Here is a 72,089-nt window from a genome sequence, read left to right on the forward strand (position 1 = left end):
GAAAGCGAGGAGGGGCTTGTGTAACTGCAAAGATCGAAGCTGAGCTCTTAAGTATGGCACTATATCATGGAAGGGACTATATAGGAAATGCAATTTAATCTCTTCATTTCCCAGCTGAACGACCCAGAACAAGGCAATGACTAAGTGATGCAAAATTTAAGTCTTTTGCCTTACAGTCTGAGGGTCTCTCTGTCACACCACTTTGCATCCTCCTTTCCTCTAGCCTAATCCTGGATTTATATTTTTTCACTTCTTCAAGTTTGAGTAGAAAGTCAGAGTTAAAAAAAAAAACAAAAAACCATGTTTGCCCTGAATATATTCCTCCCGCACACATCCATTTTTTTCTCCTTTGAAGTAGCAACAAAAGCTGCCAACAGAGGATCCCCCGGGTTTATAGAGCATCAGTCGGCTTCTCAGATGAAGGCAAAGATGAGAAGACAGAAATCCCTCCTTTAGAGAATTTTGCTAATGTTTTTCACTCAATACATTCTTTCTTTAGTGAACACTTTTAAGACAACCCTGAAACCTCAAGGCAAGAATGGCAAAGCACTGAATTCTAGGAGCTACAGGTGGTCCCTAATTGATTGCCAGGAGCCAAATGAAAGGAAGTTGAGTGAATGGACACTCAGATCTCCATCTTCTCCAATTCATTTTATTTAAACTCATCCTTTCCATAGCCTACAGTCCCTTCCATCCTCCCCTGTGTTATTGGAGGCAAACTTCATTAGCCAAAGGCAAGGGGAGAAGAGTGCTTTCATATATTTATTCAGGGTTCCAGTGACTTGAGGCTTATCAAGAGAAGTCAAAATAAGAGACACAGTACTTCTTGGCTTAGACCAAAAGTGCTTGCATTCTAAGTATCAAATTTGGAAGGAAAAAGCATTCTTAACTTTTAAGTTTACACTATCTTTTTACTCAGGTATACGTTCATCATGTACACGTAACAACACACATGCAAAATGCAACAATATTACACTGGCTCATTTTGCAACAAAGGGGGGAGGGTCTATTTTAATTTTTGCATTTAAAATGGTCTCCATTTTACAATGAGGGAAGTTCAGGAACAAAACAATAATATATTAATTTATGCATTAATTTAATACTTACTGATAACCTGCTATGTACTAGGTATTCTCCTAGGCATAGAGAATACCCCAGTGAACAAAACAGGCAACGTTCCTGCTTTCATGGAACTTTATTTCTAGTGGATAAAACAAATAACAAGATGAATAATTAAAATATATACGATCCTAACCTGTGATAAGTTCTAAGGAGAAAAAATGTAAACCAGCAAAAGACAACATGAAATGATCAGATGAAAAGTGTAGAAATTTGAGATAGTGTGGTCAGCAAAGATCTTATGAGAAAGTGATCTTTGAATTAAAACAAAAAGGAAGTGTGAAGACATTTGAGAGACTGGAAGCCCTGAGGTGGAAAATTATCTTGCATCTCTGAAGAACCAGAGTGACTCCAGTGAAGGGAAGGGTTATAAGAAATGAGATCAGAGAAATAAGAGGAAGCCAGATCATGCAGAACCTTATGGTTCATGCCAAATATTCTCACTTTTACCAGGAGTGAAATGGGAATCTATTAAAGAGTTTTAAGAAGAGGAATAACATAATCTGACTTACAATTTAACAGAATCACTCTGTTGGGGGTTCAAAAAAGGACTGACGTGGTACAAGGTCAATTAGCAGTGGCTCTTGCAATAAACCAGATGAGAGATGATGATGACTTTGGAGCAGCATAGTGGCAGTGAGAGTGGTGTAAAATGGCTGAATGCTGGGTATATTTTGAAAGTAGAGATGAAAAGACCTGATGATGAAACTGATAAGAGATGCGAAAAGAAAAAGTTAAGGTTGAAATCTAACTTTTCAACCATGGAATTGAAATGAAGAAGACTATAGGAATGGTTGCATGTATATAATTTTTTGGTTTATTTCTTTTGTTTTGTTTTGTTTGCTGGAGATGGGAAAGGCATATCAGAAGCTCATTTTTTTTTTTACATGTTCAATTTAAGACGTCTATTAACCATCCAAGTGGAGATGTCAAGTAGATAATTGGATATACAGGACTGAATTGATAGGAGAGGTCTGCGAGGAAGAAATGAATTTGGGAGTCATTAGCATATAGATGAGGAAGAATCGACAAAAGAGACTGAGAAAGATAAGTCAGAACGTAAAAGGAAAACTAGGTGGATGTGGTATCCTTGAACCCAAGTGAAGGAATTATTTCAGGAAGGATAAAGTAAAAGTCTGATGAATGCTGTTCATAGGTCAGGAAAGTTGAGGACTGAGAATTGACTGCTGGATTTAGCAACATGGTATCATTGGTAGCCTTGATAAAAGTCGTATCAGTGGAGTAGAGAAATGTGAACAAAACCTTGATTAGGGAAAGAGAAATTGAAGATGGTGAGTATAGACAACTCTCAGGAAGGTATGCTGCAAAGGGACAGTGAGTGATAGGGGAAATAAATGGAGAGAAAATAGGATCAGGAAACTGCTGTCTACCTGTTTGTATTTAAAATGAGTGATATAAGTGGGTGTTTATATCCTGCTGTGAATGGCCCATTAAAGTGGGAAGATTTATTGATCTCAGTAAGAGAGGAAAGGATTAAGAGAGCTGTCATTGAATTGATGAGATGGATGTGATCTAGGGCAGTCTACTCAAAGGTGGTCCAAGAATGGCAGACTGTCAGAAGTGCAAATTATTTGGCCCTGTGCTAGAGCTAATAAGTCAGACTCTCAGGGTGGGACAAAGGAATCTGGGTCTTATCAAGCTCTCCTAGTAATTCCTATGCATGATAGTCTGAAAGGCACTGATCTAGTGCAGAGTGGGGGAATCAACCTTACCTAGGAACACAAACAATTTATGTGTGGAACAGGAGAAAAGGTAGAGTCATGTGGGCACAGGTGAGGTAGGTGGGTAGGTAGAGTAATGGGACCTTATGGAAGTTCTCTTGTAATTGCTTTGACTTCTCAGTGAAGGAAGAAGCAAGAACCTCAGTCCTTTTTCTCTATTTTGAGTTGGACTATTAGTTCCAGAGACCCAGAATGACTTTGTGTCACTCAGCAAAGTTGTATTATTCTCTTCATCCTCTGTGACTGAGTACGAAGTTAGCATAAACTTTAAGCCTCTTCCTCTACTTTATGCCACTCTTCCTATTTTTCCTCCTTGCTAGCAAGGGTCTACTTTGTTTTTTCGAGAGGTCACTTTGGTTCACCTATTCTTTTAGTCAAGCTAGGTTCCCCAGAAAACAACACACACACCTACCATACCGGTAGTCCCCAGACTAGCAAGTGTACTGAGTACCAAAGCAATGTTAAACTTTCGTGCTCCAGATCAAAGAAAAATAAAATTCCAATGACAGCACATGCCAATATTACATAAGATTACCTATAAGTCTTTGTTGGTCATTAATTATTTGCTTACTGATTATTTACTATATAGGTTTATCATGAAATCACTCTGGGTAATAAAAAGTCTACCATAAAATATCTAATGAATAAATATATTAATCAATAACTTCCTCTCCCACACTTCTCACATCTATTCAATCACTATCGATTTCACCCCAATTCTTTACGGCATCCATCCTTTTGAGCTCCACTAACAGTTTCTTTTTCTAGGCCCTCGTCATCTCTTGCCTAAACTATGAGAATATGCTCTTAAGTTATGTTCCTGTCTCTGATATGCTTTGCTGTTCCTACAACCCCCATCAGCCTATCCTGCATCATGAAAATGCCAACGTAATAATTTCAGACATAAAACTAATGACTTCACAGTCTTGCTTAAAATTCTTGAATTGCATCCAAGATAATATCCAAACATCTTTGGCTGACCGTGAAGCCCTGGGAGTTGGTAACTGCTAGTATTTCCAGCCTTGTCTCTTGCTACTTTACTCCATCAACATTCACACCATGCTTGTGGGACTTCTGTAACCACTGGGTTTCTTGCCCTGAACACAGGTTGCTACATCCACATAGAAAAATCAGCTTCCCCATCTGCAAACAAGAACCCAACTTATAAAATGGAAATTAAAATCAATTTACTAGATTATGAGAGCAATGCAAACTATTTAACCTTTTACAAATCATAGCTATTTTATTTCCCATAACTAACAATCATTATAATGTAAGCTTTTCTATTTCAATGTGTGCCATTTAAATCTGTTTTTTTTTAAACCACACATTATAGCTTTTACATTGTTTATAAACATCATCAAATCATAAACTTTCACTGTTGTTCTCTTTCAGTTCTTCAGTGCAGGTATTTGCATCTCTGGGAAATTGCAAGAAGCTTTCCATTTATACTGTGTTTTTCTTTATTTCTTCATTTCTTTTTAATTTGCAAATAAGAGTACTGGTTTCCCCTGACATTCATGTTATATTCTTCTAAAGAAGCTATTATTTTGTTGATTGATAGCTCATTAATAAGTATAATTACCATCTGCCATGTGGCATCTTAAATTATCCAGTAATTACATTTATATTAGTTTTCAATTTTGGAAGCTAAGCTCTTAAAAGAGACTCTTCTCCTTTATTCAAGTCAGGTAGAGTTCCTGGTAATTTTTCAAACAACTAGATTTGTATGTCCACTTTACTTTTTGTTACTGCCACATTGTAATAATAATGTAAAATTTAACAGTCCTTTCTATGAATGCTGTTATTTAATACTAAGTTTAATATATAAACTATGGTGCTTTTATGTTAAATTTTGCATATGATACGATTTTTGAAAAAGACAAAAATACCTAATATTTGGTTTTCTGGGCACTGTGGTTAAAAAATAAGGGTCAGCTGAAATCATCTGGATGTACTCTGAAAGAAAAAATGTAGCCTGGATTTCAAGGTAATATATGCAAGGAAGATTTGAGGAGTCTCAGTATTCACCCCAGTTTAAAGCTGTTTTGAAGGATAAAGGCACACACACCTTTATAAATATATATGTCTTTCAATTTTATTAAAGATATTCTCTTTTTTTCTCCTGCCAAAACTGTTTAAGGAAAATGCATATCTTTCCAGATACAAACAATTCCAGAATTCTCCTAAGGAATTAAAACAGTATTTTTTTTCCTTTTCATATGATTCTTTTTCACTTAATTTTCATTCACCCACATTTCCCTTCATGTCTTCTCTCTGTATTTTTATTTTAAACCACATATATTATATAAGACAAGAGCCTCTGATTTATTCCATTTGGGACCTGAGATTTGGATGTGGACAATTTTGCAGTATTTGTAAAAAGAATATAATAAAATTACCCATAAGCCGCAAATTCAATATATACATTTGCCGTCAGAATTCTAATAAACAGATCATTGAATTTCACAGCTGGAAGGGGCCTTGGAGAGCAGGGAGTCCACCCCCCACATATCGCAGGAGAAAAAAAAAGTGAAGCCAAGGAGTTTTAATTCACTGGCCAGTCACTCAACTAACTGCAAGAGAACAAGGAGCTAGACCTCAGACTCCCTGGGGCGTCACAGAAGCCAAGTCTTGTGCTTTTTTAATGTCACATGTTCTCTCATGACACAGACTTGCGGTACTGGTCTGTCATTCTTCACAAGGTGAAAATAGAGTTAACTGAGTTTGCTGTGTGCCTGAGAAACTGAAACATTCGTGAAAGCAAAACTGGGAACCTATGAAATTTCTTTATCAGGAGCTTTTCTCCAAGGCTGCCTTTTCTGTCTGTTCACATGTAAGGTGCCTAGGGCAACGTCCTCCACAGGCAGTAGCTATTAATCTCTGACAATTTTTTTTAAGAGGCAACAGTGCTAATTTTAGGTTACTATATAAAAAATAATTTCTTACTCAATTATCTAATCATCTTGGATATTCTCTTCAGACTTTGTTTTCACGTTTTGTCTAAAAGCACTTTTTCCATGCTCAGAGAAATCTGTGGATATTAAATTTGGTGTTTGAAATGCGCGCTTTGACAGACCTCAATTTAAGGGTGCTATGTATTTTTATGAAGGATAAAGAGCAGCTGATTATACTGACAGAAATCCCAGAGGCAGTGAACTCTGTTGATGGTAACTGACTATATAGTGGAGCAGGAAAAGCTCTAATTTCCTCCTTCCTTCAACCTCTGCTCTAACAATTACCAGTGAAGCCCTATCAAGAATATTTTGTTTGATGATCCAGCAAAGTATCTGGTAAAGGAGGAAAAGGGAAGAGCAGGGAACTTCCTGTGAGGGTGAGGGAAAGAGGTTCTGTGAGCTTTCCCTGCGTGATTAGAGCTTGGGAAGTTGATCTCTTTTCATGCTGTAGATGTGGCGTGCTGCAGTCACGCCTCCCGCTGCCAGCCCAGAACCAGGATCTTAATCAGTCACTATGAAAACTCATTAGCTCCACAGCAATGAGTCTTCCACTGCTGAAGCTTGGCGCTGTGCTTAGCACCATGGCAATGATATCAAACTGGATGTCCCAAACTCTCCCATCCTTGGTAGGACTGAACACCACGAGGCTATCAACGCCAGATACCTTAGTAAGTCACTCCGGTGGGTTTGGCCGTCTTGGGAAGTAAGTGCATTAAACCAGTGGGCTTTATTTTGTAAACTGCAAAGGCTGAGATTTTGCTTCTCTATTTACAGGTCTTCTTCAACAATACAATATTTATGTGGTAACTTTAGTCATGGATGTTCCTTTAGGAACACTTTAAAGTTACATCAAAGAATAAACGAACTGCCTGAGAAATTAGCTGTGAAAGGAAATACTAGATTCATCAAATTCTTAATGAAAAGCTTTAATTTATATTGTTCTGAGGTTTTGAAGAATTCTTTCTTTTAAAATATGTTTTGTTTCTTATTATTTTACTTCTTTTAACATCTGTAAAATCCCCATAATTTTTCCTACAGAATATGCTATAGGGTATATTCTAGCTAATCTAGTTTTACTATAGCAGGTTCTTCTTTGGAATTCAATTCCTGTGACTGAAATGCATTCAGTCAGAGAAACCAACCTCTTTTAAACATAAATGAATAATAAAAAAAAAAAAACTCAGCAATTTAAAGCATGACCAAAAAATCCTTTAAGAGAGCTAAGAATCACGAACAGAAAACTTACTTGATAAAATCATCTCCCTGTATTGTTTAATTTTTTCATAAACTCTTCTCCTGTCACAAGTCTAACTCTGTAGTCTTCATTCATCTACGATTAGTGGCTTTTTAACCCTTCCCACATTATAACAAATGTCTTTTCTCATGGTTTATTTGGCAATACTCTAAAATATTTCAAATAAAAATGAAAACTATTGGTTCTTCAAATAGAAGCTTACAAATTCAAATAGAAGGAATAACCTGGAAAAACAATTTCCCTGCTAGCAAATAATAAGTACAGAAACAATTAGTATTCAGAGCCCTTTACCTTTTTATGTTTATCTGTTTTTTACCATTGGACTGCTCCCACAGATCAGAAAAAGTCAGATACTTAAAAAAAAAAAAAGCAACTCTCCATTTTGAAGATATGTTTGCAGTTACTAATAATAATTACTCTATCAATCAATGTGTAATTAACTGAGTAGAGCCAGATCAAATTAATTACATAATTTGCCAGATTAACCTGGTGCTCAGGGCAACAGCAGAGCACATGTGAGGCACACTTTGACCTGCTTTTATATTTTTACCTCCATTGAACCACTTATGGTACCTCAGTGCCTCCATTATTGAGATTCCCCTCCTTCCCTGTATGATGTGTGTGGCAGGAGGGTGTAAAAGACATTTGTAGTTATAAAGAAACCATGACATGGCATCAATAAGCAATCACAAAACAAAGAAATTTACATTATTTAATATTTACTGAGCCAAATTTCCTCAATGTTCAAGTACCTGGTGATTTTTAACAACTTAGTTGTTGAATTAACTCTTTCAAGAAATGAACCTAGCTAAGCAATTCATGAAAAAGCTATGTTTCAAACTTGGTACCTTGGTTCTGATATGTATAATTTCTGTGTCTACAGATATTGGTTTGGTTATTTCCTGTTTCTTGTTGATGGAGGAGAATCAACTTTCCAAAATTATGCATGATTCTTTTAGAACTTCTTGCTCTCTTATGAGTTTAAAGTAAATCCATTTTCTTTAAATTAGTAATTTAAAGAAAATGGATTTCTTCTGATTAGTAATCTGTTGGTTGAAAAATATAAAATATTGGTATGGTCTACAAATGTTCTGACACGACTGAGTCACCTTTTGAGTGACAAAAAATAAATAAAGTTCAGAAAATTTTACACTATGTTATTCACTGGAATGGAGAAATCATGTTGCAAAAGTGTGTGAGGGTGAGTGAATGAGTGTGAGTGTGTGTGCGTGCATGTTTTACAGAAGTGCCAAATATTACAGAAGTAATTTCCCCACCTTAACTATTCAAGATAATTGCTCATATCTTAGGATTCCCATGGTGAGAAATCAATGAATCTAGTTCCTACATTAAAATCATTAAATGTTAATGCTGGAAAGGATCTTAGAAACTATCCAGGCCAGTTATTTTTACACTATTTTTTGGCAGCAGTGCCATTTCTTTTTTAGAATTAAATCTTATGTAATACATTCAGAATAAATATTTGTTGAATGAATCTTGAGGTGGAAATCCAATATATAAAACAGGTCATGGGTCAAATAATAAATTATTGGGGGGAGGCATTTACCGTGCCTCTATCATCTGTTCCCTCCCCACATAATCAACCCCTTTCCCTGGTCAAAATGCCTCCACAGAAACCTTAGAACTCTCAGGAGCTTAGCTGGAAATATGACTGATCTAATCCAACCTCCTCATTCTGCAAGTGGGAAGACTGACCCCAAATGTTTAAGTGACTAAAGAGATTTCCCCTCTCTGGTTAATGACAGAATCAAGGGTAGAAGCAAGTCACCTGACTGCAGTCCCGACCAGGGAAGTCACCTGACTGCAGTCCTGACCAGGGAAGTCATCTCACCCACCTTTGCTCTCCTTTGCCCTCCTGGTCCCTAGTGCCACACTAGGTTCTCTCTGTCCATCTCAGGTGGTTTCCTATGTCCCTGGACTCCACTTTCCTTAGATGGAAGGGCTGACAGTTCCCTTCCCAGTAAGTAGAGCTATGGTGTCCAGCCCTTCTCAACTCTCTCACTCTACATTCTCACTTTAGACAGTACGAATGGTATAAGCTTGAAAGTCTGTGCTTGCAAGTCTGTATACACCCCCCCAAAAATGAATGAATGAATAAATAATGTAGGTCTTAAAATTTGTTTTATGAGTGTTTGTGGGATGTGCGGATGGCAAAAAGTACAGATTTACACAAATATGAATATGGTCTTTCTTTAAAATGGTAGTTTCAAATAAACTTGAGAAAACAAAAATAAGAAATATAGGGTTTTAATCATTAAAGGCAATTAAATCTGTTTATGGCAGGTACCTCTGAAATAGGCAGTGTACGTTTGATTGTCTCAAAAGCTGAAACAGGTTTTTAAATTTCCAGGATATTTTTGTCAGTAAGTAGTTAAACACTGCTCCTTATTAGGGGAATAAACTCCCTCTGGCTTCTCTTAGAATCTTGAAACATCCCTTTATCCTCCTCTTTGGCCCTGTTCTCTCTCTCTCTCTCTCTTTCTTTCCTTCCCCTCCTAATCTATAACTGGGCCCATCTGCCTTCGGAGGAGCGGGTGTCTGCAGAGACAAAGCCTGGGCTCTGAGAAAGCTCAGGCTCCTTCTGGCATGTCTCTCTGATGCAGAGTAACTTCCCCCTGAGGCTGAGCTTCTGAGAAATCACGCACACTGTGGATTCCACACCAGGAAGAACCTGGAAAAGAATAATTAAATAAGCAGAGGACTTTTAGCAGACACCAGCTGTTCTCAATCAGCCCTGCCGCTGTGGTGGGAAGAGGCCTCCAAGGGACCTGTGGGCTTCGATGATTTGTTTTGCTACATTTTCAAATGTCTAGCCAGCTTCTCCTCATAAATAACTACTTCAATGACTTAGTCAGTTTTAAGTTTTGGATAATGAGTAGAATACTCTGATACAAACTCTCAATACTCTCTAAGTTTCTTAACTCACCAATTTTTTTTTTTTTTTAGTCCTGGATGAAGATATCTGACTTCTCTGTTTTGTACCACTGTTTTTCTTCCCCAAATTCTTAGGCAATGTCTATTTTGTGAAAGACCAACTAAACAAATTAAGGAAATGGATGAAAGAACAGAATGGTAAATCTTGAAAGTCACAGAGAATGTGATAATTGCCGTTTTAGAGTAGAACTGTGGTATGGGTAAGAGAGTAGATTTATTCTTAAGTACTTAAAGCAGAAGGAGAGCAAAAGGGGGAACATTACTAAGAGAGTTCAGAGCCAGTCCTTTAGCTTTCCACCGATGGAAGGGGCTGCCTATGAAGCAGGGAAATCCTTATCATGCAGAGTTCAAGCGGAAACACAAGGAGAATACATACGAGAAGTGTCACTGAGTGGAAAGACATAGGACCAGACATGACTTCTAAGTCCCTCCCAACTCTGAGTCATTATGATTTCCAGAATATGAGAAGTGATCAACCAACCTGAATTTGAGGGTGTCTTCGGTTTTGTGTTTAACTGTTTGTCGTCGTTTTTACAGTTGTTTTTCTTAGAGCCTTGAGGTTGCCTTGAGTGAAGAATATACATTTCTTATTTCAGTTCCAACTAGTCTCATAAGAAATAGGAGGAAAACTGCTATGCAGTGACATCTTTATTAACACATCCTCCAGAACACAGCTTCTTTTAGTGTGGTCTGTCAACATCTCTATCATTCCTGCCCTTCTTCTCTTCACAACTAAAGTCATTAGCATACTAAACCACATTTCATTCTCTGAGACCAAACCTATCCTCAGACAGATAATTTATAAGGACTTTTCACCAGGTATCTCCTCTAAATCATCAGGTATCTCCTACTGTAAATTGAATAGGTTTTAGTAAATGGATTTTTTCTGCTTTATTTTCCCCTACCTTGTACACCCCTTTCAGTAGCTTGACCCCTTATTCTTCTTTGCCTCAGTCTGTACTTTTATGAAATTCCCAGACATTCAGCATAAACATAAGACCTAGCAATGTTCAACCAGTTGATTCTGTCCTCTTCAAAGAATCAGAATTCTGTCCCTTTGCCTGTCCCTCCACTTGTGTCTCGCCAAGCCTTTACTGCTAATTATTCCTTTGGAGTCTCAACTCTTACTTGTTTCCACATTGTTTGGATAATGCCCTTGCTGGGTGCATCTCCTCTAAAGCGAAGTTTTTTCAACTATTGGTGAATGGACATAGGCCATCTATCTGCAATCTACCTGCAAAGGATGAACATAAAGAGCTCTGATCTGAACACTGGAGAAAATTGGTATAAGTCCCATATATAACATTTACTAAACGGGTGACTTCGGAAAACATTGCTTCAGTTCTTTGCGTTTCAGTTTCCTCGTAAATAAGATAATGTCTATTTCAAAGGGTAGTTGGTTCAAAAGAAGTGAGACTAATACAAGAGAAGGGGTTTTATAAAAAGAAAACCATGCTGAAATGCAAGATATTTTTTTAATTTTTATTTTTAACCTCAGTCTTCAGGATCTTTCTTTCCTGTTCAAAGCCCCTGACGTTCTGAGAGATTTCTCACACGGTAGCTTTGTTATTTATAAAGCATAGCTCTGTAATTAAATTGTAAGCAAAAAATCCAAACTTGAAATCCAATTGTTAAAATTATCACTTTAATTCTCCTATTTAGAGCATGCCTAAATATTTCATGAGTTTTGTAATATTAAAAACTGCTAAATAGTTCATTTAGTTCTTCTAATTAACACAAAAGGTTCAAAGAGAACTGCATCAGTAATCACTGTGATCAGCAATGCTTTGGATAGCAATAAACCATATGCACCCTCCAGGTCCAAGTAGTCAGCTTCACGGTAGTTCAGAAAATGCTATCAGAATTATCTTCATCATATATAAAAGGGAATTTCAGATAACTGGTAGTGCAGTATGGGGGTTAAACTTTCAAGCTCTGATATCAGACTGTGCAAGTGCAAATCTCAGCTCTGCTGATTACCTCCTTCAAGACCTTGAGCAAGTTCCTTACTGTCTCTAAGTCTCAGTTTCCTCACCTATAAAATGGGCAGAATAACATCACCTGGTTCATAGAGTTACTGTGATATTCAAAGGCAGTAATGTATGTGAACTGCCAACTAATGGCTAGAGCACCATAAATGTTTGCTATTACTATTATATGAGTTTTATTGACACCTAAGTAACTGCTCTTTTAAGTTAAAATGAGAGCAGATCTTTTCTCATTGGTATCCAAAATCCATCTAAATATTTCTTTCCACCTGAGGTCTTAGCTGGTTTTATTTTTATCCTCTTTTCAATGCCAATATGGGTGCCATTAAAGAGAACACTAGAGACGCTCATAAAGCTTCCTTTATTTTATCACTAAACCTGACACAGAAGTCTCTATCAAACCCACACAACTGTCAAGCACTAGCTTTTTTCTCTTTTGAGTTACCTTTTTCTTGCCAGAGAGGTAACTTGCTATAGTTGAGATCATTCAGACTAACTCTGTAGTAGATAAGGCCATGGCTCTTTTCAATAATTCTTACAAGAAGACAATTGAAAGTACAAACAAAACCGGAGTCTACTTTTATTAAGCTGACACTTCAGGAAGAATGCTAAATGAACGTCAAACCCTATTCACCTTTTCTGCTTCCCTCATTCCAGAGAGCAACTGACACCCTGCCCTGACATTATAAGCTCTTTACTAGTTAGCCAAACACCTGGCAAGCGAACATCAATATTAATGATGCCAGGTTTAATAATCAGTATTTGCACTGCTGTTAAAGATATTTTAATATTATAATTGGGTGGTCCCTGCTCCTTTATACAAAAGCTACATTTATTCTAGTGAGAAGCCTTAATTTCCTGACATATTTGAGATTTGTGTCCAATATCAGGAAAAGCCTAGTTGAAACTGTAGAGCCTATGTCGAGATATATTCGTTCCATACTGTTACTCAGCTTAAACCTTTAATTACATCATTGAAACTACTCTGCTAAGCTGTACCTATCTCTATTCTGTAGATGATCTCTTTGCATTTTTTCTTCTTTAGTATAAAAAGATTGTCCTTACGATCTTATCTGATTCCAACAATATATAATTCTAAGTACATTTTTCTGTCCCAATCATAGTCAGGCATAAATGCTAGAAAGAAGGAGTAAGGGGAATCAAAAGAAAGAAATGATAATGAATCCAATACCTCAGAAATAAAAGGCAGCATAGGACACTTCTATGAGCTATCTGAAAAAGGAGACTAAAAGATAGGTTTGGCACCATTTCCTTTTCATTACAGACTAAGGACAAGGACTGTGACGTCTTTTGGAATTTTGTGAGTTTATAATTTATAGCTTCCCCATGATTGTTGTTGGAATGCCTATAAGCACCCTACAGTAATTTTCTCTAAAGCCCTTGAAAGGAAAAAATCCGTGTGTTGGTTGATGGTATGTGATGAGCTAGGGCCTGGGAGAGAATAAGTAGGAGATTAAATCTGTTCTGCCGCAAATTACAAGACAGAAGATGCCACAGACTATGGCAGCTCTGTGGAGAGTGGTCAGGCTGGTTTAGTCCTTTTAAGAATCTGCTTCCTACCAGGCAAAGTGCTCCAGTCTAAAGGCAAACAGACCAGCCCAGTAACACTGGACATTGTGCAAAATAGTTCTCTGCTGGGCACCATTCACCACCATGTTCCTAGCCCCATCTCAGCCTTTCTTTCATCCTTCCTTGTTCCAGCCCCTCCAGCCTGAGTCATTAAAGACCTTCTTTTCTAGACAAAATTCATCTCCCTCTTCTCCTGATAACACAAGAAATATCTCCTTATCTGCTGATTCCCTGGAAACCATAGAGGGAAGGACAAAGACTGAAGAATTTCAGATCCCAGCTGCAGAAGTTAGTCAGAGCTTAGTTAGGAGGCCCACTGGTTTATCTGATATTTCCACAGGAAAAAGAAACTCAGATGCAAACTGGATGGTCTGTCTATGTAACACCTGTCAGGTAGGTTTTCCAATATCCATATGATTGACCTTTAAGAACGATTATCTGGATGTTCGGCATCATATTAATATGGCCATAGCACTGGAATTAAAAGCAAGATTCTACAGCTATACAGTCCAATAAGGAGGGCACTGTGGCTATTGGGCACTTGGGATGTGGCTGGTCCAAGTTGAGGTGTGCTATAAGTGTAAAATGTACACTCAATTTCAAAGAGTGTACAAAAAAGGAGAAAAAAGCAATGTAAAGTATTTCATGAATAATTTTTATGTTGAGTACATGCTGAAATGATAATATTTTGGATATACTGGGTTAAATAAAATATATTATTAAAAGTAATTTCACTTGTTTCTTTTTACTGTTTTAAACCTGTCTACTAGAAAATTTAAAATTATACACATGGCTCTCATTCTATTGGACAGTACCGCTCTGGCTTCATACATAGCTCTACTATATACAAACTGTGCATTCTTAGGCAAGTTAACTAATTTTCTCTTCTGTGAAATGGGAATAATAATTATTCCTACTTCTTAGCATCGTTCTTTGTACCCATGCAACAGCAAGTCAATGGATGTGAGTTATCCCGTGTAATAGGGTCTGACCTTGAGCAGGCAGCATTCTTCAGCCTCAGCAAACCCCAAAGAGAACTCAGTTGAGAGTCAAGCCACTGACACTCTCAGCACCTGGAATAATGAATGAGTGTCTCTCTGGGCTGTGCATTAAGACATCCACAACAGCTTCTGACTGCATAGTGAAGAATGCATGCTCAAAGCAGAGTTCTTCTGAAAAATAACTAGACAAAAAATAAGTTACTTATTTTTGTACTTGATAGAATGTACTTGATATGGCAGATAGGAAGTAGCCAATATATCCTGTAGCTGGATATGGACTAATTATTGAAAAAGACATATGAAAGACAGATAATACTACTAGAAAATACACATTAAGTGCCTAAAGAATAACACAGACAATCCTTCAGAAGAGGTTGAAACCATGAGGACTGAGTAAATTGAAGGTTTGTAAGAGAGGTATTCCAAGTAGGAGAACAAAATGAGTAACATACAAAGATGTAAAACAAGGTTGCACGCTTTCAGGACACAAAAAGACCAATTTGGTTGGAAAGAAGTTTCTTATAGGAAGATACAGAAAAACTAGAAACATAAATAGGAGGCAGACTGCAGGAGACCAGGAATGTCACTTTAAGGTAGGGTTCTAGGGAGTTTGGGTGACAAGTGCACAAAAGTAATTTGGGAAGCTCAGTTCGGTGGCCTATGCGAAAATACTATCTTTAACTCTTCTGAGACTCTATATCCTTTGCAAAACAATGCTGGTCTAATTATTTTTACCCTATGTTCTCATGTGATACCTTTCCAGCTTTATTAATAATTGACCCTTCAATACATGGGAAGCTCTCTGGGAGAGGACTTTGCTTCAGAATATCACACATGAGTAATAATCAGAAAAATACATACTACTAATTACCACTTACTGTTGAGGAAGACAAGCTAACAGAGCCTGTGTAGAAAGATTGTGATATGTGACAATCCAAAGTATTGAATATTTAGTGGATACTTTTAAAGCTGCATTAAATTGTCCAAATATGACAGAAAGCATTAGGAAGTGGTGTAGGATCAATAAATAGTTAATAATATGGAATCAAAAGAAAAAGAAAGTTTCTCCTTCTGAGCACTGAAAAGGAAGGTATAACTGAACGAAGCTGTGCTGCCTATGTGAATTATTTAATCTCTTTCTTTTTAACTTTAGAGAATAAAATCACAAACTTTAAATATCAAAAAATAACATGCTTTGCTTACAATTATACAAACCCACACTCTTTCTCTCTTTGTCTGTGTTTTCTGTGTTTTGTGCTATTGATTTCCTCAGACTCAGATTAGTCCCAAAGAAGGGTGGCAGGTATACAGCTCAGCACAGGATCCTGATGGACGATGCATTTGCACAGTGGTTGCTCCAGAACAAAACCTGTGCTCCCGGGATGCCAAAAGCAGGCAGCTTCGCCAGCTGCTGGAAAAGGTAGGTGTCCTCTGTCCCCTGTGAATATTTTTATTGAAATATACTATTGTTTGAAAAAGAAATTATGGGAAAGCAGGTAATGGTGAGGAGGGTTCTTCCAATTTTTGTACCCCTTCTCAAATAAATGCTTTCTCCTTCCTTTAAAGTAGTACCTCAAGATTCCTGCTCTGTTGTTCTACTTTTACTTTTCCCAATTTTGCCTTAAGACTGGTTTTCTGTCATATTTCTTAATATCTAGTCTATCTCTCCTTAAGAAGAAAATAGTATGAAATGTTATTTCAATGACAGAAATTCAGCCTCAACTTTCAGGATCACACTAGGCTCTTTGAGCTCATACTTTTCGATCTCATTAACAATCTTGCAGAGAAGTTAAAATAATGGCATACAATATGCAAGCTATCTGGACAGATAATGAATAATTCCAAGTATTTAACATCATTTTCTAAGTCATTCCTTTGAACATTAAGTTCTTCAATTTCATTCAATAGCATTCTCTCCATATAATTTACTTAAGCTGGATCCATAACAATCAAATAAAGAATGCCCTTGATTTATTCTCTTTCACAGATGAAAGTCATCTCATGAAAGGTTATTTATGTTTAGTTTAGGGAGGAAAAAAAAACAATGAATGGTTCTTTCAATTTTCCTCATTCACACTTCCACTGCGTTGGCCTCTGAATATAGTTGGACAGCTGGGGTGGCCAGAGTGATGGAAGGATGACAACATATTTGAATTTTAAATATCTTCAGGGATAATAAGATAAATTAGGTAGTATGTGTTTTTAGAGGATATCATGCTCAACAATTCACTCTGTGCAATATCCTTTCCATGACCATCTACACAATTATAGCACTGAATAGGAAGCTTTAACAGAAAATTAAGAGAAGCTAGAAAAATGAAAGCACTGAATTTGTTAATACAGACATCCCTAGTTTATGCAATTTTAAGTCTAGCTACAGTAATTCTCTTCCACTGCCATATAATTAAAATAACTTTCCTCAGTGTACATTACTTGGAAGTATAACGATGCCCTAAGATTTTAAGAAGACTTTTTTTTCATATTTTCATACAGAGATTAGTCTGCTTTTTCTGCCCTTACCCTTGGAGTCATCATCACCTATTTGCTCTCTCTTCTTAAGTCTCTTTTTTAAAAAGATCCAGTCTTCCCTGCTCCTTCAATATCTGTCCCCTAAACAAGAGCAAATGTAACTGTCATTCAAGTTAATGACTCCAGCTAATGTGCCTCTCAACTGTTAAAACTGTTCATGACATATGAACTACGATTATTCTTCTCTTCATAGATTTTCTTTATATCTATGAAAAAGTTCAAACATATAGTTTAATATTGTTTGGTTACTAGGGAAATTAATTATGTTGGTAAAAAGATTTAATCTTTTAAATCCAATTTTGCTTTTCTATTAACTTGTATTTCCTCTCAGATTACTAACTTTCTACTCCATCTTCTTTTCTATACAAAAATATCTTCTTTCTACATCAACTATGATGGGAAACATTTTCTTAGACTCGATAATCTTATTTCTGTTACTATTTTCAGTACAGCATTGCATACACACACCCACACATAGATTTGGACATTTCTTCAAAAATCAGCTGAAAAATTCAAATGAACTATGAATGTCAGAAAGTGGATATTATTCTCTTCATGTCCAGAGGGAAATGTATTCCAGAGCTATGATAAAACCAGGAATTAGTAAAGGATGAATAAGGTATGAAAAGTACAACTAAGGGGATTGATTGAAGCAATCATTTTATCATTTAAAATCAGTTTATATGACCATACCATCCAATAGGCAATTTGTTTACCGTTTTAACGAAATTCTAGAAAATCACACCTTTAAAAATGCAGCTGTATATCACAGGGAGATCAGCTCGGTGCACTCTGACCACCTAGAGGGGTGGGATAGGGAGGGTGGGAGGGAGACGCAAGAGGGAGAGATATGGGGATATATGTATATGTATAGCTGATTCACTTTGTTATACAGCAGCAACTAACACAACAATGTAAAGCAGTTATACTCCAATAAAGATGTTTTAAAAAAATGCATCAATACCTAAATGACAAAAAACAAAATTTATTAACAAAATCAAGGTCACCACAGGTTAGATTAATCAAATTCGCCATTTGGTAGTGTTATGGAAACAGAGGAATAATAAATCGTGTGTACTATTTAGAGTGGCCTGAAGGAAGTAAGTAGCACTGGTTTGCTGCACTGACCCAAAGAAAAAAACATCTGAAAGCAGCATTCCTTATGCAGACTGAGCCAGTCCCTTGCTGGCTTCCCTATAGTTTTACAAATATCCAAGGTACCAGATGGCAAATAGGAGCGTGACCGTTAAGCAGCCCATTTCATTATTAACTAAAGGATTGATTTATTCTACAGTAAGGGAATATTCTTATTGAGAATAATATTAATAACAATAGTTCCCATCTATTGTATTGTATCTGCTCCATTCAAACCTTATAGCAGAGGTTGTTGCCCTTCTAAGTTTACATAAAAGGAAACGTGTTTTTTGAGGCTAAAAAACTTATCAATGTCACTCAACCAGTAGACTGTAGAGCCATACCAGATCAACTTTGCATTTTCTCAACACTATGCCAGTGTCATTCAAAATGCCACTGGTGGTACCCACACTTATTTAACTGATGCTCTGTCAAATATTTTGAATAAGTATTTATACTACTGAATATTAGAAAAATTACAATTGGTTTCACAATACCTCAGGTCTTAGTGTACACAAACTAAAATTTTTCACTTAAAAAAAATGCTTGTCTGTTAGCTATGTAGCATCTCTGTACAGGCCCGCATTGTCTAGGTCAATATTTCCTAAACTGTGATTTTTGGAATAGGATGCTGATGACATCCTCCAATAAAATAATTTTAAGAAACACGGTACATGATACTTAACTCCTGAAGATTTCCATCACATGGTTTAATACTAAAGGTTCTGTGAAGACCTACAGTAAAGAAATCCCTGTTTATTTTTGTTAATCCCAACGCTATCCAAGCATACTGAACTGTAGGGCTTCTTTTTTCAAGTGGCCTCCACACTAATTATAAATGAGAGTGAAAATCTAAGTTAATTTGTGTTTAAGTTCAGAAAGGCCTCAGACGTTTTATTTATACAAAGAACCAAGGTAAATAAAGAGTTCAAAAAATTATCAGTGAAGAGTAACAATGAGCTTGCCACACTATGTAGACAGTCTACCCAGGGGCATGTGTAGACAGCTGAATAGCAGGACATCAGAGATAAGCAGACTAAAAGAGGAATGAGTCTCCTTCCCACAAGTGTAATCATGGGGATCCAATCTCAAGTATCACCAAGGAAACTGATTCTCAGTGGGTCTCCATAACCAGTGGGAAACTGAACAGTCCTAGGTACAGCCAGCAGGAAAAGCAAAAGGCAGCCCAGAACCATCCTCCCCAGTTAGACAGCTCCATCTCTAGCCATCACCCCAAATGTAGCTCTTATAATTATACATGATTCTGCTTGAAGGTCACAATCAAGTCTCAGCAAAAATTCTCTCAGTGCATTTTCACATAACACAAAGTTGAAAATTAAATTGACAGGGTAAGTTAGAGGCAAAATAAGAGAGGCTGTTTTAACTTTATCCAGGATATCTCACTTGCCTATCATTTTCTAATTGTATGGATTCTGCCTAAGTACACAGAATTCCTAGGAACATACTGGACATGCCAGAGATGCGTGTTTTCATAGACAAATGTCATATTTAAATGTGTAGATAGTTTCTTTAACACAAATGGCTTTTCTTTATTCATGCTTCACCATAATGGAGTTGAAAATTATTTTGAAAGCATTGCATTCATCCAAGATGCAGTTACCATGCTTTCAATGTTGCCTCAGTAATTCTGTGCTGCATCAAAGTTTTTTTTAAATGAAGCTTTCTGAATGTAGGAATGATAGTAAATTAAGAAATATTTGAGGGTCATGTAATACTATAGCCAAACCAGTAACAGGAGAAAGATACTTTCGTTAAAATATTAAAATACTTGTTACATATTACTACTGTTGGAAGCCTAAGATAATTTTACCCAATAAATATTTATTGAGCAATTATTCTGCGCCTAGTTCTGTGTAAGGTCTTGGGAATAAAAGGTATGAATAAGACACAGATTCTGAGTTTACAGAAGGGCAGCCACTTTTCTGCTTCCCATTCACACACATTACACAATTAGATTTAATATAAGCTAGACTGTAGTATGTCCCGAAAAGACAGGGTTTATAAAGGACAGGACTATGGATCAAGACAGCAGAAAAAGAAACAGAAAAATGTGACCTTCTCTGACAAAAAAAAAATAAAAAAATAAAAAATAAAACAAGTGGAGGAACTGAGGCAAGCCAAAGCAGCAGAATTCACTGCCTTTTCTGAATGTTCCAATGCTGAGGAATATATTGACAACGGGCTCTTTAAAGCTAGCTGGTCCACCAAGCTTTGTGACTTACCTGATGACAGAAATTGTCTCTGAACAAATCCCTTCCTTATTTGTAACTCACAAGGTTTTACAATGAAAATAACTTTATGTGTTACATAAATAATACTTGTTTATTTTAAAATACATGGAATAACACATAAAAATATATGAAATGAAGTAAAACTCATCTGAAATCCCATTTTTTGAGCCCATGCTTTCATGTATTCATTTATGCATATAAAATTTATATACAATATTTACCAGGGACCTCTTTCTACAATATTTATTTTGTTACTTCTCCTCTCACCCACACCTCACCACCCCCCACCAGAAAACTAATTTTAACCACCTAATATGTATTCTTCTAATCCTTCCATATCTTTCTCCATGTTTTTTGCTTATATACTCCTTTTTTTCCATATCTTTCTCCATGTTTTTTGCTTACATACTCCTTTTTTTTACATATGTGTGCTCAAGTGTGTGTGTGTACGTGTGAGACACAGTGAGAGAAAGAGAGAGGGAGGGAGAGAGGTGAATTTTATTTAGAATAAAAGGATTCAAATTATATAAAGATCTTTACATTTGCTTTTCTCACTTACTTTTCTCATGGATATTCCTCCATGTTAAGCAATATTTTTCAAAATGTATAAACGTAAGAATCACTTAGGGAATCTTGATAAAATGAAGAGCCTGCCTCAGTACCTCTGGGGTGGGCCCCAAGATTCTGCATTTCTGACAGGTTCACAGGTGATGCCAAGTTGTTGCTCTGTAGACAATACTGTGAGTACCAAAGTATAGAGCTCTATTGTATCCTTTAAATTAGCTTAGTCATATTCTATTCCTCACTCATTTAATAGCTCTCCTCCTATTAGAGGCTTTCACTTTGTTTTCCAGACTCTGCTGCCATAAGAATTAGTCTTTCTTTCCTCATTTCTACATGCTTTATAGGTCACCTATTTCCCACTTCTAAATAGCCTGGGGCTTAATGAACTTGGGATGGTACCATCACCTTAACATATGTTTATTGCCTATCTACCAAACACTTGATTCCGTGGCCATTTTCCAAGTCTCTTAAACAGTATGGTCTCTGAGTTAGGAGGTGTCCCAATGCTACCACCACTCGTCTTGCTCAGTTCAGCCTCACCCCTGGGAGTACTTCAGATGCAGCTTGAAGTAACTGTACTGGAATGAATGCATACTAGATCTGCTGGACACTTCACCACCATCCACAATTGCTAAGCATCCCAGACCTTGAGGAAGTCAGTCAGTACTTAAAGAAACAACTTAACATTTAATAGATTGAGCCATGATAAGCTTACTAAGCCCTGGAATGAATATTCTATCTTTTTAATTTATTTTTCTGATATATCAAATTCTTATTAATATTTAGTCATTTCTAATGCTAGAATGTCCATTTTATTATTTCCTGCCTAGGTACAGTTTTCTTTTGCTAAATTATTTGAATGTTTATCATGAAGAATTAGCCTTCTGAAAGTATGTCCTGTGGAAATGCAATTATGGATTTGGCACTTCCGGTTTTTAATGTTAATGTCATTTTTCCTACTTCAGTAGTGATTGTATATACCTGTAAACAGACAATAATGCCAATGTTCTTGTTTAACAGGTTCAAAACATGTCTCAGTCTATTGAAGTCTTAAACTTGAGAACTCAGAGAGATTTCCAATATGTTCTAAAAATGGAAACCCAAATGAAAGGGCTGAAGGTCAAGTTTCGGCAGATTGAAGATGACCGGAAGACACTAATGACCAAGCATTTTCAAGTAGGTTTGACTTCAGCAATCTTGTCAGTCCAAATGAGACACTGAGTATGATGGACAGCCACCATGGCACTCAGCTAGAAATACCTGTACATCGGCCCATATATGCAAGGTTCAAAATTCACTGGGGACATCAATAATCTCTCCACTGAAACTGACCATTAGCTGGTAGGAATGCATAGAAGACTTGTTATAAAAAGAGCCTTATCCTCCTAGAGCTAGGTGGAGATTCTGGATAGATTTAAAGGCATTTCAATATGTATGACAATGGTAAATCTAGGAAAATTAATAATTAAATTTATCAAAGATTTTCTGATGATTTTATGCCTTGCTAATATGAGGAGAAATACAGAGAATATGAATTATTAAAAGAGGCAATAATACCATTATTAACAGCACATAAACAAGGGCTGTTTCACAATTTGATACAAAAAAGTATTTATTTTATTTTGTTTATTTTTTAATTTATTTTTTTGGCTGCGTTGGGTCTTCGTTGCTGAGCGCGGGCTCTCTCTAGTTGCGGCGAGCGGGGGCTACTCTTCGATGCAGTGCGCAGTCTTCTCTTGTGGAGCATAGGCTCTAGGAGCACAGGCTTCAGTAGTTGTGGCACATGGGCTCAGTAGTTGTGGTGCACCGGCTTAGTTGCTCCGCGGCATGTGGGATTTTCCGAGACCATGGCTCGAACCCGTGTCCCCTGCATTGGCAGGCAGATTCTTAACCACTGCGCCACCAGGGAAGTCCCACAAAAAAGTATTTTTTTAGACTTTAAGCTGTTTATTGGTAATTATCTAGAAACACTGAAAATGGAGAAACAATGCTTTTAAGCATGCTATGTGGATTTTTATTAACTATGTATGACACTGTCACAGATTAAAATAAAATCTATGATAATGCCATTTGAACCTCTATTAAAAAGAAATAGTCTGCCTTACAAAGGCATAGCACATTGTTTATAAAACATACTGTGATTTTACGAGCATAATAGCCTCTGCTTTCCCTGTCAGTTAGGAAGTGAGATACACTGCTAATGGTGAGGGAGTGGGCCTGAATCCAACTTCTTGGTCAAACATTAGAAGTGCTTTTCATACAGAATTATGATTGGCAGGGAGCTAGTCAGGGACATGAAACAGGGTCTCTGCATGACACAGTTTAATATGGCCGAAATTAGCATGGTTTTGTAATTTTCTTCAGTGGTGCTCAGGAGCCTGAGTAGAAAGGTATCAAAAACAATCTTGCACTGAACCAGTTTTACAGTTTTCCCAGAAAGGTACAACAGGACAAGAGGGTAAGAAAGTTCAGGGTATTGACAAGAGAGGGGGCTAAAGTGATGAATCATGAGATTAAATTGAAGAGAGAAGTAAGCAAAGCCAGAAGGTTAAGAAATGATAACAAATTATAGCAAGGCCTAGAAGATAAAAATAAATTTAAAGATTATTGGAAATAAGAGAATGAGTAAACTAGAAGAATAGAGAAATTATGGGGGAATGGTAAACACAGAAGAGTATAAGGCTGAAAGGCAAATAAATTAATTTTAACCAACATTTATTGAGCACATACTGTGTACAAGGCAGTGTTGGGCCCTCTGCTGGGTATATACTGCATAATCTCTCTTCTTTGAAAGACAACTAACAAACAGGCAGGTAAAATCTGACAGTAAAAAGAGGCATAAACATCAAAATGGCACAAAGGGAAGAATTATTAATTTTTCTTAATTTTGTTTAGAGAAGTTCAGGGAAAGAGCTACAGGGCTTGGCAATATTCAAGAAAATGGTTTTGGACTACTGCCCACTTTCCTCCCCAGAAAATACTAAATTACAGAGGAGATCAAGAAAACCAAAAGATGTTCAATGTCTATTTTCAATATTCAGGGTTAGGGTGTAGACGATAGAGCAATACCGTGAGCCTGATGTGATGCTGAGGCTATCAACAAAGTAGGAATGATCAGCCGGTACTTATGGCACATAGGGAGCATTCCCAGAAAGGAAGGGGGACAGAAGGAGAGAAGCTCGGGGTTTCTGGCTCAGAGTGAAAATCATTCAAGTTCAGATGGACAATACAGAACTCTGTGACGCCAAGGGACAGCTTGCAAGTACCAGGGCTGGCAGAGTTGGTGACAAATGATGACGGGTGTGCATCTATGGGAACTTATGGGAGAAGAGAGGAGACAAAGAAACAAAAAGATACAAGGCTGAGAGGAAAAAAAAGAGAAAGTTGCCTATTCTATAAGTTTGCCTAGCAGAAGCCAAGCCACCAATAAGAAAACTTAATTTTTAGGCAGCACCATAGAACATGATGATTTTGATTTTCCTAGTTCATGTAATCCACGTGGATACTGAACTTATACGTATAAGTCAAACTCCAAATAGCAATAATGATAATAACATCATTTTCTTGAAGAATTACACATATTCAACACATAGTTCCAAGCACTTTAAATATACTATATATTAGTTAATCTAATCCTCACAACAATCCTATAAGGTAGACACTGTGTTTATTCCCATCATTCACATGAAGAAACTGATGTACAAAGAAATTACACAATTGGTCCAGGATCGTATATCTAATACGTATCAGAACTACAAAGTCCAGCTCCCGAGTTAAGCCTCCTAATACCAATGCTATACCGCCTCTCCAGGTAGACTCTAGCTCTCTGACTTAAATTTAATAATAATAATTAAATGCTCAATATATGTTTGTTGAATATATTTATTCACCAAGTCCGATCATGAGTCAGATTTTGCTCCAGCTGCTGAGGTGCCATATATGAGAAGAAGAAATGGAACATTCCAAAAGTAAGTTTAACATCGAAGAATACTTTTAAATTGGAAGAAAATCCTCCTCTGGCACACCCTTTTCAGCTTATCAAAAAATCTAAGTAGGTTGTGTCTTCTATATTCTTTATGATAAAAAAGCTTGTTCTCGTTATCATACTTGAGACTATCATTCTTATATAAAGAAATCCTGGTTGGGTAAGATAGTCTAGGTATACACTTTGCTATAAGAGCAACATAGTAGAAAATGAAATTCTAGAAAGGATAAGTAAGCACAGATCTGTGTTATTCTACTTTAATCTTTTAAGTATTCGATACGTATATTAGTTGGACTTTCTATTGCTCTCTGACAAGTGTCCAGAGTTAGAACTGACTGACAATAATTGAATTATAAATTTTTGAAAAGACCCCAAAATTCATATATATATACACACACACACACACACACACACACACACACACACACACACACACACACACACACACACAACATATAATTTTTAGCTCAGGGGAAATAAAATGCCACCAAAATTGTGACACTGAATTACTCTCTTTTCAATATTCCCATAGTAGAATGTAAAACTCTTCATTGTAACAGTTGCTATAATATGCAGCAAATGGTACCATCAGAACTCTTCTCATTAAAATCCTAATGAAGCAACTGTGTCTTCCTTTAGGGATAGCACAAAATGCTCAAACTAACAAGTTTATTTCAAAATGAGCCACTAAAATGAGCAAAGCTATGCAATTCTGCCTTTTGACTGTGATATTTATCAATCTTTCTCATTAAGACTCTCTGTCCCCTCCCACTCAACATGGACGTACAGACAAATTCTAAGCATTCCAATCTTACAGAACAAGTGGAAATTCCCCCCAAGATACACAAGCCCATAAATCAGGGTGGCAATGGGAGCTCCTGCTATTTTAATGCATTGATAGTGATAACATGTTCTAAATGTAATTGTAAAATGCAATTTTCAGCTCCTTAAATTAGTTAGTATACAGCATGGTTTCTGTTATGATCATAGCAGTGACAGCTCTTCAACGAATGAGATAAATTGCAATAAACTCACAACTGAATCAAACTCATGAAATATTTTCACTGACCACCACCACCAAGTTAAAAGAAGGGAAAAGAAGGTGACATGTTCAGAAACTGAAAGTGAAACTGCAGGTTTGGCTCAGTCCCAAGATAGGAGTGAGGGAAACAGTGCTGGCAAAGTATACTTCTTGTTCTCTAGACAAAAATCAACGTTTCAGTTTCAAACAACTCTGTGCTCTTTTATTACATCAATTATGAGCACCTTAGTCCCTGAAAGAGTTAATTTCACTACACTGGTAAGCAACTCTGCCTTACATAAAGAGCTCTAAATTATCTTTGCTTAGGCAAATGAAGTCGGAGAATGGGTAATAATTCAAAATAGTAAACAGCAACATACATTTCTTTGAGTTTTGAAAAGCTTTGCATGATTTACTATACTTGCTGAACTTACCTTCCTAATGATGCTGTGCTAAGAAGGATATTAAAAAGAGGGAGGAGTAGAAGGACAGAGTGGTGGAAGCCCGAAGTTGGAAAAATTCTGTTAGGCAAAAGCTGTTCCAGGATCCAAAATTTCCTGTAAGTACCCCTATATTATTAATAATTAGTTAATGGGTAAATAGACTTAACTAAACAGGATATTTGACCTATTTCTAATAATTCGTAACTAGAAGATGGACCCTGCTTCTATTTCCTAACTAAATAATGCATTGTTCACTTTATAAAATGCCACCAGAAAGCAAGATAGTACATAAACCCCGAACTGCTACCATAGGAAGTTTTGTAATTATGATAAGGATCAATTTGTTTCATAAGCAAGTAACCATTTAAAGAGGTGTTCTTGTATTGAAAAGCTGAGATAAGTGGATTACTATTAATGATCATGTAGCCACTTACATTCTCACGAAATACACAATTTCAATCAAAAATCAATAAGCAGGGCTTCCCTGGTGGCGCAGTGGTTAACAGTCCACCGGCCGATAAGGGGGACATGGGTTCGTGCCCCGGTCCGGGAGGACCCTGCATGCCGCGGAGAGGCTGGGCCCGTGAGCCATGACCGCTGAGCCTGCGCTTCCGGAGCCTGTGTCCGCAATGGGAGAGGCCCGCATACCGCAAAAAAAAAAAAAAAAAAAAAAAAATCAATAAGCAATTGTGAATCTGTCTTAAGAATCTCCCTTAAGTATCATGTGAAAAAGAACGTTGCTGTTTGATCTGTTTAAATGACTCTCATGAATACAATTGGCTGCTTTTCACAGGAGTTGAAAGAGAAGATGGACGAGCTCCTGCCCTTGATTCCTGTGCTGGAACAGTACAAAACAGATGCCAAGTTAATCACCCAGTTCAAGGAGGAAATCCGGAATCTGTCTGCCGTCCTCACTGGAATTCAGGAGGAAATTGGAGTCTATGACTATGAGGAACTACATCAAAGGGTGCTTAGCTTGGAAACCAGACTTCGTGACTGCATGAAAAAGCTAAGTGAGTAGAACAGTCCATTTGTCCAGGTTGCATTTTTAAGTAGTTTCAATGACAACTGCATTCTTACATTTTGGAAATAGTCATGAATTCCTAATTCTAGGGAAACCAGCACCTGCTTTCTAAGTGTAAAATAAGCGTTCCTTGGGCTTCCCTGGTGGCGCAGTGGTTGAGAGTCTGCCTGCCAATGCAGGGGACACGGGTTCGAGCCCTGGTCTGGGAAGATCCCACATGCCACGGAGCAGCTGGGCCCGTGAGCCACAACTACTAAGCCTGCGTGTCTGGAGCCTGTGCTCTGCAACAAGACAGGCCACGACAGTGAGAGGCCTGCACACTGCAATGAAGAGTGGCTCCCGCTCTTCGCAACTGGGGAAAGCCCTCGAGCAGAAACGAAAACCCAACAGAGCCAAAAATAAAAATAAATTAATAAATTAATTTAAAAAAAAAAGAACAGTTAAAAAAAAAAAGTGTTCCTTGATGGCTTAAGCAGGCCTGGTTATTCAAGGTTATCTGACTAACAGTTGCCTGATTTTCAGAGCACCCTGTTACCGCGGTGGCTTGAAATAAGAGGTCTGGCAAATACAGTAATGCTATTGGCTACACTAATGGAAATAAGCTTTATTTCAGATTATCGGTGACGGTCAATCACTGTGTGGCCACGGAAGAGGAAAGCCATTTCTGGCAGTAGAGAAAGTTAGAGACTGGGGAAAAGGCCATTGCCCTGGGACCAAATGTGAAACAGCAATGATAAGGAAATGAATACAATTTCTCTACTATGCAGAGCTGCCATCTGCTGCTCTGATCCACTCAAGAAATAAAAAGGAGGTACCTACTCAAATACATATTCACTACTCTACAAGGGGCCAAGCACGTGACATGGGGAATGAACTTTACTTTTTGACTACTAAAATGTGTGGTTCCACGTGGCCTGAGTTTACAAACTTTTCCATTGCCACTCAGTTGAAGTTATCATGGGACTAGTTTGTAACAATGTGAAATAAATAAGTGTTCATGAATTGACTAAGAGGGATTGTAAACCCATTTAGGAAGAGTATTTTAGTTGTTAACATGCTGTGATATGATGGTGTTAGGTGAGGGGGACTCAATAACCATAGAAAGTGTTCTCTCAAGGTAAGAAAAACTTTCCTGGAATAGGAAATAAACTGGGAAGAGGAGTAAAGAATTTCAAAAAAAGAGTCAATTTCTAGTAAAGAAACATTCAGAGCATAAATGTAAACACAAAATAAAGTTTGGATGACTTACAAAAATATTTTAAAGACTACTTATTTTACAGGTGCAATCCAAATGATAAAAAAAAAAGATAGCTAAAATACAATGTTGCGTTCAGTAATCACAGCCTCAAAACAAAGTGGGGAATCACCACCTCGGAGGCCCCACTGCAGTCATCTCAGGATTTCCAAGAGAATCTAACAGAATTTAACAGAAGGCAGTAACGTAAACTCCTAAGGCTAAACACACGTGCAGCAACCCTCAGCTCCTTATTTCTCATCATGCAAGGCCCATACTTTTTCACCTGTAACTGGTCTCCTAATAATCATAACTCCAATAGATTCCGTGACTTGCTCTTCTCTACCCACTGTCCACCTTTTTGCCAAAGGGATTTTTTTTAAGTACAAGTCTGAAATTATTTTCCTCTATTTAAAATTTCCTATGAATCCCTTATGTCCGATACAGCCCATGGCTTAGGAGGGCCTTCATTGTGGCACTCCCTACATCTCTCATCTTCGGTCCTGCCATTTCTCCCCTCATACACTATCCCCCAGTCACATGTGCTCCACACTCTAACCATGGGGCCATACTGAGAAGCTGTTTGTTCCTTCTCCTGAAACACTCTTTCCCCTGTTTATCCTTGCTTTATAAATAAACATACTTAAAACCTGCCACGTGTGACAGACTCCTATTCATTTTGCAGGTCTCAGTTTAAATGTAATGTCTCACCTGAATTTTCACTGCCCTCCCCATGTGTCCTCTGCATCCCTGCTAGGTGCTCTCAGATCTTGAAATCTCACCAATGATTGGACTTTTCATGTTTCATTATCATTTTGTGTTATTGGATGTCTCTTTTGCTAGACTTCTGTTCCATAAGAATAAGTACGTCTATGATATTCACTCTAAATACTGTATCTCCCATTGCCTAGAAAACTAAGAAAAGTTTCTCAGTAAATATTTGCTGAATAAATTAATTCTATAAGCAGTCATAGTAACAATTTCTAAACTTTCAACAGAGTAAATATTAGGTATTTCAACAAGTAGCAGAGAACAATCCCCTTTACTTGCAAAACAATGATCTCTTTTAGCTACATATTTGTGTCAAGATGGCATAGGACTGATTAAGATTAAGCAAGGGAAAAGTCATTTATTTAATACAGCACTTAAAAACTCCCTTATATGGTGTGCTTTTATAATTCAAGTTGTGGAGTTTATTGCTAACAGAAAATAGGTAAATATTACTGCATAAAGAAATTCTGCTGTCATATTTTATTCTTTTTTAACCAAGAAATACTTTTAGGGGCTTCCCTGGTGGCACAGTGGTTGAGAGTCCGCCTGCTGATGCAGGGGACATGGGTTCGTGCCCCGGTCCGGGAAGATCCCACATGCCGCGGAACGGCTAGGCCCGTGAGCCATGGCCGCTGAGCCTGCGCATCCGGAGCCTGTGCTCCGCAACGGGAAAAGCCACAACAGTGAGAGGCCCGCATACCGCAAATAAGCAAATAAACAAATAAATAAATAAATATTTTAGTTCAATGCACAGATTCATTTTATAGCTTGCCAGATGATGTCTGGCAAGAAGAAAATCCCAAACCAAGAATTGTTTTAGTGCTCTCAATACCTAAAAGTTACTTTAGGGGTTCAAAGGAGTATTCAAATGCATATTTATTAGCCCATAAAATATCTGGGTAAAGATATTCTATAAATGACAGTACATAGGACTAATCTGTGTAGGGCTTTAATCTGATTTGGAAGAGGTCCATTTGTTGTTGATGAACCATTGAAGACCTTGAGAATCTATTCACTCTGTCATTCCTAGTATCTCACAATAAACCCAAGCCATTGGCTTTGTATGCTAAGTCCAGGCACCTACTTAGCGCAAACGGCCTCAACTAATAAACAAGGACAGGCAACAGAAAGGTTCTACACTTAGTAATCACCTTGAACCTTAAAGTGTGCCAGTTATGTTTTTGAAGGATTAACATGGAAAACTCTTGGGATTTGCTCTACTTTACAAATGAACTTCACTTCTAACATACACTCTGAGTTTACTTAGCTGGAAATAATGTCCACCACAGTTAGGAAATTCTACATTCATCTCAGCTCTTTCATAACTCCCAATTTGTTTTTACTAATCCACATATAACTCCCAACACAGAATCTCCTACAATATTAAAAATGATATTTGGGACAAAGAGGGTTAATCTAAGTAGACACAGATTCATCCTATTCCTTCTTACTGAACCATGGATAATGTCTCTATGGTGTCCTTAGGCCTCAGGACTGTGATCTGCAATATATGTCAAAGATTTGTTTTATTAATTTTCCCCCATGGACCACAAAGTTTGAAAGACTGTGACTGTCAAATAAATTATATTAATTAGTTAACATTTATTTTTATTTTAACTAATCAAAAATATAAAATCTAGCAACCAATATAGATATCAAACAGCAATAAAACTAGCATTTAATCTTCTTATTTAATGAGATGATTGCTATTTGAGTTAACTGATATGACCTTATAAGATATTGAAAACAGTTCTCACATCATAATGCTTTAGATTATTAGTGGCCCTCAAATCCCTATTCACTTAGTACAGAGGCCAGTGCCACAAGCAATGACTCTAACTCATTTATGCTTTTGTCCCAAGAACTGGGTACTTTTCTCCATCATACCATGTTTATGTCAATTAATCAAAACCACTTACTGAGACTCTCTTGAGCAGAGAGGATGTCTATCAACTGGACCACAATGCTTAATTACAATGTAGAAAACATGTCCAGGTAGAGACAGACAGCCCTAACACTGTGAAATCTAAAGCCACATAGTTCCTAAAAAAATAAATAAGTGAATCTTCATATTTTTCATTAAAAAAAGAATTACTCCAATTTCAAGGGAAGTACCTGATAAGGCTCATTTATTTACAGAAGAAAACAAACAATTTTGTGTGGTACTAAGTTATAACTTGATTAACATTTTACTTAGATTTTACAATTCCTGAAAACTGGTACAGACTGGACCAAGTTATCTCTGTGAACTCTTAATTCCATGCCTGGCAGTATCTCATAAATAAGGGCCTGAATATCAAAATGTCAGAGCACACAGACTCAGAAAACAGATGTTAAATAACATCAGGACCATTCACAGGAAATGTAGAGAAAAAAACGTATCAGGGGTTCAATGTTCCAAAAAGGTCTAAAATCCAGTTGCTATGCTGCTCAGATCTAGAGTGGGATATTGGATAATTATGACATCAGCAATATAGCAACAGGTGCAGTAAGGCTCATCTATCAATGGCATCTTTATTCTTCACAAAAGCCTCTAAACACACACAGCCAATTAGCAGAGGGTAAAAATGGACTGGGGAAAGAAAATAAAATTGCAGCCGTGATGAATACATTTCCACTCACCTTTTCAGTGGATTTGCTTTTAGGGGAGATGTCACAGTGCACAGCACATGAATTTTAAGAAACTAAAAAACAAACTAGTGTCATTGCCTGCAAAGTTTAACTTAATAAGGTGCTGAAGGAATCACAAGTCATTGAGACCACTAGGGCACCATTCAGCTTATTTCTACTAGGGAATTAAAGTTTTAGAGAAAATAGAAATTAGAAAAAATGCTTCAACAGAAATGCATCCTAGTGGCCTGAATGAGGTATAGTAATGTACGTTCCTAAAAGTGCTTAATTTTCTCTATGAGGGACTGAGTAAAGTCCCCTGTGTTTAATTAAAACGTATCACATTCCTAGACATGCAAAATGTAATTGTATGCATGTGAGAATTTGACTGGAAAAGCACAGCTGAAGCTCTTGCACACCCCCTGAGATCACCAATAGATACTTAATGTAGATTATAATCAGGTTTTCCAGGTTTCCAGCCCTCCAACTCCACCCCCCACCCCGACATTTCCTCGGGTTAGTTCTATTTTAGGGCAATAGTTTGGTGCCATCTAGTAAAGTACAGGATGCATCCTTCTATTAACAGAAACAGTTTTGAGCCTTCATGTTTAACAGAAGTAACAGCAGCATTCAAAATTTGAGATTACAAGTAATCTCAACTTGGGTTACTATTTTTATCATGTTTATGCCAAATTAGTTTTAAAAGAGAAACCAAATTGTCTACATGGTAGTAGTCTTATTTGTACATTCAACAAATATTTATTGACTCCCCAGTGTGCACTGGCACTTAACCAGGTATTTGGGGCTACAAAGATGAGTAGCAGGCAGTGTCCTCCTACCGTCAGAAAACTTGCATTATAGTGGGGACAATAAGCACATAAGTAGGTAACTACAGCAATGCTGAGAGCCTACTGCTTGACAGACACTATGCCAGCTTTCTTAGGTGTGTTAGTCCTAATTGCTCTAAGAACTCGGGGTCAGGTATTATTATTAGCAATTTATGGAAAATAGATACTCAGCTTAAATTAATTTTCCAAAGGTACATGTTGGAGGCAACAACTTTAAACCCAAGTCCTTCTGAGTTCAAGGGCTGAGATTTCTTTCCCACACATGATGTGTTTTGTTGGGTACCTAATAATAGAGAAATGCCCTGGACACCTCAGTAAGTTTAACTCAGTAAACAGAACCCAACTGCTGTAGAAAGAAAGAAGTCAGAGTCACTTTTGATTCTTCCTTGAATTTCACTCACATGCAATCACATCTCCCCTCTCCCTCACAATTTCTCAAAACCACCTCTTTTCTGCATTCACACTTCCACCACCCTAGTCCACAGCACCACTGATCACCTCTCAGATGGATTACCACAATGGCCTCCTAACCACTCTCCTTACCTGAAGTCATTCCCTGTCTACCACACTAGGAATTTAGAATAATCTTTTTGACATGCAAATCTAATTATATTATACCTTGTTTAAGGGATTTTCCTTTAAAATTAATTCTAAATAGCTTTGCCTCATTTGTCTTGATGACATGGATTCTGCCTAACTCTAGCCCTTTTCTCTCAAATTCTCACCAGGCACTCACTCTAAGTGTTAGTCAGTTTAATCCTTTCAGTTCCTCAATCGTGCATGCTTCTTCACCTCCTGGACACTGAACTTCCTCTCCCCTTTCATGGAACACTCTTCCTCCCTACCTTACCTATCCAAATTCTAAGCTTCCTCTTTCATTTTATAGACCAGATACCAGCTTTTCTGTGGAGGCTTCTCTGATTGCATCCTTCTTAAAACATGGCTGAATTCCCCTGGCACAGTCTCCCACATGCCCCCACTTCACCCCCCCCATGACACTTCAGCTATTTTACAGAAAATTTCCATTTCCTTTTCTTTAATCTTCACTACCTTATAGACAAGGTGTCCTTGCTCTGAGAAGTCAGGGATCATCTGTGTCTTGTTCCAGTTGAATCTCTATAGACTGTGATAAAACATCTGAAACATAAAAGGTAAAAATTGGTGTCTACGGAGTTTCTGAGAGCAAATACTATTTTTTAAATAAAAAGCTTTATGTTGCTTTCAAGAAATAAATCAGTGTATGTCAAAGATAAAACATCTATATCTTTTACAAAACAAAAAATCTTTTGGAAAAAAAAAACAAAAGCACAGTATTTTTTTTAATCCTTATTTTTATTGCCATCTGTTCTTTCTTCAATGGCAATGCAGTATTTCATTCCCAAAACACCTGATATTTGGCTGTACTTAGTACTTAAAGCAAGAGACAGTGAAAATCTCAGTGAAAGAAAGAATTAACAGGAAAGTCAAACTGTGTGCCTGGGATGAATAAGAGTGCAATTTAACTTGGAAATATAATGGGAGAAATTTATAAGCCTACCTCCTCAAATTAAACTGAGTAGATCTTCAAATAAGTTATTTACCAAAAAGTCCTATTCTTCCTAAAATTCCAGATTATAATATGGAATGCAATTTCTCTGGTATCCATGCACCTGATGATGATTCATTCTTCTGGAACCCCGAGACCCTAGTGATTTTAGCACATTTTTGAGGTAACTGGTATATCCTGTTTTACCATAAATTGATTTATTGTTTATCTTTCTTTTTAATGTCCTAAATTTTCCTAGATTACAACTAATATAAGCCTTTTAACAATATAAAGCCTGTGTTTTTAGAGGCAAGCCAAATTATTCAGTTTTCATAATGCAATTCTGCTCCACTTAGTTTGGATGTTAGATAGGCTTCTCCTTAAAGATGTGTTCATAATATAAGCTTTATTTCAGAAAAAGTTCAGGCAGTTTTTAAATTTAAGAGTAAAATTGTGTTAACTTTGGAAGGTGGAGGTATTTAGACACATATTATTCTTGATCCCATTTACCAGACACCCACTGAAAGCTCATTCCATGCCATTCAATATGGCATCTGTTATGTTCATTCTTATCCCCACCTTTCCTTCAGCAGTATAGTTGGTAAGATTAGACATACAAATAAAAGGTTAAATAATATAAATAGATTTTACTATCAAACGTATGGTAGAGAAAAACTTACTTTAAGTAGCTTTAATAGATAGACTTTAAAAATCAAATCATATCTACTTCTTGCTACATGAGTTCTCCAATGGCCTTTAAGTAAAAAGAAGTAACATTCTTTCATAAACATATTTGCCACTCCATTAAATTTATTTATATGGGCATGGCCTTAGGATTCAAATCCAGAGCTATTAGTACACAATGTTACAAAGTACAATTATATATTAAAGAAATAAACAAAAAGATGGTTTTTATGCTTCACTGATCCAAACTGATCTTCCTGCTGAATCCCAAATGATACCTTTTCCTGAGCTACTTATTGATAAATATGGATTGTAACTGATAATAAAAAACTTAATGTTTCAAAAGCATCAGAGTATTAAAATGGTTACTTTTCTCAACTACCTATTCAGTATATTTTCTGAACATACAGAACCGTGCACGTGTAATATATTATAAAATGCTAATATTTTCATGTGTCTCACTGAAGACAGAAGAGCATAGCAGGAAAAAATCAATGAAGGAAGACTCAACTTCCTTCTTTGCCATCCACTTTTGCAGGAACATTTGTCTTCCACGCATTTGGGGAAATTATCCTTTCTTTCTGGCTTCTTTTGTCCTCATAGAAAGTGAGAGTAAAGTGAGAAAAATAATGTGTATTTGAACAAAAGCTAGTTTGGGGGAACCAATAAATGGAAATGACTTTCACTGTTTATTTTACTTTATAATTTCTGTGCTCTGTTAGAATGAGAATACCTGTGTTTACTTAATTCTATCACAAATTGTAAATAAAAAAGTGGCCAGTTTTTATAAATTCCTGCAACTCTAATTTTACTAATATCATTTGACAAGATGAATTTTAGCTTAGGACTCTAATAACTATTTTTAAGAGAAACTTCTACTGGGAAGAAATCAACATCAAGAGCCCTTTCTGTGTTTTGCTTCCCAAGAGTAAGGGTAGATAATGATGATGTCCATGATCATGATCACCCTGATGACGTGTGTGTGTTTTACAACCACCACAAATAATACCACCTTCTCCCCATCAGCATAAATGTCTACTGATCCCATATCCATTCCATGCTCCCTTAGAGTAACAAAATGTCAAGCTTCAGAACTTCCATCTTAGAGATGAGGAAACTCCACCCTGGAGAATAAGTACATTATCCAATATTACACAATGATTTAATATTGTGGCTTAGATTAGAAACCAGACCACCTAACACCCACCTCAGGATTCTAACCTGGATGAAATATACTACACAAAGAACATTTCCTGGAAAACTGTGGAAGTCAGAACAGAGAGACAAACAACAACAAAACTGTTAAAAGAGGCATAGTTAATAAATAAACTACCATTTGCTTATGAAATTCATTTATTATTCTCTTTCATAAGTTTTTCCCTCTCTACTAGATTATTTATAAAGGCAAACAAATCTTTATTAAGCAACAATAGTAACATCAGCACAAGAATAAAATTTCCCCACAACCTTATATTTCTTCACCCCCTTTTCTCTGCTTTTTCTTCAAAATAATCTTTTATAGCTGCTGCTTTGGTGTGTAGTCTTTTCAAAACCAACTCCAACTCAGCTTCTGATCTCAACATTCTCTTCATTTCAGTTTTGTAATCACCAATGGCTCCTTGCTGCCAAATTCCATGTTATTTCTTTGATTTTCTAGACACCTCTGTATTCCCCAGAGGTCAGTACATCATCCTTCTTAAAACATTTTCTTCTTTAGGATTTCTTAACACTGCACTATTTGTCCTATTCCATGTATAGCTTCTTATTGGGCTCCTTTGCTGGATGCTAGAAATATTGTGATGTCCCAGAACTCTGTTCTAAATGCCTTCCTCTTCTTTGTGTATGTCCTCTCTCCAAGGCTCTGGCTTTCACTATCTTCAGTGTGCTGAAGACTGTCAAAACTGTGTCTCAGAAGAGTGTCTCCTACCTACATCTGCATACTATCTTCTCTACATCTCTACTGGCATGGATAATAATCATAAACAACTTTAAATAAACCATAGTGAATTCTTGATTTTTCTTTCTTTTTCTTTCTTTTTTTTTTTTTTTTTCTTTTGCGTTACGCGGGCCTCTCACTGTTGTGGCCTCTCCCGTTGCGGAGCACAGGCTCCGGATGCGCAGGCTCAGCGGCCATGGCTCATGGGCCCAGCCGCTCCGTGGCATGTGGGATCTTCCCAGAACGGAGCACAAACCCGTGTCCCCTGCATCGGCAGGCAGACTCTCAACCACTGCGCCACCAGGGAAGCCCAATTCTTGGTTTTTCTTTCCAAACCCATTCATTCCTCAGCATTTCATCTAAATAAATGACACTACAATCTGACCATCTGAACAAACCAAATATCTCTAAATTATTTTTCAGTTTGAGATTTTCTTTAATTTCTCTTTTTAATTTTCATCCTAATGCCTAATCCAAAGCCTGGTCCTAACTGACTTTATCCAAAAAAGAAAAGAAAAGAAACCAAAAGAAAAACATAACCCAAATCCATCTACTTTCCTCCATCTTCATCACCACTTTCATTATCTCCCACCTGACCAATGTGATGACATTCAATGTGTCTCTCTGCCTACACTCTATCTCCTCTACAATTAATTTTTTACATGTAGGTAGAGTGATCTTTTTTTTAAACGTAGCTCACATTCTGTCACTTTCCCATCTTCTTAAAATCCTGCAATAGCTTTCCATCATACCTAGAATAAAAGCCAAATACTCTGATTTTACAAACCTTTATTCTGTTCAACTCTCCAACCTCATCTTCTACTTTTCCAAGTTTGTTCTGGACACACTGGCTTTCTGCATTTTTATTTCAATTTCTCTTAACTCACCAAGCATATCCAAATCCAGGGCCTTTACAAGAACAATAATCCTAGCTAACATTTATTAGACAATTAACTTTACCAAATACCGATCAAAACACTTAGCATTTATTTTTTATTTAATCTTCCCAATAACCCTTTGACTTAGATATTATTACTGCTGTTATCCACGAGACACTGACTGGTTAAAATTTGTTCAAGTCCTCCAGAGAGTAAGTGAGAAAATCAGGATTCAAATTCAGGCAGATTTCTTAAACCATGCCTCCAATTACTTTAAAATCCTACCTTTTTCTGGTTGATGCAATGACTAAACATCTTTCTCTTCAAGGATCCATGGCTGCCTGCTTGTCAATTAGATCCCAAATTAAATATCACCTTCTTTGAAAGGTCTTCCCTACTCACCAGTCTAAAGAAGCTACAACCTATGGACCTATTTTGTCTCCCTGTTCACCTTATATCCCCAGTATCTAGCACAGTCCTGGTACATAATAACTTCTTAGTGAATGGTTGTTTAAAAAATAATTATTTTACATTTAAATCATAACTATTTATTTTACCCTCTACCATATTTCAGAGAAAAACCTACTGCTACAAAAAGAAAGCAAACTCATTTTTAGTTGAGATGTCAGAAGCCTTTAACCTCTGGTATAATTTCTGTCTTAATTCCTGGCCTAAACATTACAAGGCTTAGCAGTATCTCTTTGCCATATGGATACAATACTGGGTTAGAGCCAAATACCCCAGAAGCCAAGATACCCCAAGCCATCAATGCATTATCAGTATCTGGAAATGTTGATTCATGAGATTCATGGTGTGAATCCTAGTCCCACAGATTGTTCTTATTCAGATTTGACTAACCAATCCAACTCAATTCATACTAAAGTTACGTTGACATAAACTGAATCCAGAGGATCATTTAAACCCATTTAAACCCAGAAAACAAATCAACATCTAAAATATGCATATGACTGAGGGAAATATGACCTTTGTGTCTTCTTGCTTTGTCCAAACTATGCTTCAGCCTTCAGGCAATAGAGGCCACCTATGGCAAAGGGGCCAATTTTGATGATAAGGTAGGTTAAAAACCACAGTTTGAGGTTTAATTTTACAGTTTGTCCCTCTAAAATGTTATATCAAACTTTGTAACTACAAAATCTCTATTCATTTTTAGTAACAGAACAACCTGACATCATCATAATTTCTTACTGATTGTGTTGCCACTCGGTCATTTCCTCTGGGTATAAAGTTTTCTGGGGATGAACATTCCATTATGTTTATGTTTCATATTTGGACTATATTGATCTATATCCAGAACAAATTTAAACTGGCATCTGAGATTCTTTGTATTTTTTTTTCAAATGACCATGAAATATCATTCATCTTTAAAGGATATTTTTCAAGACATTTTAGACTAATTCTTCCTCTTATAGAAAGTAGTTATTCAACAGGAGCATATTTTTCCAAGGTCATAATCACTTACTATTTTGAAATAAAATGTACAACATTTCTACTGGAATCACATGATTAGTATCTTTTAGTACAGCTCCTCCAAATGTACTAACCAATGTTATCACTTATTAGCTTTTTTTAACATCTATATGAAGTAACTGATGAATGTTAAAATTCATAGTGTGGATTCTAATTTTTTTAAGATTAAAAGAACTAGAGAGATTGCATTATCAATTGTAAGACAGAGTTAGAAGTTAAAGAACACAATTTCAAACTAGTGCTTGCAGTACTGAAACCAAATTAAAATGCAAAATATTCACAGCTTCCAATTCTGGAGACTTATTTACATCTTCAATTTCCACCTACTTCCTAAACCTGCAAGGAAGCATGACAAATAAAAATCTGGAAATGATCTGTCAATAGGCAGTATATAAATGTGATTTTTGCTTTTTAAATTTAATGTCTGATTTTAAGTTTTTACAACTATTTTAACTTTTTAAATTATAATTAAATATTGTATGTGCATGGCTAGAAAATTATATGCTTAAATAAAAAGGACTTGGAATAAAAAGCAACAGTCTCCTCCTCCAGCTCTGCTTTCCAGAGGCAATCACAATTTAATTTTAGGGCTTCAGGTGGTTAAATTTATGGCTTCAGGTGGTTAATATGCTTTTTTCCACTTTTTTTTGGTTTATCAGTTTTGGACGTTGTTTATTGACTTTCTGCTCTGCAATGTGAGGATACAGATAGCCCAACCAAAGCCACTTTCTCATAATATGCTTTCATAACTATTCACTTATATTTAAATATTTATTATTTTTTCCTCAACTCTAGGAAAACTCTCTAAACACCATATTTTTAAATACAAAGACAGTTATACCCCCATCTTTCTATCATTTCTTCTTTCAGTTTTTACTTTTCTCACAGTGTGAACTTTACCTATGCTTTTATGTTATCATGGTTGGAAACATTTTGTCTTTTCAATAATCACAGAACAGATGAAATGTCTGTTAAATATTCTGTAATTAGTTCACAGCCTGATTCTTCAAGTTCAACATGAGTGATTGCATTATTATCACAATGCTTATGTTGTTCTTCGGAAGCTAAGTGGTGGACTTCAATGTCTCTAAGTCAAATGTCACATCAGTGCTATTCAAATGAGACTGTTACTAGAGTTAAGTTCAAATGAATTCTCCTCTTATGTACTCCAATAACTGCCTTCACCATAACCAGTTTTTTCCTAGAAGGTCTCACACAGTATTTCTATAGATTAATTCCTCTTATTTCTGAGACCACCCTCCTAGACATCCTGTCCATTCTGGACTAACTGTTCTCAAGGCCTTCTGCACAGCTGTCACTCTGAAACAAGAAATCATATTTTCCTGATTTTCCACTGTCTGTATTTTTGCTTATTTTGCTGCAATATAACCTCAAGTAACTTCTTAAAAAAGAGTGCATTGTAGGTAAACTCTGAAGTTTGCAAGTCAGAATATATCCTTATTCTATCTGCCCCTGATTTTTCTTCCTAAATATAAAGGCACTGATTATTATCTTCAAGCATCCAGTATTGATGGAAAGCCAACGTCAGTCTTGTTCTTGTCTGCATGTGTCCAGGTCACACATTTTCTGTGAAAAGGTCCAATTTCTTCACTTCATTCAGTACCTTCTAAAATTTCACAGTAATTTTTTTAGGAGTAATTATTTTTTCATTTATTATGGTATAGACTTTTATTCCAAATATTTAGGTTTTGTATCTGGGGAAATTCCATGAATAATTTCTTTGATAATTTTCTTTACTCTTTTTCTCCTCTCATTCTAGAAAGCTGCTTTTCAGATGTTGGAGCTTCTGGATCAATCCTATATGCATCCATATATTTTGTCTTATTTTCATTTTTATCTTTTTCTTTTAATTTGGGGGATAACTCTTTTTATCTTCCAACCTATTATTTTTAAAAATAAAATCGTATCTTAAATTTCCAGTAGATCTTTTGTGTTTTTCTTTCACAGTATATAGTCTACAATATACAAATCTCTTTAAAGACCCTAGGATTTCTTCTGCTCTCTGAATTCTCTTTTTATGGTGGTCTGGTTTTTCTGCACATTTATGTTGGTCATTCTTATTGTAAGCTTTTCAAAAACATATGCTAATCGTTGGTTAACCACTGATTTTTTAAAAGATCTGAACAATAAATCTGCTTGGAAATTCTGTATTTAGGTAGGAATGGACACTTCATTCCATGGTGAGTAGGCAAGGAAACTACCAATGTCAGAATGCAAGAACCTTTGTTCAGGAGCTCCAATGCTTTCATAAGTTGGCCTAAGTCTCATCAGGCAGTTAACGCAGTTTTGTAGATTTTTTAAACTGCTTTCTGGGGTCCCACATCAAGGATGAATATGGTATCAATTGCTCTTAAGCAATTCTTTCAGTGGTGTTCTTGTTTTCCGGGTCCTATCTCACTTGCGACATCCTTTATACTCATGTTTCTGAATCCCTAACTTTTTAAACAATTTTTTGTTATAAAAGTTTCAGGGGTACAGCATTATAATTCAACATCTTTATATACTACAAAGTGATCATCACCACAAGTCTAGTTATCATCAATCACCAAACAGTTGACCCCCTTCACTTATTTCCCCCTACCGTAAACTCTTCCCCTCTGGGAGACACTATCTGATCTCTGTATCTATCAGTTTTCTTTTGTGTTATTTTGTTCATTTGTTTCATTTTTTAGATTCCACATATGAGTGAAATCATAAGGTATTCATCATTCTCTGTCTGAATTTTTCACGTGGCATAATACCTTCAAGGTCCATCCACATTGTCATAAATGACAGAGTTTCTTTTTTATGGCTATGTAGTATTCCACTGTGCATACTTCTTTATCCATTCATCCACTGATGGACAATTAGGTTGTTTTCATATAATGGATATTGTAAATAATACTGCAATGAACATAGGGGTGCATGTATCTTTTCAAATTAGTGTTTTCATGCTCTTTGGATAAATACCCAGATGTAGAATAGCTGAGTCATATGGTAATACTATTCTTATTCTTTTGAGAAATCACTATACTATTTTCCATAGTGAGTGCACCAATTTAGTCCCACCAACAATGTAAATATGTTCCCTTACCTTCATATTCTCTCCAACATCAGTTATTTCTTATCTTTTCAATAATAGTCATTCTAACAGGCATAAGTTGATATCTCACTGTGGCTTTCATTTGCATTTCCCTAATAATTAATGATGTTGAACATCTTTTCATATGCCTATCGGCCATCTGTATATTTTCTTTGGCAAACTGTCTATTCAGATCCTCTGCCCATTTTTAATCAGCTTGTTTTTTGTTGTTGAGCTGTATGAATTTTTATATGTTTTGGATATTTTTTATATGTTTTGGATATTAACTCCTTATCAGATAGATGATTTGCAAATATCTTCTCCCATTCAGCAGGTTGCCTTTTTGATTTTTTGTTTTTTATTTTGTGGTACGCGGGCCTCTCACTGTTGTGGCCTTTCCTGTTGCGGAGCACAGGCTTCGGATGTGCAGGCTCAGCGGCCATGGCTCACAGGCCTAGCCGCTCCACGGCATGTGGGATCTTCCCGGACTGGGGCACGAACCCGTGTCCCCTGCATTGGCAGGCGGACTCTCAACCACTGCACCACCAGGGAAGCCCTGCCTTTTGGTTTTGATGATGGCTTCCATGCTGTGCAGAAGCTTCTTAGTTTGATGTAGTCTCATTAGCTTATTTTTGCTTTTGTTTCCCTTGCCTTTGGAGTCAGAGTCACAAAAACACTGCTAAGACCAATAGCAATGAGGTTACCACCTACAGTTTTTCCTAGAAATTTAATGGTTTCAGGTCTTACATTTAAGTCTTTAAACCATTTTGAGTTCATTTTTGTGTATGATGTAAGATAGTGGTCTAGTTTCATTTTTTTGCATATGGCTGGCCAGTTTTCCTAACACCATTTATTGAAGACTATTCTTTCTCCACTGTATGTTCTTTGCTCCTATGCTGTTAATTAATTTTTCATATATGTGTGAATTTATTTCTGGGCTCTCAACTCTGTTCCATTGATCTGTGTGCGTGTGTTTCATGACAATACCATAATGTTTTGATTATAACAGCTTTGTAGTATAGTTTAAAATCAGTGAGCGTGACACCTCCATTTTTATTCTTCTTTCTCAAAATTGTTTTGGCTATTGAGGATCTGTTTGATTTTGTACACATTTTAGAATTATTTGTTCTAGTTCTATGAAATATGCCATTGGAGTTTTGATAGGGGTTTGCACTGAATCTGTAGATTGCTTTGGGTAGTATGGACATTTTAATAACTATACTAACTCTTCCAATCCTTGATCATGGAATATCTTTCAGTTATTTGTGTCTTCTTCAATTTCTTTCATCAGTGTCTTACAGTTTTCAGTGTGCAGCTTGTTCACCTCTTTGGTTAAATTCATTTCTAGGTATTTTATTCTTTCTAATGCAAATGTAAAAGGGATTTTTTTTTAATTTCTTTTTTCTGATAGTTCTCTATTAGCATAAGGAAATGTCACAAATTTCTGTATATTGATTTTGTATCCTGCAACATTAATGAATTTATTTATCCATTCTAACAGTTTTTCTCTTTTTTTTTGGTGGAGTCTTTAGGATTTACTCTATACAGTAGTGTGTCATCTGAAAACTGTGACAGTTTTACTTCTTTCTTTTTGATTTAGCTGTCTTTTATTTTTTCTTCCTAATTGCTGGGGTTAGGACTTCCAATACTATGTTTAATAGAAGTGGTAATAGTGGGCATCCTTGTCTTGTTCCTGATTTGAGAGGAAAAGCTTTCAGATTACCATTGAGTATGGTGTTAGCTGTGGGTTTGTCATATATGACCTTTATTATGTGGAGGTATGTTCCCTTTATAATCACTTTATTGAGAGTTTTTATCATAAATGGCTGTTGGATTTTGTCAAAAGATTTTTCTGCATCTATTAAGATGATCATACAATTTTTATGCTTCATTTTGTTAATGTGATGTATCACATTAATTGATTTGTGGATGTTGATCCATCCTTGCATCCCTGAAATAAATCCTGCTTAATCATGGTGTATAATCCTCTTAATGTATTATTGGATTCAGTTTGCTAATATTGTGTTAGGGATTTTTACATCTATGTTCATCAAGGATATTGGCCTGTAATCTTCTTTTTTGTGTTGTCCCTGTCTGGCTTTGGTATCCGACATGTTGGCTTTGTAAAACATGTTTGGAAGATTTCTCTCCTCCTCAGTTTTTTGGAAGAGTTTGACAAGGATAGGTATTAAATCTTCTTTGAATGTTTTGTAGAATTTTCAAGTGAAGCTGTCTGGTTCTGGGCTTTTGTTTGTTGAGAGCTTTTTGATTACAGTTTCAACCTCCTTAGTAGTAATCTTTGATTCAGATTTTCTATTTCTTCATAACTCAGTCTTGAAAAACTTGTATGTTTCCAGGGATGTATCCATTTCCTCCAGGTTATCCAATTTTTTGGCATATAACTGTTTGTAGTAGTCTCTTACGATCCTCTGTATTTCTATGGTATCAGTTGTAATTTCTCCTCTTTGATTTCTGATTTTATTTATTTGAGCCCTCTCTTTTTCTCCTGGTTAGTCTAGCTAAAGGTTTGCTGGTTCTGTCTTTTCAAATAACCGGCTCTTAGTTTCATTGATCTTTTCTATTATTTTTTTAGACTCCATTTATTTCTACTTTGATCTTTATCATTTCCTTCATCCTACTAATTTTGAGCTTCATTTGTTCTTCTTTTTCTAGTTCCTTTAGGTGTCAAATCAGATTGCTTACTTGTGATTTTTCTTGTTTCTTGAGGTAGGCCTGATTGCTATGAACTTTCCCCTTAGAACCACTTTTGCTGCATCTCACAGATTTTGGTGTGTCATATTTCTATTCTCATTTGTCTCTAGGTATTTTCCGATTTCACCATTAATTTCCTCAATAACAAACTGGTTATTCAGAAGTATGCTGTTGTTACTTCATGATTATTTCCCCTTTTTATCTTCTGATTGATTTCTAGCTTCACACTATTGTGGTCAGAGAAGATGTTTCACGTGATTTCACTCTTCTTGAATTGATTGACACTTGTTTTGTGACCTAACATGTGATCTATCCTGGAGAATGTCCCATATTCACTTGAGAAGAAGGTGTAGTCTGATGCTTTTGAATAGAATGTTTGGATATTTCTATTAAACCTATCTGGTCTAATGTGTCATTTTAGTCCAACATTTCCTTATTGATTTTTGTGTCTGTAATGGATTTTTGTATCCATTACTGTAAATGGGGATTAAAGTTCCCTACTATTATTGTATTGCTTTCAATTTTTCCCTTTAAGCCCATTAATATTTGTTTTATATATCTAGGAGCTCCTCTGTTGGGTGGCTATACATTTATAAATGTTATATTTTCTTGTTAGATTTACCGTTATCATTATGTATTGCCCTTCTTTGTCTTTTATTACAGTTTTTGGTTTAAAGTCTATTTTGTCTGATATGAGTATGACTAATATGGCATTCTTTTCATTTCCATTTGTACAAAATATTTTTTCCATCCCTTCACTTTGTGTGTGTCCTTACTTCTGAAGTGAGCCTCTTGTAGACAGCATATAGATGGGTCTTGCTTTTTTATCCTTTCAGCCACTCTATGTCTTTTGATTGGCAAATTTAGTATATTTACATTTAAAGTAATTAATGACAGGTGTGTACTTACTGCCATTTTGTACACTGTTTCTGGATTTTCTTGTGCTTCCTCTCTGTTCCTTTCTCTCTTTCTCTCTTTCCTTCCTACCTCCTTCTTTCCTTCTTATCTTTAGCGTTATGTTTAAATTCCTTTCTCATTTTCCTTTTTGTATTTACTGTTAAGTTTTTTCTTTGTGATTACCTTGTGGTTCTCATAAAAACATAGTATGTTAATAGCTGTCTTTCTTCAGGTGGCAGCAACTTAAATTTGAACATATTCCAAATCTTTATTTTTTCACACTCATGCTCCCTCATATTTTATACCTCTAATGACACATTTTACTCCTTTAACATCTGCTTATCTAAGAAATTCTTGATCTCTCCTTTAAATCTGAATGATAATCTTGTTGGTTAGAGAATTCTTGGTTGAAAGGTTTCTTTCCTTTTAGCATTTTGAATATGTAATGCCCCTCCCTTCTGGCCTGTACAGTTTCTGCTGAAAAATCTTCTCATAGACTTAAGGGATTTCCCTTGTAGGCAACAAGTTGTTTTTCTCTTGCTGCTTTTAGAATTCTCTCTTATGCTTAACTTTTACCATTTTAATTATGTGTTTTGGTGTATCTTTGGGTTCATCTTATTTGGAACTCTCTGGGCTTCCTGGAACTGGATGCCTGTTCCATTTCTCAGATTAGGAAATTTTCAGCCACTCTTTCTTCAAATAATTTTTCTGACCCTTTCTCTTGCTTCCTCTTCTGAGATGCCTATAATGGAAATGTTTTCCCACTTGATATTGTCCCAAAGGTCCCTTACAGTAACTACACTTTTTAAAATGGTTTATTCATTTTGCTGCTCTGTCTGGGTGAGTTTCATTGTTTTGTCTTCCAGTTCATTGATTCATTCTTATTCCTTAACTGGTTTGCTGTTGAACCCTTCTAGGTTATTTTTTTGTTTCAGTTGTAACTTCTGTTTGGTACTTTTCTTATGCTTCCTCTCTCTTTGATGAAGTTCTCACTGTGTTCATCTATTCTTCTCCAAAGTTCAGTAAGCATTTTTATGACTATTAATTTGAACATTTTATCAGGTAGATTGCTTACATTCATTTCATTTAGTTCTTTCCCTGAGACTCTGTCTTGTTCTATTAGAACATGTTCCTCTATCTCATTGTGCCCAAATCTCTGTATGTGTTTCTATGTATTAGGTAAATAAGCTATTTCTCCTAGTCTTGAAGGAGTGACCCTATCTAGCACATGTCCTCAGGGGTTCAGAGGCACAATCCTGCCTGGCCACCAGAGCTAGGCACTTCACTTGTGTCCCCTATTTGGGCTGCATGCACCCCACTATCATTGTGGGTTTGACCTGCTAGTGGACAGGGCTGCTTGTTGAAACAGCTGTGGCACCTGGCCATAGCTGCTTCTATGTACTGGTTGGTGGGGCTAGGACTTAGAACACCTATGGACCCAGCCACAGCTGCTGCAAGGCACAGGTTAACAGAGATATTACTTGGTCAGCCATAAGGCCTAGCCAAGGCACAGGGGTGGGTGGGGGTTTCAGAGGGATGTATCCACTGGCACTAACAGGTTAGAGGAAGAATGGTAAAATGGCAACCACCAGCACAGGCATTAACAAGGTAGCCTGAGGCTGCAAAATTGCTCCCAGCAGTGTCTCGGTCTCCAAGTAGTATCCCAATTGCTTTCTACCTCTCCAGAAGATACTTAAAAATTAGGAAGTGGGTCCCCTTCACCTTTGGTTCACAAGCTTTTCACGGTGGTGCTTGGTTTTTCCCTCAGCAAGAGGCCCCATCTGCCTTATCTACCCATTTCAATGCTGCCCTTTTACCACTGGTTGTGGAGGCTCTGTTCATCCAGCTTTCAAGTCCCTTACCAAGGGAATTATTCCGTATGTAGTTGTACATTTGCTGTATCCATGGGAGAAGTTGAGTTCAGGATCTCCCTACACTGCTATTTTGAACCCTCTTAGATCCGAAGTCCCTTTTTTTTAAATTTATTGTTTCTTATTCTTATTAGTCATTCATTTTATACACATCAGTGTATATATGTCAAGCCCAATCTCCCAAAATATCAAAACACCACCCCCACCCACCGCCACTCTCCCCCTTTACTGTCCATACATTTGTTCTCTACATCTGCGTCTCAATTTCTGTGCTGCAAACCGGTTCATCTGTACCATTTTTCTAGGTTCCAAATAAATGCGTTAATATACGATATTTGTTTTTCTCTTCCTGACTTACTTCACTCTGTATGACAGTCTCTAGATCCATCCACGTCTCTACAAATGACCCAGTTTTGTTCCTTTTTATGGCTGAGTAATATTCCATTATATATATATACCACAACTTCGTTATCCATTTGTCTGTCGATGGGCATTTAGGTTGCTTCCATGACCTGGCTATTCTAAATAGTGCTGCAATGAATACTGGGGTGCATGTGTCTTTTTGAATTACAGTTATCTCTGGGTATATGCCCAGTAGTGGGACTGCTGGGTCATATGATAATTCTATTTTTGGTTTTTTTAAGGAACCTCCATACTGTTCTCCATAGTGGCTGTATCAATTTACATTCCCACCAACAATGCAAGAGGCTTCCCTTTTCTCCACACCCTCTCCAGCATTTGTTGTTTGTAGATTTTCTGATGATGCCCATTCTAACTGGTGTAAGGTGATACCTCATTGTAGTTTTGATTTGCACTTCTCTAATAATTAGTGATGTTGAGCAGCTTTTCATGTGCTTCTTGGCCATCTGTATATCTTCTTTAGAGAAATGTCTATTTAGGTCTTCTGCCCATTTTTGGATTGAGTTGTTAGTTTTTTTAATATTGAGCTGCATGAGCTGTTTACATATTTTGGAGATTAATCCTTTGTCCGTTGATTCGTTGGCAAATGTTTCCTCCCATTCTGAGGGGTGTCTTTTCGTCTTCTTTATGGTTTCCTTCACTGTGCAAACGCTTTTAAGTTTCATTAGGTCCCATTTGTGTATTTTTGTTTTTATTGCCATTACTCTAGGAGGTGGATCCAAAAAGATCTTGCTGTGATTTATGTCAAAGAGTGTTTTTCCTATGTTTTCCTCTAAGAGCTTTATAGTGTCTGGTCTTACGTTTAGGTCTTTAATCCATTTTGAGTTTATTTTTGAGTATGGTGCTAAGGAGTGTTCTAACTTCATTCTTTTGCATGTAGCTGTCCAGTTTTCCCAGCACCACTTATTGAAGAGGCTGTCTTTTCTCCATTGTATATCCTTGCCTCCTTTGTCGTAGATTAGTTGATCATAGGTGTGTGGGTTTATCGCTGGGCTTTCTATCTTGTTCCATTGATCTATCTTTCTGATTTTGTGCCAGTACCATATTGTCTTGATTACTGTAGCTTTGTAGTATAGTCTGAAGTCAGGGAGTCTGATTCCCCCAGCTCCGCTTTTCCCCCTCAACATTGCTTTGACTATTCGGTGTCTTTTGTGTCTCCATACAAATTTTAAGATTTTTTTTCTAGTTCTGTAAAAAAATGCCATTGGTAATTTGATAGGAATTGCACTGAATCTGTAGATTGCTTTGGGTAATATAGTCATTTTCATAATATTGATTCTTCCAATCCAAGAACATGGTATATCTCTCCATTTGTTGGTATCATCATTAATTTCTTTCATCAGTGTCTTATAGTTTTCTGCATACAGGTCTTTTGTCTCCATAGGTAGGTTTATTCCTAGGTATTTTATTCTCTTTGTTGCAATGGTAAATGGGAGTGTTTCCGTAGTCTCTCTTTCAGATTTTTCATCATTAGTATACAGGAAAGCAAGAGATTTCAGTGCATTAATTTTGTACCCTGCAACTTTACCAAATTAACTGAGTAGCTCTAGCAGTTTTGTGGTGGCATCTTTAGGATTCTCTATGCATAGTATCATGTGATCTGCAAAGAGTGACAGTTTTACTTCTTCTTTTCCAATTTGTATTCCTTTTATTTCTTTTTCTTCTCTGATTGCCATGGCTAGGACTTCCAAATCTGTGTTGAATAATAAGGTGAGAGTGGACATCCTTGTCTTGTTCCTGATCTTAGTGGAAATGCTTTCAGTTTTTTACCAATGAGAATGATGTTTGCTGTGGGTTTGTCATACATGCCCTTTATTATGTTGAGGGAGGTTCTCTCTATGCCCACTTTCTGGAGAGCTTTTATCATAAATAGGTGTTGAATTTTGTAAAAAGCTTCTTCTGCACCTACTGAGATGATCATATGGTTTCTCTTCTTCAATTTGTTAATATGGTATATCACACTGATTGATTTGTGTACACTGAAGACTCCTTGCATCCCTGGGATACATCCCACTTTATCATGGTGTATGATCCTTTTAATGTGTTGTTCAATTCTGTTTGCATCTATATTCATAAGTGATATTGGTCTGTAGTTTTTTTGTAGTATCTTTGTCTAGTTTTGGTATCAGGGTGATGGTGGCCTCACAGAATGAGTTTGGGAGTGTTACTTCCTCTGCAATTTTTTGGAAGAGTTTGAGAAGGATGGGTGTTAGCTCTTCTCTAAATGTTTGATAGAATTCACCTGTGAAGCCATTTGGTCCTGGACTTTTGTTCACTGGAAGATTTTTAATCACAGTTTCAATTTCATTACTTGTGTTTGGTCTGTTCATATTTTCTATTTCTTCCTGGTTCAGTCTTGGAAGGTTATACCTTTCTAAGAATTCGTTCATTTCTTCCAGGTTGTCCATTTTATTGGCAAAGAGTTGCTTGTAGTAGTCTCTTAGGATGCTTTGTATTTCTGCAGTGTCTGTTGTAACTTCTTTTTCATTCCGAATTGTACTGATCTGAGTACTCTCACTCTTTTTCTTGATGAGTTTGGCTAATGGTTTATCAATTTTGTTTGTGTTCTCAAAGAACCAGCTTTTAGTTTTATTGATCTTTGCTACTGCTTTCTTTGTTTCTATTTCATTTATTTCTGCTGTGATCTTTATGATTTCCTTCCTTCTGCTAATTTTGGGTTTTGTTTGTTCTTCTTTCTCTAGTTCCCTTAGGTGTAAGGTTAGATTGTTTATTTGAGATTTTTCTTTTTTATTGAGGTAGGCTTGTATAGCTATAAACTTCCCTCTTAGAACTGCTTTTGCTGCCTCCCATAGGTTTTGGATCATCGTGTTTTCATTGTCATTTGTCTCTAGGCATTTTCTGATTTCCTCTTTGATTTCTTCAGTGATGTCTTGGTTATTTAGTAATGTGTTTTTTAGCCTCCATATGTTTGTGCTTTTTATGTGTTTTTCCCTGTAATTCATTTCTAATCTCATAGCGTTGTGGTCAGAAAAGATGCTTGGTATGATTTCAATTTTCTTATATTAACTGAGGCTTGATTTGTGACCCAAGATATGATCTATCCTAGAGAATGTTCTGTGCGCAGTTGAGAAGAAAGTGTAATCTGCTGTTTTTGGATGGACTGTCGTACAAATCTCAATTAAATCTATCTGGTCTATTGTGTCATTTAAAGCTTCTGTTTCTTCATTAATTTTCTCTTTGGATGATCTGTCCATTGGTGTAAGTGAGGTGTTAAAAGTCCCCCACTATTATTGTGTTACTGGCAATTTCCTCTTTTATAGCTGTTAGCAGTTGCCTTATGTATTGAGGTGCTCCTATGTTGGGTGCATACATATTTATAATTGCTATATCTTCTTCTTGGATTGATTCCTTGATCATTATGTAGTGTCCTTCCTTGTCTCTTGTAACATTCTTTATTTTAAAGTCTATTTTATCCGATATGAGTATTGCTACTCCAGCTTTCTTTTGATTTCCTTTTGCATGGATTATCTTTTTTCCATGCCCTCACTTTCAGTCTGTATGTGTCCCTAGGTCTGAAGTGGGTCTCTTGTAGACAGCATATAGATGGGTCTTGTTTTTGTATCCATTCAGCAAGCCTGTGTCTTTTGGTTGGAGCATTTAATCCATTCATGCATAACGTAATTATCGAAATGTATGTTCCTATGACCATTTTCTTAGTTTTGGGTTTGCTTTTGTAGATCCTTTTCTTCTCTTGCATTTCCCACTTAGAGAAATTCCTTTAGCATTTGTTGTAGAGCTGGTTTTTTGGTGCTGAATTCCCTTAGCTTTTGCTTGTCTGTAAAGCTTTTGATTTCTCCATTGAATCTGAATGAGTTCCTTGCTGTGTAGAGTAATCTTGATTGTAGGTTCTTCCCTTTCATCACTTTAAGTATATCATGCCACTCCCTTCTGGCTTGTAGAGTTTCTGCTGAGAAATCAGTTGTTAACCTTATAGGAGTTTCCTTGTATGTTATTTGTCATTTTACCCTTGCCGCTTTCAATAAATTTTTTTTTGTTTAATTTTTGCCAATTTGATTACCATGTGTCTTGGCATGTTTCTCCTTAGGTTTATCCTGTATGGGACTCTCTGTGTTTCCTGGACTTGGGTGGATATTTCCTTTCCCATGTTAGGGAAGTTTTCGAGTATAATCTCTTCAAATGTTTTCTCTGGTCCTTTCTCTCTCTCTTCTCCTTCTGGTACCCTTATACTGCGAATGTTGTTGTGTTTAATTTTGTCCCAGATGTCTCTTAGGCTGTCTTCATTTCTTTTCATTCTTTTTTTCCTATTCTGTTCTGCAGCAGTGAATTCCACCATTCTGTCTTCCAGGTCACTTATCTGTTCTTCTGCCTCAGTTATTCTGCTACTGATTCCTTCTAGTGTAATTTTCATTTCAGTTATTGTATTGTTCATCTCTGTTTTTTTGTACTTTAATTCTTCTAAGTCTTTGTTAAACATTTCTTGCATCTTGTCGATCTTTGCCTCCATTCTTTTTCCAAGGTCCTGGATCATCTTCACTATCATTATCCTGAATTGTTTTTCTGGATGGTTGCCTATCTCCATTTCATTTAGTTGTTCTTCTTAGGTTTTATCTTGTTCCTTCATCTGGTACATAGCCCTCTGCCTTTTCATCTTGTCTATCTTTCTGTGAATGTGGTTTTTGTTCCACAGGCTACAGGACTGTAGTTCTTCTTGCTTCTGCTGTCTGCCCTCTGGTGGATGAGGCTATCTAAGAGGCTTGTGCAAGTTTCCTGATGGGAGGGACTGGTGGTGGGTAGAGCTGGCTGTTGCTCTGGTGGGCAGAGCCCAGTAAAACTTTAATCCACTTGACTGCTGATGGGTGGGATTGGGTTCCCTCCCTGTTGGTTGTTTGGCCTGAGGCAACCCAACACTGGAGCCTACCCAGGCTCTTTGGTGGGGCTAATGGCAGACTCTGGGAGGGCTCATGCCAAGGAGTACTTCCCAAAACTTCTGCTGCCAGTGTCCTTGTCCTCACTGTGTGCCAGAGCCACCCCCCACTTTTTCAGGAGACCCTCCAACACTAGCAGGTAGGTCTGGTTCAGTGTCCCCTGGGGTCACTGCTCCTTCCCCTGGGTCCCGATGTGCACATTACTTTGTGTGTGCCCTCCTAGAGTCTCTGTTTTCCCCAGTCCTGTTGTTCTGCAATCAAATCCCGCTGCCTTCTAATTCTGATTCTCTAGGAATTCCTCCTCCCATTGCAGGACCCCCAGGTTGGGAATCCTGACGTGGGGCTCACAACCTTCACTCTAGTGGGTGGACTTCTGTGGTATAAGTGTTCTCCAGTTTGTGAGTCACCCAGTTATGGGATTTGATTTTATTGTGAATGTGCCCCTCCTACAGTCTCATTGTGGCTTCTCCTTTGTCTTTGGATGTGGGGTATCTTTTCTGGTGAGTTCCAGTGTCCTCCCGTCGATGACTGTTCAGCAGTTAGTTGTGATTCTGGTGTTCTCGCAAGAGGGAGTGAGGTCACATCCTTCTACTCCACCATCTTCAAAGACGATTTTAATAAAAATGATCTAGGACAACTTTAAGCATCCTAGTATATCAGGAACCCTTGCAACTTCTACAGGCTTCTTTCCTCCACACTGTTTCCAGACAAGGCTGTGTGCCCTCTAAGGAGCTGCTTCCATATATAGTCCTCAACTATATTATGTTAAAAGACAAAGGTTCCTCCCATTAGGTTAAAAAATCCAACTATAAAATCCACCTATGCTCCACTTATAGAAAACATATCTCCCAAGGCTCCAGGAAAGATTCATAATATATATGGTAAATCCTTTTATCAGTTTTCCTACCACGTGTGTGTCATGGCGAGGTGTCCCTTTCTTCTCTTCAAGGCAGAGCAGCTCCATCCTCAGCTCTTATCTCCTATGCTTAGACACTAGTGCATTTTATTTCATCCTACACCTTTAATTACCACTCTCCATCACTTTTTGCCTTCCAGAAATTTGTTAAAAATTTCTTCTCTGGGCTTCCCTTGTGGTGCAGTGAGGTTTCCCTGGTGGTGCAGTGGTTAAGAATCCACCTGCCAATGCAGGGGACACGGATTCGAGCCCTGGTCAAGATCCCACATGTCGCAGAGCAACTAAGCCCGTGCACCGCAACTACTGAGCCTGCACTCTAGAGCCTGCGTGCCACAACTACTGAGCCTGAGTGCTACAACTACTGAAGCCCGCACGCCTAGAGCCCATGCTCTGCAACGAGGAGCCACCACAATGAGAAGCCTGCATGCCACAACAAAAATAGCCCCCGCTCACTGCAACTAAAGAAAGCCTGCACACAGCAACGAGGACCCAATGCAGCCAAAAATAAATAAATAAATAAATTTATTAAAAACGAAAAGTTTATTCTCCACTAATGGCTCTGTACCATTCTCTTTGCTTTGGGTTTTTTCCCCCATGTTTTACTCTTTTACTATCATTTTAATGAGATTTTGCAAAATAAAGGAGATAAAAGCACCATCATCTTAGCCAGTTACTTTTCATATTTTATCTATTTTTGCTATTTGTATTCTGTTCAACAAAAGTATTTATTTTTCATGCATAAGGAAGAAGTCACATATTTTATTTGTGGTGTTTTTTAGGGGGAGCAATATCTTTCTATTTATTTCCATATACTTATAGTTTAAATTTTCATGCACTTACCATTGTGAATTTAGAAATATTTATGTAGGTCATCATTAAAGATATTACTTTCACTTATTTAGTGCATTCAGAGAATATACGCAACTTACATTCTTTCAGGATACATTTATTTTTTTCTAGTTCAAACTGATACTATTTTATTCACATATTGTTCATGTGTTTATACCAAGTTGAGCTAATATATTCTAAATAGGTTTAACTGAAGATCTTGCTATTCAATATAGATAATGACACAAAGACTTCTGATTTGCTCAGTTTAACAGGTCTTAGGAAGTTATAAAGTAATTCCTTTATATAAAATATATAAAGATGCTATCACATCTAGTTTCTTCAAAAAAGAAGAAAAAAATATATTCGGTTTAGGTTTCATGAAAACCTGGAGATTACTAAATGTGTAGTTATCACTGAAGCAATAGCACAAAATATAATGTTATCATTCATCATCTTTCTAACTGCATGGCTTAGTATTCTGCCCGTTACAAATTATTCTTATGATGAACACACATAGAGAAAAATGAGGCAAGATAAGCCCTAAGTTACAATTAGTTTTGTTCTTTATTTGCTTTGGGGATCTGTTCTTTCCCTTCCAAACATACAGGAACTGACAGGCACTAAGTAGAAATTTATCAGTTCTAAGGATAGGCAGAGGAGGATCTAAGAAACATGGGCCATATAGAACAATTTTTTTAAAGTAAAAAAAGAACACAAAGAAAAGAGGAGTACAAATGGATAGGAAATTTTCTTTGTTTAGACCAAAAGTCAACATTTACAGGCAGTCATATTGCCTTTCACAACGTGTACGATAAATCACTTTTAAATTATCCTGTTGTAAAAATCTCACAAAATGCCTGGGTTTCTTTTTGGTTTAGACTTTGGCATTTATGAAGTCCAAGCTTTTCCTAAGATTTTATTCATAGATAGAGTGATAAAAAATATAATTTTTCAAGAAAGTCACTAGTTTTTTATCATGTATTACATCAATTGATACTCTACATCTTTCACTGCATGGGACTACAGGGTATAAGGGCTTGAGTTTTGTGGGGGGTTTTCCCTGTATCTTTAGGGCTGCTCTATCAGGCTTGCACAAGGCATTTACCTTTCAAAACTCTACGTCTTTCAGGTAGATTGTGATTACATTTTTTAAATTATATTCTATAAATATAACTTTCACAGGAGCTGCTCATTTACCAATACAAACTGAAAATCGACTTAACAAGAGTTCTTTCTGGCTTGCATAAGTAGCCCAAAGTCTCAAAGCATGAGCAGAGAGGGTCAGGTGAGGGGAAGCTGATGATCAGGTAAACAGCATCATGGAAAATTTAATTTTGCTGACTTCTTTACTTAGAAGCAGCAGCTGGACTGGTATAATGATAATGACGTTCCTGATTTATCTCTTTCCAGATTGTATAAATAATTTCCCATTTTAAAATTCCACACTTTAGATTTAGAGCACTGAAAAAGCAACTACTCATGGTTCAAATTATAGTTAAATGCATAGCATCCCACATGAATGATCATTTATTCAGAATGTGGTATTAATTCTATTTGCTTTGTTTTAGGATTCCTTTCTTTGCTCTTGGTGTAAGTATGTGTGTTGGAATTATTGCCATGTTCACTCAACATGTTCATGTTACTCTAATTTCAGCATGTGGCAAACTGATGAAAATCACAGGCCCAGTTACAGTCAAGACATCTGGAACCCGATTTGGCGCTTGGATGACAGATCCCTTAGCATCTGAAAAAAATAACAGAGTATGTTGCTTCCTCAAATGCCTTTGCTTAGAATTATGTTTTATTTAAGCTTTATGCCTACTAGACTACCCATTATTTTTCAGGGATATTAGTTTCAACTTGAAAAGTGTTACACTGTTTGCAAATATTTTCAGTTTGATAATATTAACATATCTACAGATACATGGCAAACTTATTTTAGTAAAATGTTCTATCCTATAATTCATCAGTATAGTGAGTCTAATTTTTTATTGGTTATTACTGTTTTATGCTTGAAAAGGGCTAGTTACAAGTATACAAATTTTTCTGTACATTCCTTCTAGAATTTGCTCCTTAGTGTGAAAAAAAAACTAAGTAAGTAAAAAAGCTCAAGAGCTACCCAATTCACTAAACAAGCCAAAATATACCTAGAATCTAGGGGTAATTTTAAAGAAAACAGCATAGAGGGTATTTGGCAATGCCTCTATTATGAAAATCAATATACTAGAGACTTACCATAGCTCCATCTGTGTTCTATTACAGAACTCAGTACACATTAGGATTTTCAAGGGTTACATCCAAGCAAGTTTAGTAGACAAGTTAGTAAAATTATTTCATTAAAAGGTGGTTGTACCTATAAGCTGATCCAATGAACAAGTATTACTAGAAGGTTCTTTGTTATCCATAAAGGAAAAATAAGTTGAATGCTCAAAATTAAGCCATATATTTTTCAGAGCAAGGGATGGAATAAATAAATTTTCTGAACGTGATTTTTTTGCAGTTATTACTAATCAAATTGATCAGGTAAATGAAAAAAGTGATGTGATTTGCATTGATATATGTTTGATTCACTCAGTGATATGCACTGAATGGTAAAAAATTTTTAAAACAACAAAAAAAGAAAGGACAAAAAGCAAATCAACTTCAAGGCAGTACATTTAGTTGTTTCCTTTCCACACAGACCATGTCACTATCTTTGCCAAAGCCTGCAGTACTATCAAACTGCAACAGGTAAGTGGTAAGAGAATCTTCCAGAGCCTGAGAATGACAATATTAATATGTGCTGATTCTGTCTTTATTTTGGAATTCTCAAAAAAGTACAGAATTTAATTACTCCATTTTTTCCTTCTTCCCAGGTTTGGTACATGGACAGTTATACTAACAATAAAATTGTCCGTGAGTACAAATCAATTGCAGACTTTGTCAGCGGGGCCGAATCAAGGACATACAACCTCCCGTTCAAATGGGCAGGAACTAACCATGTTGTCTACAATGGCTCACTCTATTTTAACAAGTATCAGAGTAACATCATCATCAAATACAGCTTTGATATGGGGAGAGTGCTTGCCCAAAGAAGCCTGGAGTATGCTGGTTTTCACAACGTTTACCCTTACACATGGGGTGGGTTCTCTGACATCGACCTAATGGCTGATGAAATCGGGCTGTGGGCTGTGTATGCAACTAACCAGAATGCAGGCAATATTGTCATCAGCCAACTTAACAAAGATACCTTGGAGGTAATGAAGAGCTGGAGCACTGGCTATCCCAAGAGAAGTGCGGGGGAATCCTTCATGATCTGTGGGACACTGTATGTCACCAACTCCCACTTAACTGGAGCCAAGGTGTATTATTCCTATTCCACCAAAACCTCCACATATGAGTACACGGACATTCCCTTTCATAACCAATACTTTCACATATCCATGCTTGACTACAATGCAAGAGATAGAGCTCTTTATGCCTGGAACAATGGTCACCAGGTCCTATTCAATGTCACCCTTTTCCACATCATTAAGACTGAGGATGACACATAAGCAAATGCAATTTGTGTTCATTGATCTAACAGTGTCATCTGTGATAAACTCTATAGGACCCCTTCTGGTTTTTCTTTATAATAACTTTCATCATTTCTCCAAAGCATTTTTTGTTATAAAGTTGGTGTTTCAAAAAACATCTGAGCCTGTATAAACTAACCTGTTGGAAACACATCTTAACTCCTAAATTTACAAGGCCTATCATGTCCTTGTCATGAAAAGCACTAAAATGAGCTTAAGTGGCTAAAGTCATAGTTTTACAAAAGATTAATGATCTGCCTTATGTTAGAGTCAGAGATTAGTGGTGGCTTAAATGCATGAAATGTCTTTTTTTTTTTTTAACTCTGTCATTTTTTTACTGTCTTTTGCTCCACATCAGAAAATATTTTGGTAGAAATTAGGAAAAAAAAAAAGCACTTCCCCCCCATTTATTTCTAAAAACGATTTAAGGATCTTATTTATATGAGAAAATATTATTAATCATTTTGCTGTTATACAGTTCTCTGATGCGGTGCTGTACAGTCATTTTTAAATCTCTTGCTAACATTTTATTGGCAATAGGTATTTCTACCATTGTAACCACCATTGTGCAACTGTATCTCTTCACTTCTGTGAAAGTAAGTAATATTTTTTATAAAATACACTGAAGTTTAATCTCAGTAATCATTATGGGTCACTATTCAAGAGTGGTCAAAAAGAAAGTATCTTCTCAGCTTACCCCTTTACATAAGCATTATAAACTAAAAAGAAAATCAAACCAGATTCCTTACAATAGAGTCTTTATTTTACCCCAAGTTTACAGGACCACTGACATTGAATCCTAAAATTGATTCAGTAAGGATGAGTTATTCTGATCACTCCACTGAAAGCAACCCATATAGCTGCTTGCAAAGATGCAGTTGAGTCACAACTGACTTGAGTTGACTCTACTCATTTATTACACATTCAAATTCTGTTCTTTATAATTAAATATATTAATGTTTTAACTTAAATTTTACACACAACTGGCAATAATGTAATTTCTTGTGTCAGGACTCTAAAAGTACAGGAAGCACATGTGAAAACTCTTAAAAATAAAATTTCTGTAATGTCATCTAGACTTATAAATTCTGGAGAGCTACTGGCAAGATTGTGCAAAAGAAAATTGTGGGAAAACTTGGGCGTTGTCTGTGTGGTTTATTGTATAAATAACCAATTTAGAAAACAAGATGGGACAGCAACCCCCTGTTACCCTGATTCATTGTGTGCAGAAATACTGTAACCAAAAAATAAAGCTTTAATAATATTTTATGTTAATAACACCAAAAACATATAATCAATATATATAAAACATATCACTGAGTTTGGAGGTACTTTCCACATACTTACCTAAGGCAGTTTTATGGAAACTAGTGTGGGTTGGTTTTACAATTTAAAAAGCATATTCTATAATAAATAATATATAACTTAAACTGTTGTGAATGTTTAGTTTCACACATACGCAATATCATCATTTCCTTTGTAAAGTAAGGATACAATAAATCAGGTAAGGCATTGTATAAAGAAATAATACTTAAGAGTAATTCATTTCAAATGTCACAAGTAAAACATCATTCTCAAATATCTCACTGTCAAAACTGTAGTATGAAAAACTCAATCTCAAAATTGTTAAAATTTAACAAAGATTTCTTTTTTTGCCTACAAAAAGTTATTAGCATGATTTAATGACCACTCTGGGTTCTTCTGCAATGCTGTCTTCTCTTTTAAACATTTATATATGTTCTCCTCTGTTTCTGAAAGTTAGAAAATTTATGGGACTCATCATTGTACACACACCACAAAAATAATCAGTCAATACTTTGTACATCAAGAGTTTGTATGAAGAAAGAAAGTCAATTTCAGAAATGAATGAGTTTTTAGTATATGGCCTCTGGCAGATATCCGGGTCTTCATTACTTTTTAAAAAAATAATGTAACATGATATCACGTAAATTCAAAACCTCAATGATCACAGCTTTTTTGTGAGATGTACGGCTTGTAAAGCACTTTATTGTTTTCTATGTAAGGGTTCATCACCACATCCAGGTTACAGTGTATGTGCTGCTAGAGCAGGCACAGATTTTATTATTGTCACTAGAAGTGGGGTTAACATGGGTTTAAAAATGTAATTTGCATTAAACACTTAGTTTAAAAGCATTTTTCTTAATAAATTATTATCAGTTTGTTCCTGAAATAAATAAGAACTCACTCTAATCACTGCTTTTTTAAAAATCTCCAACAAATAAAATAAATTTTATGAGGGAAATAATGACTATTTTAAAATTATACACATAATCCAATCCATAAAGAAATCCAAGCTCAGAAAGTTTTAATTCTAAGTGAACTGTGTAACTGGAATTTTCTGAATTAACCATATCATTAACAAACTTCCATGTCAGTTAAATAATAATATGGGGCTTCTCTGGTGGCGCAGTGGTTGAGAGTCCGCCTGCCGATGCAGGGGACACGGGTTCGTGCCCCGGTCCGGGAGGATCCCTCATGCCGAGGAGCGGCTGGGCCCGTGAGCCATGGCCGCTGAGCCTGCGCGTCCAGAGCCTGTGCTCCACAACGGGAGAGGCCCCAACAGTGAGAGGCCCGTGTACCGCAAAAAATAATAATAATAATAATAATATGATCATGGTCTGATTATGTTTGTGTGACATTTGTATTTGTGGCACTTGAATCATAATATTTATTACTTGCACCTGCACTTACATCTATGAGTTCACAAAATGACAGTGTTAGTGCATTACCAATATGTAGAGATTAAAAAAGAAAATAATGACAAGTGCCTATATGCCACATTCCATATAGTGATAAGGTTGTGATAAGATTTATCATGAACTCAGAATCTCTGGTTCCTATCATCATACTCATAGAGTCATTTCATCGTTATAATCTATAGTATTCTCTGATGACATCTTTTCTTCATAAAATTGATTCTTAGTCCTAACAAGAAAATGGCGTTTACATCTGAAAATTACTACCAAAATTAAAATTACAAATTTTTCAAACAGAATTATTTTAAAAGTATAAATATAAAATTGTACTTATGTTCATCAACAAATGAAACCAGTTATTTTTCTACTAAGGTAAATTATATATACATATAATTATACATATTATAATCCATAATATGTATAATTATACATATTATATATATATATATACACACACACACACACACACACACATATAATAATCCCTTAGCTTTATTCTCCTTAAAAAGATTTTTTTAAAACCCTATCTGAGCACTCAGGATTACCAAATTGTTTCTTTCTACAAATGCTAAATTTGAATGCAACTGATAGCAAAATTCAAAGTATCCCTCGAGTTAGAGCAAATATGAAAAATTATTGACATTACAGAGTTTCTAAAAGCCAAACCTTCTAGAAATATGGATATTTTTGAAAAAGAATAAAAAATGGCATCTTGCTGACTTGACAAGGTAGGTATGATTATATCCTTTACTAAACGTACAATTTGAGTTCCTATGACAATATAAAAGAATGTGAATTTATAGACAAAACATACTTTGCCTCTCCATCATCACATGATTAGTGGACCATGAGAAAAGCTACTAAAAGTGGTCTACCTAGCACAATAGGCAGGGAGCATTAATTAAAATTTAGATGCTATAGGCTGATACAAAGCCTTAATCTCTGACTGCTCATAGCTAGAAACAGTCATTTCTAGAAAGGCTCAGAGACACTAAATATCATTCAGTTCAGTAGGCTGTGTCCATACTGAAATCAAGATCATGGAATGATTTCTGTTTCTAAAATTAAGTAAGCTCAGCGTAAATCTCTTAGCTGATAGTTTGTCATAATCAGTTACTCTTCATAAAAGGTCTTGAGCTTAATAAAATGTGTTCTTTTGAATTGTTGAACTCGAACTAGAAAAAACACTGTGAAAACATTAGCTGATGGAAGAAAAACCAACTTCACCAAACTCTTTTAGTTATTTTTCTATCAAATAATGAATTCAATTGATGGCAATCTCTTGAATAAAGAAAAGTGTTTACTATTTAACCGGTCAGAAAGAAATCCTCCCTGAACTGACTTTACTAGGCTGATTTTTCTGAATCATACCTTAATATTATGTGATATAGTTTATCCCTCTTCATCAGGGTTAGAGCAACTTTAATCATGTTTGGAGTCTGCCTTGTCTCCAAAGCGTCAAACTAATTGGCAGAAGATGTATCCTCTTTGAAGCTCAGTTCATTGATTGCCAAATAAGTTTTACAAGTATAAATTAACATTAAACATGACTTGAAAATAATATGAAAAAGGACATAAAGTTGTACCTTGTCAAGAGTACAGAGTACTTTTCATAACTATAACCATCTTAAAACATTATTCATAGTTAGAGATATAAAGCAAAATGGTGAATATGAACGAGATCTCAGGAATAGAGCTGCAAGAAATCTGCTGGTAAACCATACACACATATGCAGTTCAGTACAAAGTTACATCCCTACCAAAGCTATAGTCTTCCCAGAAGAGACTGCACACATTTTAAAAAAAATAATTAAAATATTGCCATAAAATATAATTCTTACCACAGTTCAGACTTGGAAATATTGCATATCATTCAGACATTATCAGAAAGTAAATACTATATGACAAAAGTCTTGAAAATGGAGCAAAAATTGAGCTGATGAAAAGCATTAGCCATTTTAAAGGTCTTCATGGGCATACATTCTAGTAAGAACAAGTAGCAACAAAAATATTAATGAAAAATAAGTTTTGATTGTACTAACTGCTATAAAGGGAACAATTCTATCTCATAAAGAGTGACTGGGTGTTTACTAGGGGCAGGGTGGGATAGGAGATCTTTAGGTGGGATAGTCAAGGTAAATTCAGTCAAGGAATGAAATGTCACCATCTGATCCACACAAAAAATTTTACTTCTTCCTTTCCATTCCTAGAAATCCATGGATCAAATATTTCTTAATATTTCTCTTTTCAGAAGTTTGTTTTGTTTTGTTTTGTTCATTTTTTTGTTTTTTTAACTTGGGAGTTCAAGGATACACTTCTGATGATGACTGAACTCCCTGAAAATATATGCTAAATTTAGTGTGTGCTTGTACATTCTTTTATGTAGGGGACTTACAGCTTTCATCACATTCTCAAAGAAAGCCATAACCCAAAAGATCACCACTATGTCAATGAAATTTTAATCCCAAATTTATTAAGCATCTTTATGACAAGCACTGAATGTCTGTCATCTGTCTTGCAATACTCAAGAATTTAGCTTGTTTCAGAGAGGAAAGAAATTAACATCCTAGTATTACCTGTAATTTTTTTCTTCAGAAGAACACCAAGATTAAGTTGTTTGCTATTAAAAACAAAACAAAACAAAACCTCTAAAGGGACTTTTTTTATATTTGGACCAAATCCAATTATTTTTTTGTGATCCAGCTTTAGAGCACACTCTTGCCACATTTAGTGGCCAAGAGTCTCTATTATGAGGCCTGTCCTACATCTATTGGAATCTGGAGAACATTCTCTTACAGTTCTAACGCAGCCTTTTAGCAGCACCATTAGAATCTGACTGGAATTGAGGAGATGTAGTGTGCTCCATCAAATTTAACTGCAAACTCCTCTTCTGAAATTAGCTACTGCAGCAACGCATAAACAGCAAAAGAAAAGACTGTAACACTTGCCCTGGTTTAGAAGCTACTGTGGTTGATATGCACGTAATCAACAGCTACAGAAAATAAAAATAATTTTTATTTAAAAAATAACTCATCATGTTTATACAGATAAAATCATGCTGAGTAGATAATTGAGTCTGCTTCCATCAGTGATATTTTGTTTTATTTCTTTTTGTTCCCCTAAGTACTTAAGAAGACATTCAGTAACTTCCACTCTGATATGAACCAAAAATAATAAAAATAAATATGTGCAATGTCTTTATTAAACTCCATTAGAAACTATTCTTGGAAGATGTAGTACACATTGAAAAAGAAGTTGAACATGCCTTTGTATAGGTAATGAGTTCTTATACTCAAATAACATTCTTGTCCTTCAGGTAAAGTCTGGCCCAGAAAAGTGGTTAAAATATATAATTAATTTATTATTAGCTTTTTTTTTTTTTGCCATTCTTCCTTAGAAAATGTACACTAAACAAATATAAAGAACCCTTTCCATTTCATTGTTTTCCATTTTTCAAGGCTATTTCATTTCTATTCTTTCATGTAAGGCCTTACAACATCCTTATGGAATAGGGAGGGCAAAACATATCAATCTGATTTCACAAATGAGTAAACGGAACATTTATGTTTCCATGTTTATATTTCTCCATAGATAGTTCACAGGCACCTCACACTCAGTATGTTTCAAACCAAAATCCTTGTATTTCCTTCACCTGCCCCCCAATCTATTTTTCCTTCCTACCCTAGCTAACAAAAATACCATCCCATCCACAACCTTGTTTTCTACCACACCTTTGGCTCTTTAAACACACCTGTCCCTTCTATTATCAGATTACTATGAGAAGTAAATAAATCTAATCATATCTGAAATCTAAATCAATGCTATTCCAGATATTTGTTCTCAACCATTATCTTCCAATTTGTTTGGTTCATTCACTGTTTCCTGCTCTATTCAATCAACCCTCTAATCTTCATTTCCATGCCCAGAGAAACAGATGCCCTCTTTGGAAACACCTCTTCTGTTTACTGACCTCTGATTCCTCTCCTATATAATCAGCTTTACTTTTTGCTTTGGCCAAGGGCCACTTCCATCAGCTATGGCTTTATAGAATACTTCCTGATCAAGCAAGTTCCCCACTTTCCAAGTCAGATTAAATGGTGGGTTTTATACCTTTCCTCATAATTCATATTTAAGACTGACCTCTTACTCTCTAAATTTGTATTTATCATTCAAAATTCACTTAAAATACCACCTTATTTCTGAAGCTTAGAAAACATCATTCACTCAAAGTACTGATCTTATATTATCAAGATTATTACATCACATTTTAATTATTTGTTTCTTCCAAGTTAGTGTGGACTCCTCAAGCATAGGGACAATGAGTTATATTCCTTATATTTCCTGGCACAGTGTCTGATACAGAATAATCTCACAGTAAACATTAATAACCAAAGAAGTATAAGACTGAATGACAAGGTGACCACCTTCCTATATCTAAAAACATTAAAAACATTGTTCCATTCTGAGAACATCCTAAGAAGTTAACTTTTCCAAATTTATTGTATTGAAAATAAATTTCCATTTCTTACTAAGGTCAGATTTTAAATATAAGAAGCATAAAGACAAAACGGAGCTTAATTTACTCTTTGGTTAAACTGATCTCTTCAAATAAATTTTATTTCAAAAGTAAATTTTATTTCTATAGCTACCATGGTCATTTGCAGTCTCACCTTAAAACTCATTTTTTTAAAAGGAAAAAGCATTTAAATTTTCACCCACTCAGTTTCTGGTTCCCTATTTTGCCTTTTTTTCTCCTGTAAGTAAAGACATCTCTTAGAAATATATGTCTTGGAAGAACAAATAGGGTTTTATCAAAGAGGCATGTGCTACCAGGTCCGGGAAAAGTGAAAGAGTCATCATTCTCCTCTCACGTGTTACCCCTTCTTCCTTATTCTGTGTTTTCAGAGGGTGCATGAACAAGAAATCTGATGTTCATTAATCTGTCAATGGTTCTAAGTAAATGCACCTTCTAAGTAACATTAGTGAAGATCAGTTCTTCCTGCAGTGCAAGAAACTCTTCCAGAAGGCAGAATATTTGTTCTAAAATTAGATCTAACTGCATGTCTTTGAGCAAGTTTGTTGGTTTCTGTAAATGAAAGCACTGGGCTCTCAGTAGTTTTCAAAAGCTGCCCTTTAGAGCTTGAGGTTTCCATAGGGATCCCTCATTATAGGTGATACCTATAATGCAAATGCTCCATCAATATAAAGGTGGCATTTCCATAAATGAGCTCATCTTTCTGACACAAGTGTCCCTAGGGAATAAAGTCTAATCTCCTTAACACAATACACACAACCCTCCATCATCCTCAACAAATAAATACTTCGATTTCACTCCTCAGCATTTTCCCCCTGCTATTCCTTCTCACTATAGCACTATCTGTAGTATCTTTCTTATCTGGTTAATTCTTTCAAAGATGAGCTTAGATTGTGCTTCTTCTAGGAAGCTTTCCTAACTATTCCCTCAGCTGTGCTATTTGCTCCCTTTTTGTTTTGTCATATTACCTGGTAACTGCCTCAATCACAGCACTTTTACTACAAGTGAGTATCTGTTTACTTGTCTGCCTCCCATCCTGGACTCTGAGTCTCCTGGGATCATTTATTAGCATAGTATTCCCTGGCAAATGGTAAGTTCTCTATGTTGCTGACTTGACCAGCGAAATCACTGTATTTCTTCAATAATATCACTAATATCTTCTAGACATATTTAACTCTTCCACCACCCTGATTTCCTATGCCCAAACTCTCACTAAAATACAAAAAAATATGTTGTTTTTTCTTTCAAAGGATTTTTCTTCCATCTTAATGACTCACCCCAATGTCACAGGTAAATAATACAAGGTCTTACAATCTTCTACCTACAAAATGCCAAATGTTGCTGGCAGATATTTCTGTCTCTTATCTCTTCTCACAAAATCTAACCGGCATTCTTCCATCAGTTTCACCTCAATAAAGCATTATGACACTCCCTGTTCATTAGGAAATCATAGCTTTCTGTTTCCCATTAAATCAATTTCAGGCTGCTCTGACTAAATCCACCTGTCATTTACAAATGTGCTTTCCATTATTACCCAATATACTTCCTCTGGCCCAGTCATAAAGTCTACATGCATAATATAAGCCTTCTTTCCTCTAAGCTTATATCCACATTCTGAATGTTTTCACTCCTCTCTTGTTATCAGAATCTTTGCTAATGCCTCTTGGCCAAATGTAAAGCTCACTTAGTCCAAATAATTCCATACAGAGCATCAATATTAAAATGTAAAGAAAAACAGGAGTCAGACAAATTCGCAAGGAAATGTGTGGCTTTTGTTTCTGCAGAAATATACAGTGATGTGGTGAAATGATTGTCAGGGAAGGACTAGGTCACATTTATAAAACGAACAGACATAAAACCTTGTCCTTGACCTTACAGTCTAATTACTTACTTTCCCAACTATATGTGAGCTGTTTTGTTAGACCAACCTTTGTCAGAAGCTGACTAAAGATGCTATAAAATCTCCTCAAATAAACCCCATATTTGAACCAACATATCACTGCAACTCACATTGTTTATTTTGCTCTGGAGGAATGATACAATTTCTAGTGGTTCTAAGAAATAGAACCTCCTCTAGGGACTTCCCTGGTGGTCCAGTGGTTAAGACTCTGTGCTTCCAATGTAGGGGGCACAGGTTCAATCCCGGGTTGGGGAATTAAGATCCCACATGCCATGCGGCACAGCCGGGGGGGAAAAAAAAAACTCTTAACTTCAAATGTCAAATAACAATAAAGAAAAAAAGAAAAAAATAGAACCTCCTCTAATGAATCCCCAAAGGAAACTGGACTATTTGTTAAAGAATAAACAGCTCTGGACTACAATGAAATTCCTCCTTGGGGCCCATAACCTTCCTGGGGCTTTCTTTAGGCTGATTTTGAAACGTATTATGTCTAACAAAAGCTTCTTGAAACTCCAATATTTCAGTTCCACCAAAACAAGGGAGGACAGTTAGGATCAGAATGCGTAATAAAAAAAGGAAGGAAAGAAATCAGACAAAGGGAGAAACTAAAATAAAGCTCAGTAAGAAAACAATAAGTTTAGGTTATACACAAGCTGATTCTAAATTGAGACAATCCATCCCCTCAGTCAGGGGAAATATTTATGGTCTATCTATGAAATTCCAGGTGTACCTATTAAATAAGCTAGGTACTAATTACTGTGGACACTGAAGATAATTAAAGGCAGACTTAGGGACTGCTTTTATGAATGCTGCAGTCCATAGTACTTAACTAGGTGTGCCATGAATTTCATAAAAGTAGGAGGCAGATATGGACCACTTTGTTAAATGCTTCTTGATCAAACGCAGCTGCAAGATTCAATTTCATGTTACTGAATCTGCTTATTTTCTCTACTTTTCATAGAATGCCAAACAAGTAAGCTCCATCATGGTAGGGACCATGGTTGCCTTAATCATGTTTTTATCTGCAGTGCCTAAATTAGTGCCAAGAATAGAGTAGTATCCCAATAAATAACAGTTGAATGCATGAATCAATCAATCAGTAGTTGAAAATCAACAATTATCTCAGTCAGAACTCCAGACTGTGCATCTTAATGTTTGATATAGTTTAGTTGCTTATTTCCTAATTAGCTTTTGAACTGCTTTGAACTTTTTATATTTATAGTCACAACAGAATTAAATACATGTTTGTTTAAACACAAATGATTAAGTAGCTGATTAAGAGAAATTCCAAGTCTTGAGTCTACAATAACACAAGCCAAATACCTCAGTTTTTTACTGGTCAAGAGGTAACAGTGGAACAATATGCTTATTACAAGACTTTCTATAGCTATTATCACTACTACTAATAATAATGATGCTAGACCAACAATGGTAGGAAAGATTGATAGTATCTGTTTGCACTTCTGTGGTCAGCCTTTCTTTAAAAATCAAATAACAAAGACAAGTATTTTGAAATTTGAGGTTGGATTTCTTATTGCTTCCTTTATTCATACTCGTGGAGTGCTAAACTACTGAGAGAGAAATTTGCTTTCTAATAAGAACTGAGATATATTCATTAGATTTTTCTTTGTCAGAATTTTATTGTTCCACTTTTAGAGCAAGGCTGTTTAGCCCTTCTTATAGCTAGCAAGCAATTGGAAATTCCTTACTTTTCCCTAAGAGAGATAGAGATTCACAGTATAAAGTCAGCATTAAAGTCCCTAAAAATCATCAACATCTGCTGCAGTCATAAGTAACTTGCCTTTAGAGTCTCCCCAAAACATCCTGTAGAGCTTTGCCTACACCCACTGCTTCAGCCAGAAAAATAAAATAAATGCCTTGTGAGAGTGATGTAATGGCCTAAGGGAACAGAGTTGAGTAAAGAAGGCATAAAGTTTGAAATGCTATATATGACATAGGCACTGATTTTGATTAAATTAGGTGTACTGGACAATTTGCTGATGTTCCAGTTCTGTGTAAGTTCTGATTCCCCTAAATGCCACAGAAGTACTATAGTATAAAAAGAGAATAAGGAAAAAGAAGTTAAGTTCCAAAAAGTTATCCTTTACATATATATGCTATGTTCACTTTATTGATGTACCAAATTCTTAAACCATATAGGGTCTTCAGTTCATGTTGACACTGTAGATTTTTCTTTTCTATAACCTAGACCCTCAGAGACACAGGAGTTGTAAAGTCTTATCTTACCAGCAATTTACAGATATTCAAATGGCTAGAGTACAGAATCATGCTGAGCTTTAATCCCTAGCAGAGAGAACTGCTCCTGCCTTTCACGTCATCATCAGGAAGGCTGTGTCAATATAATTCCACTTTCACTGAATGCCATCTATAAACTACAAGCTAATACTGAATCCTCCTTCGGTAAAGGACGATTTTTACTGCCTAACATGTTCATCTATGTGAGATATAGGTTTCCTAAGATACACCTGTTCAACCTGAGATACAGTTTCCCTAAGCATAAGAGATGACCATGAAACAAGAATTCACAATTCTTTATAAAGTATCTTAGTCAATGCTGTTTTAAAAAAAACAGAAATATTCAACAAGGTTGACATTTTGGTTATCTATCCAAAAAAGTGAGAAATAAAGCAAACAAAAAAAAAATGTAATCTGGATTGTGGTTTAACTCATCACTACTCCCATTGGCAGGGGTCAAAAGGGGGTCTTGATTACTAAGAATAAGCTTTTTCCCTCCCCTATCCTCCTTGTGTCTAATGCGGAAGAGTGAAAGGGAAGGCAGAGAACTCTGTGTGCCCCTGGCAAAAACTCTCTGCCTCCCCAATCCCCACGGTCCAACGATCACAGCCTGTGGTCAAGTCTGACATCTTTATTGTCCAACAAACCTAGGACTGTAGGTCACTCCAATCTGCTATGGCATTGCACATCCACTTTCAGACTTCTGACTCCCACTCAGAGCATCCTCTAGAACTCAAAATCTGTCATAGCAAAATCCCCTACCTTTCTAACCTTCACTCTCAATGTCCCCTTCACCTTGATCAAACTGAAACATGGCTATGGTACTAGTTTTTGAACCTTGCTCAATTTCTTGGAGAGATGTTTTTTGGGTTTTTGTTTGATTTTTCATTCTGTTTTTTGGGATCTACCCTCAGAGATCCTGAGTTAGTTGGTCTGAAATGGGGCTCAGCAACAGTATTGCTTTTAAAGTTTCTCAGGAGATCCTAGTACACAATCAGAGCTGAAAACCTCTGCTCAATAACAGAACCTGGTCTAATAGAAACCTGGTTCTCCCTGAAGGATATGACTTCCCCTCTCAAAAGAGGGCTATTTCCTCTCCCAGCAGTCCTCAAACACCTGTGTGTGAAGGTCAGTTTGGGTACTCTCTGCTCTTCGTTGCTACTTATTGTCCCTTCATCCTAATGGTGCCACAACTCAATTTTGAACCTCTTGTCACCAGGTTTCACCACGTGTTACAACTCTTTGTAGAATCATCTACAGACCCTCAGGTCTCACTCTTATTTTTCATAATTCTGCATTTTACCGTCACTCTCTTTAACACTACTACTGTAGATGATCTTCTAATACTGAAGCCCCTCAATTCCTTGACCTCCTCTCTGCCAGTGACCTATCCTGAGCCACTTGCTCACATGATCATACCCCAGACAAGAGTGTATATACACAAATTTTCACATGGAAACTTCCTCTCTTCAGAAGGTTGGCATCTTCCTTACTTAAACAGCACTGCTTTTTTTTTTTTTTAAACCAAAAAGCAAAAAGTAATCAATTTACCAGAAAAAGAACTGGGGAACTGAATCAACCCTATAAATTGTAGTGTGGGAGTCATCACATTTGTGGACCAAACTATAAGCCAGATTCCACTGCTATTACCTCAAGGTATTAGAATTTTTACATATTGAATAATTCTTGAAATAACTAAGTCTTTTGCCACAGATTACATTTTTTGTCATTAAATTTAGAATTAGATTATACACTCTTTGACACAAATCACAGCAATAATTTTTTGGATCTCTCTCCTAAAGTAAAGAAAATAAAAGCAAAAATAAATAAATGGGACCTAATTAAACTTAAAAGCTTTGCACAGCAAAGGAAATCACTGACAAAATGAGAAGACAAACTACTGAATGGAGAAGATATTTGCAAATGACAGGACCGATAAGGGGTTAATATCCAACATAT

The 72,089-nt window shown here is 36.3% G+C and overlaps 1 protein-coding gene across 3 annotated transcripts; it reads left to right on the plus strand.

The window, feature by feature from the left end:
* Positions 1 to 6,357: 6,357 nt before the first annotated feature.
* On the plus strand, positions 6,358 to 58,702 carry OLFM3 (olfactomedin 3). Of its 3 annotated transcripts, XM_060142445.1 has the most exons (8): positions 6,358 to 6,503; positions 8,210 to 8,229; positions 11,386 to 11,392; positions 15,892 to 16,027; positions 22,107 to 22,262; positions 27,329 to 27,548; positions 56,824 to 56,930; positions 58,025 to 58,702. In XM_060142445.1, exons 1-8 carry the CDS (start codon positions 6,358 to 6,360, stop codon positions 58,700 to 58,702), a joined length of 1,470 nt encoding a protein of 489 aa, XP_059998428.1. The 3 variants fall into 3 exon arrangements, with proteins under 3 accessions (XP_059998428.1, XP_059998426.1, XP_059998427.1); XM_060142443.1 differs by lacking the exons at positions 8,210 to 8,229; positions 11,386 to 11,392 and adding an exon at positions 9,035 to 9,058 and having other exon boundaries at positions 6,358 to 6,521; XM_060142444.1 differs by lacking the exons at positions 8,210 to 8,229; positions 11,386 to 11,392 and having other exon boundaries at positions 6,358 to 6,486; positions 15,881 to 16,027.
* Positions 58,703 to 72,089: the final 13,387 nt, after the last annotated feature.

The sequence above is a fragment of the Lagenorhynchus albirostris genome, chromosome 2, assembly GCF_949774975.1.
Source record: "Lagenorhynchus albirostris chromosome 2, mLagAlb1.1, whole genome shotgun sequence".
Taxonomy (NCBI): domain Eukaryota; kingdom Metazoa; phylum Chordata; class Mammalia; order Artiodactyla; family Delphinidae; genus Lagenorhynchus; species Lagenorhynchus albirostris.

Excerpts from the sequence above, each read along its gene's own strand:
- OLFM3 (XM_060142443.1), top strand. The coding sequence starts at position 6,358 with ATGAGTCTTCCACTGCTGAAGCTTGGCGCTGTGCTTAGCACCATGGCA. Across the intron at positions 22,263-27,328 it reads TAATGACCAAGCATTTTCAA|GAGTTGAAAGAGAAGATGGA; the intron begins GTAGGTTTGACT and ends TGCTTTTCACAG. Across the intron at positions 56,931-58,024 it reads CATCTGAAAAAAATAACAGA|GTTTGGTACATGGACAGTTA; the intron begins GTATGTTGCTTC and ends CCTTCTTCCCAG.